The sequence below is a fragment of the Euprymna scolopes genome, chromosome 11 (assembly GCF_053919585.1).
Source record: "Euprymna scolopes isolate OS-2025 chromosome 11, ASM5391958v1, whole genome shotgun sequence".
Taxonomy (NCBI): Eukaryota; Metazoa; Mollusca; class Cephalopoda; order Sepiida; family Sepiolidae; genus Euprymna; species Euprymna scolopes.
In genome coordinates, this window is record NC_136492.1 from 43,771,505 (window position 1) to 43,843,593 (window position 72,089).

Below are 72,089 nucleotides of genomic sequence, written 5' to 3' on the forward strand. Positions count from 1 at the left end.
ATTCTTTTTATCTTTTTATTAATATTCTTCATGTATATTTATGCCAATAAATTGCATGTCTTTCGCTGATATATAACGGTATGCTTCCGTCATCATTACGCGACCTTTTGCTTTTCCAAAACTTTCACCATTACACATGGGGACGGGGTCGTCTATCACATAGCAGACCATCCTGACCCCAACATAGTTAATAACAATTTCCTAAAAGAAAAGTATAGGTGAAGGGAGCGTTTCCTATTTAGATAGAAAATGTTGAGTAGCAAGGCTGTAACATGAGATTATAACGGAGCTACGGAGATGTTTTCCAGTTGAACGTGGATGGCATGTATCTGAATATGAGAGTGAAAATTCTTTAGAATTTCTGTATAAATAAATATCTTATTTATCGAACCGGATTAAATGTTGGTATTAAAAGTGAACGAAACGGACACATTTTCTGAGAACACAAATTAGAGATTAATATAGCCATAATCATATGGATAAAAAGTTATGCTTCATATATATATATATATATGTGTGTGTGTGTGTGTGTGTGTGTGTGAGTGTGTGTGTGTGTGTGTGTGTGTGTGTGTGTGTGTGTGAGTGTGTGAGTGTGTGTGTGTGTGTGTGTGTGTGTGTGTGTGTGTGTGTGTGTGTGTGCGTTAGTATAAATATATTTTTAGTTGTTATTGAGCAATATTATATAAATATTGTAGTTCAATAGAATTAACCTCTATGAACAGAATAAAATTAAAATAAAAAGAGGGCTGAGTATGTATTAATGGGAAAATAACAGAATAATATAAGTAAAACAAGTTAGCGACTGTAAAAAAATAAACAGAAGAGAAAAGTCAGTGGATAAAATACCATAATGCATAAGAAATATTTAATCTTGAATGAACATTATTTGTTTTCTGTTTGTTTGTTGTTTGTTTTTTTAATTTTCTTTCCTTATTAATAATTTTGCTCAAAACTATTTTAGATCTTTTGCGAAAAGACTACGGTTATTTTATTGTCCAAAGAAAATAATAAATATTGTAAAAAAAAAAAAAAAACGATTAATTACTAACAGAAATATTCACCAATTTCTTATGGATTAAATATAGTTGAAGCGATTTGTATATAAATATACACACAAAAATGACGTTTTTAATCTCGGTCTATCCTGGTCTCGAAATATATGGTACCATGTTGACTGGATCTTATTTTCTGTAGCATGATATAATAATAATAACAATAATGTATATATATATATATATATATATATATATATATATATATATATATATATATATATATATATAGTCATCCACATACAGTACTGTTTCGCTGTTTCATAGCTTATTAGTACGGCTAGACAGGCAACTATCTCAAGCCATGATTGGAACCTGACCGCCTGTACGACAGCCAAGGTTCCTAGCCATTAGTCTAATCGGCAGCTACTGTACGAGTCGTGAATTATCGATGTTTTGACATCGTACGAAATACCTAAGCTCAATTTGTTTACACAAAGAGCATCGCTTTATACGCTAATGGTAATTCGTGTATCACGTCTCAATATGCTCAACTCAAGATACGGAGCATTACACACACACACACACACACACACACACACACACACACACACACACACACACACATATATATATGTATATATATATATATATATATATATATATATATATATATATATATATATATATATATATATATATATATATATATATAGGTTGGAAAATATAAATTTCTGAAACAAGGATAAAAACTTTTTCAGACGCCTAAATGAACCGTAAATTTATTGTTTTACATAGATTAACCAACTATTTCTCCGAAACTGTTGGATGACGCTTTAACTAAGTAAAAGGTGAAATAAGTAATTTAGAAATTTGCATAGTAAAATTAGGTCGAACATTAATCAAATACAAGAATAAATTGTGTATCACGATGAAAGCACCCGGCTCGGCTCAGATAATAAATATAGAATTATTTTACATTCTTAATAGAAAGATGCTGAGTATAAGAGAGAGTTTGTATTGAGATGATGCGCTGTTTTTTGAGAACGCTCGTGACAAAAATGTAGAAAAAACCTAAGCACGAGTTTCATCATTTCTTTAGAGATATAGACCTAAGAATAACTATTGACATTAACCATAAAGTGATGCCTCTTAATAGATAGTACTCTTATTCTGTTTTAAACTTGGAAAAATGCCACAGAAACGCATGGAATACTTCAGGCTGCTTTTGGGCCATCTTGCATGAATAGAGCACCAGTTTTTGTGTGACATAAGAGATTCAAGTAAGGCAGGGAGTTTTTGAGGGATAATGAGATTTTTTGGAGAAATAAGGAACTCAGAAGAGTTGATTGGCCAAATAAAGAATTTCCTGAATAAGGACTTTGAGTGTTTATAGAGACAATAAGTGCACAATTATCATACAATTGGGGAGATGAAAGAAGCTGTGACAAGGGCCATTGACACGCTCACACTAGAAGAGTCTCAGGGGCCTTCCAGATGTTGTTGGAACGGTACAACAAGCTCATTGTAGTCGGGGAGATTACTTTAAAGACTACTTTTAGACTTTCATGTGCGTACTATCAATAAAAGTGCGCATACGAAAAAGTCTGGAAACTTTAAACTCGTAGATAACAATACATACGACTCATATCATAAACCCAATTAATTATATTACGTTCACTTTAACTCTAATCAACCAGGCTCAGTGAAAAAAAGCTATTATCCCTAGCATCTCTAAATTAATATCGAGGCTATTTTTCAATTAGAAAAAAAATCAGTAGTAAATAATATAACGATACTAGGCTTAAATAATGCAAAAATAGATTATGTAATTATAGAAGCTGTGAGAGATAACAGCGGAGATACTGAAGTAGGAACACTACATAACTGTAGAAACGCTAATGAATGCTCTTAGAAAGAAGGTGTCTTATTTCTTACATTGCACAGAAATTCAACGTTATAAAAATAGACCTAGGACATACATAGTGTCGACGATCTGCTAGTTCAATGACATAATCTGAAGTCATACATTATCACTTAGAGCTGCTAGTGACGATGTGCACAGGTCTAGAAGATGTGACCTTTACACTCTAGAATCCTACCACATAATAGTATCTAACGATAGCCTATTAAATATTAGGCAGGAAGTGGTCGAAAATTATCTAGAGCGGATTCATAATAACAAAATTTGTTCTTGCTTTAAACAATAATGATCTGTTGAACTTAAGTAAAATCATTGTATTCTTCAGACTTATAACCGAGAGAAAATAGCAACGGCTTCAAACTAGAAACAACCAAATGTACGATACAACTCGTTATACGCCGAATGCCTGACTAATTTGCGTAGAAAATATATAAACTTAATAGCGGTTGAAATAGATAAAATTTATGAATTTAGTAAAGATAACATTGTTAAGAAAACAAAAATGAAATTACGTAAATAATGAAAGTTCAATGGGTGAAAGGAGCACACCTGGATAAAAGACTTGTTTTTTCATGTAAGGAAAAATTTAGCAGACGCGTTTATTTCTGCTGGAACTCTGTGCGTTTGCGTGTGTGTAAATGGAATAAAAATGGAGATGTTTGTGTATATATTAGCGTGCTTGTTTTGTTAGTTCGAGAATGTATGTATGTCATTTACGGCTGAAGCAACGTGTCTTTATATACGATAGCACTGTGTTTACTAGCCCGTAGAAGTGTCATGTTGCGTTTTCGATGGGCCCACGTTAGTCTTTAAGGACGTGCCCAAATGCGTTGTCGGTTAAAACAATATCAGAACAAAGAAAAAGAAAGGTTAAATATTTGGGGTGTTATAGTACGTGCGAGATTTCGGCACAGAATGCTTCTTGCATCATGATTAATCGAAAAGAAAAGCCTGTTGATTCGAGTTTGGGTCTAAATAAGAGCCTATACATATAACAAATGAATAAATACATACATAAAAAATGCAGTTTCCAACGATTAATAACGTGAGCTACATGGTCACATGCTAACACTCAAATGCTCAATAAACACTAGCCTTTTACCAATTTCTGGTTCCTTGCCGACAATAACTGAGAAAACGACTATAAAGGCATACACGGTTTTGGTATGTCGCTAATCCGTAGTCTTATTTTATCGAAAACGTATGCAAAATAGAGAGAAAGACATGTTTTTCGGTTACGGAGACGTTCTCGATCCCCGGGGCTCCATTTTGGGGCTTATTCGGTTCACAGATTAATAGCTTTGTCGGTTGTGAAGAGATTTTGGGAATGGTGTCTAAATAATCGTTTCTCACAAATCGTCAGTGTTTTGCTGCTCCTCCATCTCCCTATTTCTCTCCCTCTCTTGTTGTTGTTTTCTTCTTGTTGTTGTTGTTTTGTTTTTTCTTCTTCTTCTTCTTCTTCTTCTTTCTTTCTTTCTTTCTTTCCCTTTTTGTTCTTTCATTTATATCCCAACCATGATTGGATGCAATCGATCGATTTTCAGGCCATGAAACAGCCAGATAAAGTAATTCATTTACACGGCATTAATTTCAGGGTTGATGACGCTCTCCTTCCGATAAGAACTGAAACGTCATGGTTACGCGCAACAGACTCATTCAAACATACACACACGTATATATATATATATATATATATATATATATATATATATATATATATATATATTATATATATATATATATATTATATATATATATATATATATATAAAATCGGTTAAGAAATTCCAACGAAAGAAAGATGTATATTTAAATAAGGGAGTAGTCACCAACAATGTGTGTTTTTTAACATTATTTTATTATTCCGTGTCTTGGTTTTTCATTGAGAATTATGTTTGGATCATTGTAATAATGTTTTTAAGTCATTGAAATCGTTTTTACGCGCGTTTCAGACGTTCTGTGAAGCGTCCTCGTCAGAAATTATTTTCAAATGTGTTGGAGATGTAAAAATGTCAATTTTCGTAGTTCATTTGAAGTTTTTCCAAGGGGTGGAGGCTTGTAAGTGTTTATTATTCATTAGCATGCTCAATTTTTATTACTCTTTTATTGGGCTAGTCGAGGGAGGCCGCTGACCTGGTTGTAGTCGCTCTCTCTTTCTGCTAATGTTTTTTCTTTTCCTTTAGGGTGGAGTAGGTTGTGTGTGTGTGTGTGTGTGTGTGTGTGTGTGTGTGTGTGTGTGTGTGTGTGTGTGTGCGCGTGCGCGCGTGTGTGTGCGTGCGCGCGTGTGTGTGCGTGCGCTCGTGTGTGTGCGTGTGTGTGTTTGCTTTTATTGGTTTGGGAATGTGTATATTGTTTTATAGTGTTATGAGGTTATTTGCTTCCTTAGGAAGGCGACTGTGATCCGAGGTCGTTACTAATGTGTATGTGTGAGGAGGGGGCCCCCAGCTCTTCTGAAATAAGGTTAGGGGTGCTTTCATTCTATTTTGAGATTTATTTTTTGGATTCTTGGATTTTAGTATTGTGATTTTTCGTTTTAGTCTTTTCGGGTATTCCTTATATTATGTTTGTTTAGAAAAAGGGGTGTATTTAAAATATGTATAGGGGATTTTTTAATGTTTCTATTTATTTGTCTCCCCATGTGGGTATGGCCAGACCCAGGATCGGTTCCTAGTGTGGAGAAGATTTTGTTCCCCAGATAGGGGGCATTGGAGGGGGTATAGGTATGGGAGGGGGATGATAGCAGGGATGATAATTGTTTCAGTCATGAAGGGGTTCTCCTCCACTGACTGAGGAGGGAGCGAGGTGTTGGAACAGATATTATACTATGGTTCTAGGTGTTTCCTAGTGTTGTTGGTTTCGAGGTTAAGTAGGGTTGGTATTGTTCAGTGTGTTGTATTAGAGATAGGGGTGTTATGTCTGTATGTGGTTGTATGCGCGCACGTGTGTGTTTTAATGTGTCGGTTCTGATTTATGTGTGGGTGTGTATATGTGTATGTGTATGGATGTGCATGCGAGTGTACCTTGCATTTCATGTTTTTGTGTGATGATATTAGGCTCTGTTCAGTTCAGGAGTGAATCTGGTGACGAAGTTTTTTTCCTGTGTTAGTAAATAAAAATAATTGTCTGTTTGGAAGATTGGCATTATTTTGAAGCTGTTTCCACTGCATGTGTGTACGTGTTTTGAAACATAGAGGTGTCTGTTATCTGCAATTTTGATGTTGTTCTTATGTAAGGCCACTCTATTGCTGAACTTTTTGGTGGCGCCTATGTAGGATTTGTTGCATGTTGTGCATCTTAGTGCATATACTACATTTCTGGAGGTGCAATTTAGATCCTGTTTTATTTTGAATGTTTGTGCTGGGTTTTTGAATGTATATGTGTTACCTTCTATTATTATGTCACATACTCCACATCGCGGTTTGTTGCATTTTGTAACCCCTTTTGTAGTATGTGGGACGAGTTTTGAGGAAGTTAGGATGTGTTTTAAGTTTTTGGGTTGGCGTTTGCTTTTTATTATTTTTGTTGTTTTATGTATGTTGTTTATTTTATCGTTATGTATGTATGTGTGTGTTTAATATATATATATATATATATATATATATATATATATATATATTAAACACACATATATATTAAACACACACACACATATATATATATATATATATATATATAGTATAATATTGCTTTTTGTATAGAAGAAATTTCCAGAGTGCTCAATTACGTATGCAAGTAAATACGTTAAATATAGAGTAAAAGTCCCGGAAAAGACGAAAGTCACACTTCTGGCGATAACATCGATTCTGTTTATCATAGAAATCTGCTATCTGGACCACATTTTAACAAATGAATTCTCATATTTTATCTGATCTGGGCTGTTTAAATTAAAAAGTTCAATTATGGTAAAACTTTGGCTGAATTTGATCATCCGATTTTTTTATAAGCTGGCTGTAATCATGAAAAATTTCAACCTAATCAGGTAAATGTTTATTGAACTATTTAGCTTTCTGTGACGTAACTTCCGGAATACTTCATGCAATAATGAGAAGTGAGCCCCAGATAATAGTTTGGTCCAATCTTACTTTCTCAGGCGAAAGTAGGTATTTGCCTTCCTCTCACAGGGGATGTAACATAAGAAATTGGGAAGAATGAAGCTGAGTGACAAGTCTCTTCAGATTTCCAGTACTCTTCACCTCCTCAGATAGCATACGCAAATGAATTACTTACCATTAGTCTCCACTAGAAATTGTGTTGCAATAAGCCTCCCCAAAACTTCCAATTCTCTTCCCATTTGTCCAGCGAAGGTCTGGTCAGCGCCCTCTGCTCGGTCATCCATCCTTCTTGACCTTTCTTGGCTATTTGGCATCACTCTCCTTTCTTTTTTCAAGGAGGCGATGATAGGGCAACGGGATGGAGTGAGGGATGGTATAGGTATGCATTTTCAATGTTGTTGGTTTCATGTAACGCTTCTTAATATTTTTTCTTCTGCAACATTTTGTCTGGCCCGCGCATGTGGCTCATGTGTATTAGTCTCCGCATTCTTAATATTTCAGCTGTTTTCATTATTGTTATTTGTTGTATCTTTCCAGACATTCTTCTTGACAATATTTTTTTTCTTATTTATTATTACGACATCCGGTCTTCTTGCTTGGAGGGGTTTATCTGTTTAGGTGTTTATGTCCCATAGAATTTTGAAATTTTCGTTTTCAATTACTGTTTCCGGCTTATGCTTGTACTATTTGTCTGTACGTTCGAGATGCAATTGTTTGCATAATTCCGTGTACTTTCCTTCCCATCTGGTCGCGCCTGTTCTTGTATTCTTTTTGAGCCAGTTTGCTACATTCACTTACCATATCGTTTATCGTTTCATTTTTTTGTTCACAGAATCTGCATTTGCTGTTTTCTTGTGTTTTGTCGATCTTTGCTTTGACGTTGTTGGTTCTTATTGAGTTATCTTGTGCAGCAGTTATTAGGGATTAGGTTTCTCACGTTACTTGTCCTTTTCGCATCCATGTCCAAGTGTTTTCGTTATTCTCATTTTTTTGTCATCCTTATTAATCTTCCGTGTAGTTGTTTTTCTTCACATTTTGCTTTTCTCGACTTATCGTTTGTCTCTCTTTGTTTTCTGTTTTGTTGATTTTTTCACTGTCTCTCGCTGCCATAATTATACTTTCAGTGTTTTGCATTATGTAGTTTTCTAACTCTTTTTTATGTCATTCACACAGTCTTCTGTGCAACCAGTCCTCTTTCATGATCTTTCCTTTTTACGTAGAGTCGGTCAACATCGTCCTTTAGGTGTAGTGTGCTGTGCAGGGACATTATTATTATTATTATTATTATTATTATTATTATTATTATTATTATTATTATTATTATTGGCTCACAAGGAGCTTTCACACAGGTCATTAAGGATCTCTCATTGAAAACAACCTGTGGTATTTCCTGGAAGCTAGGTGACAGCAAGTCTCTCCAGTTTTCCAGTACTCTCCACTTCTTCTGATATCATTTGCAAATGAACTGGCATTATCGCAACAGCCGTTTACCATTGATTTCTCGCTAGCAGCGGCCATTTAATTGGATTTTTTTATATGGAGGTCACCACTTATCAAGCCCGGAAGTAACTCGGGAATAAGGGTTATTGCGTGTACAGTAATCAATGGGATAGTATTGTATTAATAATTAGCACTGGAGATTTGATAAAGTGACTTACTTAAGGACGCGATTCATCAGGAATTTGTTTATGTTGGACTTGAAGACATCCAAGTTGTAGTCAGGTGAGAAACAGGCAAACGGAAGAGAATTACACAGGCGTGCATTTCTAAGAAAGAAGCTTTGTTCATAGAATCTACGTTTTGATTTAGGCACAGATAAAGAGTGGGGAAATTACTGACAGTGGTTTCAGCTAGACGGATGTTTTTCGTGAAAGATAGGCGGGGGGGACAAGAGATTGGAGCTCGGACGAACTCCTGCCATGGAAATAACGATAAAACAAAGACAGGCTCACAACGTCTCTTCTGTGGGAGAGAGGTTACAGGGAAGAGAAAATGGCATTCCCCACTAAGTCTCGAAGTCTATTTTGTACTCTGTCAATGCAGGATAGATTGTTTTTAGCAGCTCCTGCCCAGATGTGACAGTAGTACTCCATCCTTGGACGTACTTGGCTTTTATACAGATAGAGAATTGCATCAGTAGTGAGATATCTTCTGGAGCGGTAGAAAGATTCTATCATTTTCCCAGCGACCTGGACAACAGACTTTATATACGTGTTCCATTTCAGATCAGGAGTAAAGGTCAAACCCAGAAGCTTATCAAACTATGAAGCATCCCCAAGACGAGAGGCATCCATTTCAATTGATGTCAGATGAGGATCAGAGCGTTGATGATGTAAAGAAAGGAGCTTGGTTTTAGATGCATTAAAAGTAACCAGTCACCTCTTCCCCCACTGTACTACGCGCTCAAGATCAGAGGAGAGAGAATCAGAGAGAATTTTGTTATTTACGGCCTTTGATGTGTTGCCGTAGATGGTCGTGTCATCAGCATAGATGTCAACGAATGATTTAAGTATGTGTTTAGGGAGGTCATTGATGTAGATCAGGAAGAGAGTTGGGCCTAGGATGGACCCCTGAGGAACTTCAGCATTAATACTGTGGGCGTCTGATTTCTGCCCATCAACAATAACTCTTATGAGCCTATCGGAGAGAAATGATTTAATAATTGAGAAAAGATTTCCAGTTATACCGTAGCTGGAAATCTTGTGAAGTAGGCCCTTATGTCATACCTTGTCGAAAGCCTTTGATATGTCAAGAGCAATTGCCCCAAAAAGGAAGCCTTTGTCGAGAGAGTCACTAATCCTAATCACTAATGAGATATAACCGTTAGCACATCTGCTGTAGATCTAGCAGAACGGAAACCATATTGTCTGTCACTAAGAAGGTTATTTCTGTTGAGGTGGTTGACTATTTCTTTATTTCATATGGATTCTAGCAACTTACTCATGACACATAGGAGACTTATTGGTCTGTACTTAGAGGGAGATAACTTATAACCTGAATTCTTAAATACAGGGCATACTGGCGAGGTTTTCCAGGGTGTTGGAAAGCACTTCTCCTTAAGACAACGCTTAAACAGTTTTGTATGTATGGGGACAAGTTCTGGTCGAAGCTTTTTCAACACTATAATTGGAATGCCGTCTGGGACAGTTGCTTTACTGGAATCAAGGTTCTTGATCAGCTTAGCGACCTCACGCAGAGAATTTAAGTGGCAATAAGCCTCCCCAAGGTCCTAGTTCTCTTCCTACTTTCCAGCTGAGTTCTGGTCAGAGCTCTCTCCTCGGTCTTTCCATCTTCCTTGACTTCTTCTCGGCTATTTGGCATCATTCTTTTTTGAGGTAGCGGTTATTGGGTAATGAGAGGGAATGGGGGACGGGATAGAGCACTTCAATGTTCTTGTAACGCTTCTTCATGTTTTGTCTCTACAGTTGCTTGTCTAGTCCGTGCATGTGGCTCATGTGTATTAGTCTACGCCTTCAAAGGATTTCCTTAATATTTCAACCATTTTCATTATTGTTATTCGTTGTAACTTTCGGGCCATTCCTCTGATTCCAATTTCTCCCATTCTTTTTTCAACGCTTTTCGGAATTATTCCTAGTGCTCCTACTATTATAAGTACTATCTTGATTTTTTTATCATCCATATCCCTTTCAGCTCTCTGGATAGTTCTGTGTATTTACTCCGTTTCTCCTTTTCTTTGATATTTATCCCGTGGTCAGCTGGGACAGAAAAGTCCAAGATTTGGTAGGAATTTTCTTTCTTGTTAATTATTACAACATCCGGTTTTCTTGTTTGAATGGGTTTATCCGTTTTTATGTCCATGTCCCACAGGGTGTTGTGATTCTCGTTTTCAATTACTGTTGCTAGCTTATGCTTTACCATTTGTCTGTGCGTTAGAGGTGCAGTTTTCTTGCACAATTCCCAGTGTATATCGTTTATCGTTTCGTTTCTTTGTCCACAGAATCTGCAATTGCTTTTTTCTGGTGTTTTCTCGATCTTTGCTTTGATGTTGTTCGTTTTATCGAGTTATCTTGTGCTGCCATTATTAGGGATTCAGTTTCTCAATTTGCGTGTCCTTTTCGCATCCATGTCCAAATGTTTTTCTTATACTACCCTTTTGTTATCATTGCGAATCTTATATGTATATATATATATATATATATATATATATATATATATGGTATATATATATATATGGTATATCTATATATATTTCTGTGTAGTTATTTCTCTTCCAGTTTTTCTTTTTTTGTTTATGCGTTGGAGACGCCCCTCCATGGGATTAATGGACTATTTCATGGCGTCACTTCTTCTCGTGACGTCACTTCCGGTATCATACCGCTGCCCGGAGTCGGAGATTGGCACTCGGTCAAGGAGGTCGTGTGCAACGCCCTACCGTTGAGGAATGGTATTTCTCAATTGGTTTTGCCTGTAATATATGTGAATACATGTGTTTTCCTAAAAGTCTTGTATTCCTTTTGTTTATTACCATTTAACCCCATAACAACTGGCGACGACGGATTCGACTTTCACACTGGTTACCTCCACAAAAAAAATTCCAATTGACTCCAAAAGAACTTCAGATTTACAAGCTAAGCAGTCGGCTGGCAATTACGTTCTAAAAACAAAATTCTAAAAACAAAAAAAAATCAGAAAAGAATACATGGCAAAGTTATCGACGCAATTGTAAATAATCTTTTTGTCTCTATATTTAAATTAAAAGAACTGTGCTTAACGCATTTTGTTAAGGGTTAACAATTAATTTGGTTGCTTATTGAAAGAAGAAAGAAAAAAAGAGAAAAATGTTGACCCAATTTCACTGCGACAACAATTTCTAATTGTAACTGTCTACGGTTTAGACATTTTTCAAATGAAGTGGAATGTTTGTTTCGCCTTTGTTTTTCTGCTAACTTTATGCAATATTTTTATGGGAGAGAAATGTTTTTGTTCCCCTTTTCGTTTAACTATTTTCATTGAGTGGAATTTTCCGAAATATTCTATTTTTAAGTGTCGGTTCTAAAATGAAAATTATTTTCTGTCCCCCCCCCCACACACACATGAAAAAACAGCCATTTTGGTTAACTTCCAGATAATTTCACAATTATTTTTATTCTTTTGCAACTGTATTGTATCATGGTACTATTTATTTTGTTTTTTGTTTCCGAACTAAATTTTTTTGTCCTCATATTGGGTTGTCTCTAAGGTTTTTACCAAGAAGTAAGGGATATATTGCCTCCTCCTCATGCGCAAACGCTCAAGGAAAGGACATTTTATTTATTTTTTTTTATTGTTTTATCTCTCTTCTCTAATTAAAAACGGAAATAATTTTTTTCGTGAATTTGGAAAAGCAATTAAAAGATGGAGAAGGTTAAAACAGTATTAATACAGCTAATCAAGGCCCAGATAGACCAGCAGCAGAAGGCTGAGGAAAATTTAAAAGAACGTGATAAACAGCTTCAGTTACAATTTCAAGAGAGGAAACAAGCGTTGGAGCAGAGAATGCTACTTCAACAACAGAGACAAGAAGAGCGATTGTTAAAATATTCGATAGAACGGAACACAAGAACGACAGTTTTGCTTTTTCCCAAAGTATAATATGGAACGCTACAGAAACGTTCAACTATTAACTGTCCATCTGACTTATCGGCAGATGGCAGTGTTTAATTTTTGCGCAGGGTCTAGTCTTATCAAAAAACGCTGAGATTAGACGACGTGTTCTCTCTAGACTTGAAAGCGAACAGGGCCTCACCCTCCAGAAGTTGGCTGAGGGTTGTCAAAGGATAGTCTGCGTAAGAAACAACTCGAGGAGTCAGGCGGAACATTCATTAGAAGGACGAACTTCAGACCGGAAAATACTCACCCCGAAAAAGCAAAGCTGAAAGTAAGAAAACTCAGTATACACCTAATAAGTACCACCCAGTCACAAGATCCGGATCTCCTACAAGCCCGTGCGGCGGGAAACATTGATCGAGTCAATGTTTTTACAAACATAAGTACTGCAACGAATGTGACAGGAAGTGCCACAAAGCGACCAAGTGCAGGAAGAACAAGATCAAGAACAGCGTGCGACAGGCTAGATCCGACTTGGATTCGGATAACAACCGGCGCAAATATGTCACAGTTAACATCACAAATAAAACTGTGCATCTACAGTTGGATTCCGGATCAGACCTTAAGACGTGGAAAAGGGTAAGGAAACTAACTATGTGGAAAACGAATAAATCAGCTCGAGCTGTGACAGGCGATAAAGTGGAATTTGAGGGAGAGCTCACACTTCCAGTGACCTTAAATGGTGTTATTAAAAAAATGAAAGAGTATGTACATAGGACATCCGAAAACCTCTTCGGCACTGATTGGATGGAGCGATTCGATTTGTGGGACCAACCTATGAATAAATTCTGTCATAGGGTAGAAGACTCGTCTAAAGAAGCGCAACAACTGAAGGACGAGTTAAAACAGGAATTTCCAGAAGTATTCTCACCAGGACTAGGAAAATGTACAAAGGCTATAGCAAGATTCAAACTAAAAGAAAACACTCTGCCCGTTTTCAAGAAGAAACGAAACGTCCCATTCGTAGCAACAGAGGAATCAAGAAAGAAAGCTTCAACGGAATCTGCCAAAAGAGGCAAAAAACTGAAACTACAGAGCCGGAAGCTAAAAAACCCGCACCAAAAGAATTCCCCAAGCCAAAGCAACCTAAGAAGGCTCAAGGGACCCCAACAGATGAAGCACTTCAACAATTTCTACAGGTGTATAGGATTACATCCAACCCGAACACACCAACAGCAGTCTCACCTGCAGAAACGATGTTTGCGCGGAAAGTGAGATCCGTTTTTGACAAGCTCTTACCCAAACAGTCAAGGCCACTAGTGACCACTTGTGTACCTATTAAACGTTTCTTACCAGGTGAAAAATTGTTTTTCAAAAGTTATAAAAACAACACATCATTCTGGGAGGTGGGTACAATTAATAAAAGAGTCGGTGACATGGTATATATTATCCAAGGACCAACATATACCCACAAACGTCACCAGAACCAACTAAGAAGATGTCGATCAATTGAAACCAGTGACAGTCCACCATTGGAAGATCAGCCAATAGACACTGTCTTCAAAACTTTTGATCTTGAACTTCCGTAAGAGAAAGGTTACCGAGCCATTGATGGTAAACCCTAAAATGGAAGAGGTATTACGAACAAAAAACTTGGGAGGCGGGTGTTGGAGACGCCCCTCCATGGGATTAATGGACTATTTCATGGCGTTACTTCCTCTGGTTACGTCTCTTCCGGTATCGAGTATCGGTGCCCGGAGTCGGAGATTGGCATTCGGCCAAGGAGGTCGTGTGCAACGCCCTACCGTTGAGGAATGGTATTGCTCAACCCGCTTTGCCTGTAATATATGTGAATATATGTGTTTTCCTAAAAATCCTGGGTTCCTTTCGTTTATTACCATTTAACCCCATAACACTTTGTCTCTTTTCTGTTTTGTTGATTTTTTCAGTGTCTCTCGCTGCCATAATTATACTTTCAGTGTTCTGCATTATGTATTTTTCTAACTCTTTTTTGCGTCATTCACACAGTCTTCCATACAAACCAATCTCCTCCTGCCGTTTTTTTTTTTAGCGTAGAATTGGTCAACATCGTCCTTTAGGTGTAGTGCTTTGTGCATGGTCAAGAGTTTCCTGGTCTTCTGATCGAGCTGTCAGTTCTTCTTTAGTCAACCCTAGGAACGGTCCAGAGTATTTTACTAATGATACTATCAATGTATTTATACCTTTTATGAGGTTTCTACTATATAATTAAGTTTCCAGAAATCTTCTAAAAATTGGTACTTTGCATACACAAAGAAGGACTGACCTGTGCGGAGGAAATTAGTGTCTTGCAAAGAAAGGAACGTCATCAGTGACATCCTGATGGACAAAGACAGAATACTCTTTCCACCGCTGTATATCAAGCTTGGCTTAATCAAGCAATTTACTAAACCTTTTAAACAAGATGCTTCACTTACTAGTGCCATGCATTTCCATAAGTGACTATGGAGAAGTTGAAAGCGGGCGTCTTGGACAGTCCTCAAATCTGGTAGTTCGTCAGAGACCCAAAGTTCGAAAACCCAATGAACGAAGTGGAACTGGAAGCGTGAAAGGCATTACTTCTGGTAGTCAAGAATTTTATTACCAGCAGTAAGGCCAGAAACTACGCATAACTTGTTAACAAGATGCTGGTTGCTTTTGGAAAACTCGATTGCAACATTAGCTTCAAGATGCACTACCTATTTTCACATATGGACCGGTTTCTTGAGAATTTGGGTTCAATGAGTGACGAGCAAGGGGAGAGACTCCATCAGAACCTGAAAGAAGTAGAGATCAGACATCAGGATCGCGGTGATGCAGTTATGGTGGCAGACGACTGTTTGAATCTAAAGAGAGATCTCCATGCTGCTATGCATTTTAGGAGTTCGAAGAAACAGAAGTTGAAGACTTGAAGTTGAACAACCGTGAAGCAACATGCCATTCACTTTACAGTAATCGATTCTTCGATCACGTAATCAATATATGTTGTTAACAAAACATTTTTCTTTTAAAAACATATTTAGGATGATATGTGTTGACAAGAATCCGCTGATAATGATATATATGATGATTGTATATGAAAAAACTTCAGCCATCTTGAATTTCGAAAATATATAATCATCATATGTATCATTATCATCATAATAAATAATCAATAAAAAAATAACAAAAAATCAATATATATGTTTTTTTAGAGAGATATGTTTTTTTTTCTCTAATTGGTGAATGTTTGAGTTCAAGAAAAAGAATAATGGTGTTCAGATTGCCAAGTTCACCGCGTCGAAGCACATGTAACAAAAAACTGTCCTGTTCCATTTTCGATGTTATCGCAAACAAGCTTTCTTCAACTGACACCAGGTTGCAAAGTACACCGTACCGACGGCGAGCCGACAAAAAGGAATCGTCCCCAACTGAAGAAATGCTGGCTTTTTATATTGTTAAACCCGGCCGTGTCTCAATTTGCAAAATACGCGTTTCTGTCTCGTGTCGGTCAAGTTTCGAGGTTAAGACAGTTTCTCTTTCTTTTCTTAAGCGAATGACACCCGCGCTAATCATGCACCGATTCCCCTACATTTTCCAATCAACGTTGCACAAAAATCTGATCGGATAGAGAGAAACAGATGCCATTTTCTGACTCAGCATTGCAAGAATGCCAAAAATCAGTTGTAGAAATGCAAACAACATTGAAAACGTAGAGTTATTCTCATAACGTTTAGATTATTTGTCATTTACACAACGTTTAAATCATTTGTTTTTCTTACAGCGTTTCCGCTAATGTAACCTCCGACCTTCTTCTGGCGTAAAATAAAAAAAATCGGAGGGCATATCGTTTGTAGAATACTATCTAAAATGGGAACAGTAGTCCGAATAATCCAAATGATGTACTTGCGTGTGGGTGTATGTGTATATAGGGGTGTGTGTATGTGCATGTGTGTATGTGTGTATGTGTATATGTACTGAGCACTTAAGCTTATTCTTCTTTGTTATGGGTGTGTGAATAGTATAAATGTGTATTAGCGTCATTGTATATGTGAGCGTGTGTGTGTGAGAGAGTGTATGCGTACGTTTATTTGTGTGTGTGTGGGGGGGGTGCTACTGCTGATTGGTAACTAAAATGTTTACGTAACAATTCATAAAAAGTAATTTTTATGAATGGAAGAAATTTCCTTGATTGTTTCATGAGATCCTATAAGTAGTCGTTACATAAACATAAACTTTTGCTGAGAATGGTACAAGCCAATAAAAATCCCCCCTTTTTGTTTATGACACTTGCTTGGTAATTGAAAAAAGAAATGGTTATCTGTTAAGTGTTGTCATATCCTAATAACTGTCTAATTAACAACTCACGGGTGGGAGTGGGGGTGACCATGGCAGATCTACATACCAAACCCCTGGTGTTTCTCTGCTACTGACTGACAAACTAACCTGTTATATAGAGAACTCGAAAAATACCCGTCCCAAGACAGGTAAAATTAATTCCACGAGCAGAACAGTTTGCACCACTTTTATATTTTCTTTGTCTAGCATTGTCTTGAGTCATCCATCAAAAGCAACAATATAAATTGACACTATAGTGTGGAAATTGTCGCTATAGAAAAATAAAACGGCATGATTCCATTTCTGTTTAATGAAGACCTGTTTTCTTTTTTATTTATTTTATTTTATTTTATTATTTATTTATTTGTTTTGCAAACCCTCCACTAGTTGATCAGTTGTATAAATATCCCAAGAGCAATAGACGCCTTCTATCATGTCTGAAAAGGACACAATGTTCAACGAGTGAGATCGGAGATGCACAGCTGTAAAACTCATGCTGTCTACCGATCCAAGTTACGACAACGGAACCATTGCCAGCACCCTCAAAATACATCGCTGGATTGACACGAATTAACAGTGCCCTGAGTGATGAAAACAAAGTTTCCAACAACGGTTATGGTCTTTGGTGTCGTTTCAAGTGAGGGTCACATCACGCCACCTTACATCTTACATGAAGTCGATTTACAAATTAACACCAAAATGTACCTGGATGCGCTGAAGAGTGTGGTGATACCCTAGTGCAATCCGGTGGCCACTGGCAGATCCTGGGTGTTGCAGCATAACTCGGTGCCAACCCAAAAGTTTAAAGAGACCTAGGCTTGGCTTCAGAAGGAGTGCTACGACTTTGTACCCTTCTCTTACTGGCCCTTTCTCCTTCCTCGACCATAACCCGCTGGACTACTTCGTTTGGTCATACTCGAGAACATCACCAACATGACCTCTCACAGCACCAAAGTTAGCCTGATCGACGCCATCTGTTGAGCCCTTGCCGGCGCTTGTGGAAAAGGTATGCTTCCAGTTCGAGATCCGTATCGAGGCGGTGATTGAGGCTGAAGGCCGCTACATTGAATAGATGTACTACATAATCAACCTATCTAAATTTATTTTTCAATAAAAGTTTTAAAATAAAGCTGTGATGCTGTTTTCTTTAGGGCGACACTTTTATCGGTTCATCCTGTAATGGATGATTGTACAGGGTGGCACAAAACTCACGCATTTGTTTGTTTAGGTGATAAAAACTTCAATATTCAAAGTAATTTACTATTTTTTTAATTATAAAAAATACATTTATCTGTCAATTTTATTTACATTAGTTATTAAAAATTATATCCTTCAAATGGCCACCATTTTCGGCTCCACAACTTAAAATAACAGCCTCTAGTTTTTGGATTTCATGTCTGATGTTTTTAAGTTCTTGAATTGTTCTTGGATTCTTCACATGAACCCCAACGGAAAGTGTCAGGAGCTGTGAAATCCGATGAACGTGAAGGCCAGTTAAAATCAGAAAATTTGCTAATTAAACGCTCGCCAAACAATTCCCTAAGAAGCAGTGTGGACAGTCATTAACGGGCAGTGTGGACAGTCGTTTGATCTTGTCGGAACCATATTTCCGGATTGTCTTGTATAGCTGGCCTTTAACAATTTTCAATCGTTTGTTGATAGCACTGTGCAGTTATCGTCACCGCAACACCTTCTTCGTATAAGGACTTATCACTCTTTCCGAGGTAACACCACATCCTACGGTACATTTTATTGGATGCAATTCACGGTGATGAACAGTTCTTGGATTTTCAATTGCCCATATTCGGCAATTGTGCTTCTTCACGAACCCGTTTATATGAAAATGGCTTCCGTCACTCATTATCAGCTTCTAGATGAACTCATTTTACTTTCTGGCGAATTGCTGAATGTGGACAGCACAAGCAAAACTGCAAATCTGTGGGTCGCAATGCTTGAATTTTATATGGAAAGAGGTGCAATTCTCTCAGAATTCTTTGGAGGAATCTTCTGGACATCCCAATCTGAGTGAACCGTCTTCGAGTGGAAATGTTTTCAGCAATGCTGTTCTCTACGAGTGCTACATTTTCAACTGTACGTACTGAACATGGTCTATCAGTTTGTGGAATATCAGTGACTCAGCCCTGCTGCCGAAACCTTTTCACGAGACGATCAATTGTGCTCTGATTGGGGGCTTGTCTGACATTATAATGCCGAAAATAAGCTCTTTGAGTTAAGATTATGCAACGAAGATTTTCGAAAAAAATGTTGATAATTTTGATTCGTTGCTCAGTGCTAAATTTTTCTATGATCAATTGTCGATGTTTTATCTGCAAAAAAATTGATAACATTTATTGGATGTTAAAGTTAATAGTAATTCAAAATAATGCGTGATTTTCGCGCCACTCCGTTTATTTAAATAATTACTTCTTAAAGCATATAAACAGACACAATCTCTCTCTCTCTCTCTCTCTCTCTCTCTCTCTCTATATATATATATATATATATATATATATATATATATATATATATATATATATATATATATATATGCATATATATTGCGAACAACGACAAATAATTTGTATGATGAATGTTTCTTGGTGTGTCTCACAAAAGCAACTTATAACACTGGCCAACACATTTTGTTGGTGCCTAAGGTTTTTAAGCTTATTTAGACTAATTTGTGGGTGAGGATTTCGAAAACAGTATTAATTTCTTGTTCGGATATTTGCTATTTCATACCATTTTTACCTTAAAATTAGCTGTTCTGCTTCCCTGTTTTGAACCCATTATCCCTCTTTAAGTTACCCTTAAACAAAAGGTTGTTTTCCTCCTAATTTTCTCTTTCGGTTGATCTTTACTTCCTTTTTGCAACAATTGGCGACACAGCACATGTCTTTCTTTTTTACCAGCTCCCATCCTCGGCATCAACGGTATATTTTACTTATTTCTTCGTCTCGACAATGTGTTTACTTTGCCATGCAACATGATATGTTATGTTCCATTTCTTTAATAAATTATTCAGTCTTTCGATTTCTTTAACTTCTTCATTTTCCTACCCTCGTTTGTTATTATTTTTATTTACTTATACCCGTCATTTTTTCTATTTCAACTTTTACCTTTTCTCTTGAAATAAATATATTTGTGGATTATGTACTAGTCTTCAGAGTCGTTACATTTTAGAATAGTTTATCTGACTGTGAAATGTAGGTGCATGCGACGATAGTTCATTAGGCGTTTTTCTATATACATTCTAGCTTCAAAATTACAATTGGAGATTGTTATTGTGATCTATGTAAATTGATTATGACATCACAAACTTTAAAGTAAAAGTCAAATTTGCTATACAATGAGGTATGTAATTGGTGAGAAGTAGACACTAAGTAGTAAATAGACCTATCGATTATGGCATGATTTTATTGATTTCTGGGTCGAAGTACGGTTTAGTCTCTTAATGTTAGGAATTCACTTATAAGTCAGATAGAAAATAATTAAGCTGCATTATTTTACTTTTGTTGCAAATTTTTGGAGCAAAAATTAAGCATAGCTACATCATCTTCGAGGCGACGTTTTTTAAACAGTCAAAATGTGTTTTCTATATTTGCGAGGAATATATGTTGCAATAAAAAGAAAAGGAGTCAGTGAATTTGTGATGTGTACTTATCTTAGTTACTTCAAAGTAAAGGCTAAAAATTAAGATGCTTAAAGAAAGAATGTAAAATTCATAAAATATTTATTGATTTGTGCCTGAAGAATATGGAGTAAACATGCATGTAAGCAAAGATATTATTCGCTATAAACCACCCTAGGTACATGGATATCATTTCCTGAGAATTTCAGTGCTATATGACCAGTAGTTTAAGAGTTTATCTTTTTTTACATAGGCATCACCATTTATCATGTCCAGAGACAACCTGAGGATAATGGTTACGCGTATACAGTAGTCAATTGGATAATATAGTAATCGTTAGTAATGGAAATTCGGTAAATTTGTTAACTTAAGTGAAACAGCTCATCAAGAACTTGTTTACATTGTACTTGAAGACAATCAGATTGTAGTGAGCTGGAAAGCAAGATAACGGAAGACAGTTCCACAGGCGTGCACTTCTAAGAAAGAAACTTTGTTCATGGAATCTACGTTTGGGTTTAGGAACAGAAAAAGATTGGAGGAATTATTGATAGTGTTTTCAGCTAGACAGGTGTTTCTTTTGAAAGTTTGGCGATTGAGGACCATAGATTGAAGCTCAGTCGAGCACTTTCCATGGAAATAACAATAAAGCAGAGACACACGCGTAACATCTCGTCTGTGAGATAGAGGTTGCAGGGAAGAGAAAAGAACATCTTCTACGAGGCTATGAAGTCTATTTTGAACTCTATCAAGGCAGGGCGTCCTTTCTAGCAGCTCTTGTCCAGAGGTGGCAACAGTACCTGGCTCTTATATAGATAGAGAATTGCATCAGCAGTGAGATATCTACTGGATCGATAGAAGGATCCCAACATTTTTCCAGCGGCCTTGGCAACAGATTTGATGTATGTGTTTCATTTCAGATAAAGAGTAAATAAAGAAGAGAATTAAGCTTGTCAAAACATGAGGCCTCCCCAAGACGAGAGCCATTCATTTCAATTGATGCCAGACGAGGATCAGAACATTGATGATATAAAGATAAAAGCTTGGTTTTAGATGCATTAAAAGTAAACAGCCACTCATTTCCCCATGGTACCACGTGCTCAAGATCAGAGGAGAGAGAATCGGAGAGAACTTGGTCGTTTAGTCTTAGATGTGCTACCATAGATCGTAGTGTCATCAGCATAAATGTCTACGGATGATGTAAGGATGTGATTTGGAAGATCATTAATGTAGATCAGGAAGAGAGTTTGGCCCAGAATGAACCCCTGATGGACTCCAGCATTAATACTGTGAACTTCTGATTTCTTCCCATCAACTACTATTCTTATGAACCTATCAGAGAGAAATGATTTAATAATTGATAAGACATTTCCAGCTATACCATAGTTGGAGATCTAGCCCTAGAAATGTTGCCTCTATCGAGAGATTCGCTAATCCTATGAGATATAACTGTAAGCACATCTGCTGTAGATCTAGCAGAACGGAAACTATATTGTGTGTCTCTAAGAAGGTTATTTTTGCTGAGATGGTTGATTACTTATTTAACATAGATTCAAGTAACTTACTCATGACGCACAGGAGACTTGTTGGCCTGTACTGAGAGAGAGAGAGAGAGAGAGAGAGAGAGAGAGAGAGAGAGAGAGAGAGAGAGATAAGCGATCAACTGAATTCTTAAATACAGGGAATAAAGATGAAATTTTCCAGGTTGATGGGAAGCAATTTTCCTTAAAAAAACGTTGAAACAGTTTTGTAAGGATGGGCGCTAGTTCTGATTGAAGTTTTTTTGAGCACTACTATTGGAATAAAGGTTTTTGATTAGCTTTTCCACATCACGTACAGATATTTGTATATCACATAGCATGTTTTCTGATACAGGAGGAAATATTGGGTGTTGGCGGTTGGTCGCAAAGATTACCTGTTAGATATTTACGCACACATACGTCTACTGTTTTATTTATATATGACGCCTATTTTGCGTTATATATTTATATATATATATGATATTTTAATCCTTTTTAATTCTATAAATATACTTTGCTTTAATTCTCAATTTGTTAACTGCGTTTTTCTTCTATCTTGGAAATGTACCAAAATTATTATAGAAAAGGACAAGTTGCTTCAGTTCTTTTGAACGTTATTCTTTTTTTCTTTGTGTGTGTGTGTGTGTGTGTGTGTGTGTGTGTGTGTGTGTGTGTGTGTGTGTGTGTGTGTGTGTGTGTGTGTGTGTGTGTGTGGTGTGTGTGTGATAATGTTTCTCATGAAAATTTAATAGACATATTGGATATTAGACTTCATAAAAAAAGACTAATAGTCATTTAAATAACATGTGAAAACATTAAGCTACACAGTTGACTTACTGGATGTGACAACATCGGGTCATTCCATGAATTTTATCATTATTTTATTTCGGTGAAGTTTAATAGTAAATGGAACTTAGTCATATCAATCAGATCTGCTATCAGTCCATAGTGACGCAAGTAAAGAATATTATATGATGCAACATATCCACCAAGTTGCTTCCCTTGCCATCACCCTAACCCTAATAGGTTTCAAAATGCTATGTCTTGCCAGAGAGCAACCTCTAATTTTATCTGGCACTACTACTTTTGTGTATCCGCTGCTGATCTTATATGTAGAGGTTTTTCGCTATCCACAATTTGGCCAGCCGGTGAATTGAGGTTCTCAGTAAGGAGACCACACAGAACATATAGGAAGCAATTAGCAGAAGACTTACAATGCAACTACAAAGACCTACCAAGTGTATCGAAGAATACATTGAATTGATGTAAGAGAGTCGGGAAGATTCGTGACACTACCAGACAAGATGATACTAGGAAGAGCTCTTCACCAAATTCAGCTGGATGTCTTGATCGGTCTTCCGAAAGAGCTAAAACTCTGTAACTAAATTTTGTAAAACATGTTCTGCACATTATTTCATTCACGCAGTCTTTTTCATAAGCTGAGCCACTATTAAGTTATGCGTTTTCTTTTCGGTCAAAGGGGGATAAATCGAACTATGACGAAGTTATTTGCCCTACTCGTCTGCTCGAGAGTGTCTCTTCCATTTGATCAGTGTTACGTGTTTGTAGTGTTCGTATTCTCCACGATAAAGCCTCTTCGTGCCTTCAAAGGGTTACATATAACGTACCTTTATTTACTGACGTTGATTAAATATTTCAAGTCGCTTTGGCTCCACAGTTACTTTTGTATAAACTTTAAACATTGTATCATAAAAGCTAATTGCATACTATATTGTTTTTAAAGACTTTCGAAAGTGAACTTAGGAGTATTTTTCTGTTAAACGTGTCCAAATACGTATATATAAATAAAACTTGTATCCAAGTGCGAATATATGAACTATATATATATATATATATATATATATCCATGTGTATGTGTATGTGTATGTATATAGATATATTTGTGGTAAATACGTATATATATATATATATATCCATGTGTATGTGTATGTATATAGATATATTTGTGATAAATACGTATATATATATATATATCCATGTGTATGTGTATGTATATAGATATATTTGTGGTAAATACGTATATATATATATATATATCCATGTGTATGTGTATGTATATAGATATATTTGTGGTAAATACGTATATATATATATATATATATATATATATATATAGAGAGAGAGAGAGAGTGAGAGGGATAGATAGATAGATATGAATAATATTTGTGTTCAAGTACATAAATATATATGTAAATAAAGTAATGATATCAAAAGCTGAATGTACACCCTGTGTCAATGCATTCATATGTTCTGAATAAGGCATTAAATGAGGATCAGAGATTGAGCTGTATAGACTGATTGGTGACGGAGTCAGAACTGTCATCGTCGGATAAAGAAGAAGAGAATTAAATAATAATAATAATAATAATAATAATAATAATAATAATAATAATAATAAGAAGAAGAAGAAGAAGAAGAAGAAGAAGAAGAAGCAGAAGTTAAATGATGAATCTCGGAAAACTTTTTCATAAAAGGTAATTTACGAATTTTTATTCGATGCTTTTGATTTCCTTCATAAAGAGATGCTTAAATCTGATGACATCAGAGGAAGATTAAATCTGGAGAGTTTTGTATGCAAGACAGGAAACGTGTGTTACGTTTCTGAATTTTGAAGATGAGGATTGTATATTCTTTGGATTCTTCGGACTAATATTCTCATCTTGAGTGTTATTTTTAAGGACTCATGGCGCAGTGGTTAGAGTACTTGAGAAAAATCAATTGTAAAAGTGATATTCTTCTGAAGGTTGAAGGTTCAATTCTTAGTGTAGGCGACCGAAAAATACAATTGCGAATTACTTCGGACATGTATCCAGTCATGGCTGACAGAACGAGAGCATGCTAACCCCGTGAAGTAAATAAAAGGTTCCGTTCGAAATTTCGTCCAAATTTCAGAGTTCGACAGAAACATTCCTGAGTTCGACAAGATACACCTGAAGAAGGTCAGAGCGGTTACATGGACCGAAACATTGTGAAAATGACACTCAGAAGTCTGATGAATCCAAATAATACGAAGGAAACTTTGTTATTCTAGTCACAATTAAAGAATTTTTAGAGTTTTAGTGTTATTTAAGGTAGAACAGCACAGGTGGTTAAGATCAGTTTAAATAGAAAAGACAAAGAAAACCTGAGCGAAAATGATGAGGCTAGAGTTGATAGAAGAAAATGAATGCATGACCAGATATAATGTTTTTTTTTCTAAAAAGTTGTCTAACACATGTCAACATGTAAAACAAACGTTAAAACGATGATGCTGATGATGATGTTGATGATAATTATGATCGTTGGATGAGACTTTCCATCTAAGAAAATAATAATTGAATCTTTGATATTTAAAATGGAAGTAACTCTGCTGTTTACTTATTTCCTTTAATATAAACAGCATTTTGAAAAGCGAAATGATCTGCCCAAACATTTGCCAGTTGACATTGAGATAATATATTTCATTCGATGTTCGCTAAAAGACAGAAAACGAAATACGAGATGCCTTCAATAAGTTTCCGAACATTTTTCGCATTTGTATTGATAGTACACGCATTAAACTCTAGTCCCCTTTGAAGTAATATCCTCCGGCAACAATGTACATGTACCGTTCCAACAATTTTTAGAAGGCCCCATAGAAGTCCTCTTATGTAAGCATGTCAATGGCCCTTGTCACAACCTTTTTCATTTCAATTGTCTCATAATAACAGCCTCTAAGATTTTCCCTGGGTTTATGGAATAACCAAAAGTCACAGGGTGCAAGGCCTGGACTGAAAGGAGTGTGAGATGCCCATTTGGTCAAATAGTTTGTGACAAGAATAGTGCACCCCTGGGAAAACTTGGCGCAAATCTTTCGCATCTTCAGTTCCTTGCGAATAATTGTGTGTACAGTTCCCACACTGACATACAACTGTGCACTTATTGGCTTTATAGATAATCGACGGTCCCTAACCAATGAAATTCTTTATTTGGCCAATCAACTCTGGTGTTATTTCTTACTCCTCCTACACATCTCATTATCCTATACAGACTCCTTGCCTTCCCTGAATCTCTTACGTCACTCAAAAACTGATACTCGATCATGCAAGATGGTCCACAAGCAATCTGAAGCATTCCATACGTTTCTGTGGGATTTTTCCAAGTTTAAAACTGAATTTTCTTGCATATTGTTCTTCTAAATTGTCCTCACGTGCAGATTGCCTTTTTGAAATTCACCAGCTGTAAAAATCAGATATTAGTAGAGTGTATTGAAATTCCTGCTGTAGCTGTACATTTGAGCCTGAAATCATAAACATTTTCAACAGTCTACGACAATTTTAAATAACTCTACAAAATGCCTGGAAACTTATTTAAAGCACCTCGTACATAGATATTTAGAATACGAGTATATCCTTGTTCCAAAGTAATTCTATTCTCAGATATATTTATATAATAGATTATTTAAATTGATTATCTATAAACAACCGTTTCCATTCAATTTACTTAATTGTATATCTTACTTTTGACAAAAAGCTACTTTATTCCGAAGCCAATTTCGAAAAATCATCTTGTCATTATGTAAAGTAGATGTTAAACCGATGATGATGATGATGATGATGATGATGATGATGATGATGATGATGATGATGATGATGATTTTGGTTATATTTTGGACTACCGCTCACGATTTAACTTTCTGTAATACATATCCCTAGTTCTACTCTATAATAAAATTGTCCATTCCCTAACGTAATTTTAAACATACCTGAAAATTGTACGGTTTTTGTTAGATCACTGAAGTTAAACAACGTTAATCCTGATCAGTACAAGCAATTGATAATGATTTGGGAATTCCAAGGAGGAGGTCAACTACAATAATTAGCTTGGTTTCTCTATGTACACAGACGAAACTGGTAATATCACACATAACTTTTCTATATCATATTCCCTGACACGTTCCTGACCTGTTTCGCAGATCCTCAGGATCAGCAGGCCTCACTTCTAGACCTATTTCTGGCCACAGTTTCCTAGGATTGTGTAACAAACACCCATAGTCTGCTTGGGAATGCTGCCCACGTTGTGATATTGGTAGACATTACCCTAAACTCTCGACTCCAAGTTGATGAGCCATCGCTCAGAACAATACGGACTTGGAAGCTATCAGAGATTATATCAGAGATGTTCTATGGAGTACTATCTTTTTTTCTTCCTGTCAAAAATTGTGTCAATGAAGCTACTGAATGATTTAAGGCAACGTTCCCACACAGAATTTTTATAGCAAAGCGCACCTTCCCCTAAATTGTTCACTTCTACTTGTGCAGCTGCCATTGCTCAAAGGAAGCATGCATTCCACATTTCCGACATTAGTCCGGTACAAATAGACAAAAGTATATAGACGACAGAAATAGTTTATAAGTGTAGTAAATATTAGGAAATCGACCATTCGAGCCATGAGATTGTTGGCATAGCAATCGAGAAGGCTAATCTGTTTGCCCGACGGTTCGCTTTCAACTCCACTTTAGACCCAACAATCCATTTGCTTTTATGGGCAGAAGCCACATTCGATGATCTGAAAATCACCTCCTCTCATGTTCGTGATGACATAAAAAAACCTAGACACCTCGAAGATATTTGGGCCTGATCTAATCCCTGCTATACTATTAAAAAAATGTTCCGCTTAAGTTGCGTCAGTTCTTTACAAGCTCTTACAATAAATATTTCTAGAATCTTGCTTTCCTTGACCGCTGGTAAATTGCTTCTGTGCTACCAGTTTTCAAAATATCTTGTGGAAGAACTGGCTCACTCAATTGTCGCCCCATAAACTCCATTTCTATATTAGCCAAAATCTGTGTCCTTAATCAATCAATGACTAGTCTACCATGTCATAGATACTAAATTTCTGAATAAGGCAAGGGAAGCAAGGACAGTAGCCCTAGATATATCTAAGGCCTTTAACAGGATCTAGCACGAAAGTCTTCTCATAAAAATTAAATCATATAGTATTACTGGATGAACACTAAATATAATCACATCCTTCGGAGAGAAATCCAGATTTTCCTTGATGGTCATGATATAAATGCGGAACCTCTATTATTCCTGGTATTCATGAATGACATTTCTGATAAAAGTGTCTCCGAGATGGGTATATTTGCTGATGACACAACACTCTATAACAGACACGAGAGGAAAACGAATTAATGCATATCTAGGGAAATGGCCTAAATCTAACAGGAAGAATTTGTAGCGGTATGGGAACAAAAATAGATGCTAACATTCGATGCTTCAAGACTAAGTTTCTTTTATGTCAACAATTACAAGAAACACTGATCACCATGATTAATAATACTTGAAAATTCGTTATTCAAACTTCTCAGCTTAACATTCACAGGAAACATGAATTGAAACAAATACATTGAGGATTGTGTGTTCGTTACAACTCTACTTTCAACCGAGTCGTTGTTTGTTTCGTTCACCACACTCTTTTCTTCTACCTCTTCTTTTACACACGTCCGTTCGTTTTCGTGACTCAAAATCGTCTCTCTCCCCGCTTTTCTTTCCTCGTTATTTATGGAATCAGGGTACGAGATTCTCCGAGATTCCCCGAGATTCCCCGAGATTCCACGAGACGTTTTTCCACATAAACGCATGCGGGCACCATCTTGATTCTTAGTTTGTGCTCTGCAGGCACAAACGCGCAGTCTCTTTAATGGTAAGCCACTTTCTCCACCCCCCACCTGATCTCATGATCACAGAGACGACAGGGGGTGGTGATCGCCGCCGTCGGGTGCTTCTACGAAGGGGAACAGTGCTGCTCTCGTCTTCGCGTGCGCTCTCATCAACCGCCTGATGGTCGGGGAAGGCTTCATCTCCGTGGAGGTTACTGATATCAGAGTCACTGCTTGATAGGGATGGTGCAAACCAAAGCGATGGCCCACTCGTCTCAGAGTCAGAATCACTTTCATCGTTCACTGGAGGTGGTACATGTGTCGCCGGCCGTAGGTCCCTAACGTGACGGGGTACGCCATCAACCTGGACACACTGCTGACTCACCACATCGGTCACTGTGCCTCGTTTATACTTGTCAGTACATCGGTTTCCTGGCGGCTTCACCCAGACAGCATCCCCTTTGGCATATCGATTCCGTTCTATCTCAGTGGCCACAGTTGTATGGGGGTGGATTCCTTTTTCTCGGACACAGTACTGATAGATTGCATTTGCAGGCGCCATTCCTGGAGAGATGCCATCCTTTGGCATGAGATTATACCAGTACACAGCTTCTGCGATGGTGCACTGCTTCCTGGCTGCAATTGTTTTGATGCTGCGATGGCTTCTCTCAGCTATACCATTGCCAGAAGGCACATAAGCGCATCTAAGCCGCAGCCGCACACCCCATTCTTGTAAGAACTGCCTCATCTGATGGCTGCAAAAAGCTGGGTCGTTGTCCGTCAGCACTTTGTCGGGCGCACCTCTTTCACAGAACACGGATGACAGCTGGCGAATAATGTTGCAAGAGTCCTGGCGCCCGAGGAGTCTCCAGACTGCGAAACGTGTAGGCCCACAATCGATGAGGGTAAGGAAGTGGTTGCCACCGTAGTGTGTGATGTCCATGCCCACTCTCTGCCACTTACCACTCACTCCTAACTCCCCTTTCTCCCATCGTGCTGGAGCTGGGTCGATGTATTGGCAGGCCTCGCAACTTTCAACCACTCTCGGATATCTTTTTTTCCTACTCCTGGATCAATCATCTTGACAAAGTAGTGTCCGCTTGATACCAGGATTTCCACACTGTCGATAAATGTCCATGATGCGCGCTGCATCCACATTACACACAACTGCTGCACATGTGTTTTGCAGATTATCAGCATCTCTCCGAGCACCATCCAGAAGCCATCGTTGAGGGACTCTTGTCAAAGCATCTGCTCTGTTGAGCGCAGACCTGATCAACACCACGTCCACGGTCAGGTCGTACTCTGTGATGGTGTCGACCAAGGTGGCAAGCCGTCTTCGAATTAACATCTCACTCGATGCTCGTGTCGTCAGCCGTGCTCTTCCACTTAATGCATCGGTTATCCACCGATGAGTGCATGCCGAGTCAGTCATGATATGTAGAACCTTGGCGTGCCATTGAAGTGCCAAGTTAACGCCCTTCAATATGGCATCAAGTTCGGCCAGGTTTATGTGCCTCGAATCATTCTCTGGCCGAAGCCAACAGGCATCTTCAATAATGGAATCATTAACTGCAAGGGCAACTCCAAGGACCAGTGAACTAGCATCCACCCAGATCGTGAACTCATTCCCGCTGACGCACCACTTTCCCTGAATGGGGTCATCATTGGTCACTCTGGACACAGTCTCTGTCAACATGCTCCTAAGGGTGATATCGTGTACTGCATCGTCCCATCCCGACGACACGGCTGTTCCACGTCTCTTTATGGCTGCCACGGCCACCCTGAGCCAACCGCATACAGGGAAATGGCCTACCATCTTTCCACAAAGCGAAAACACTGTTCGTCGAGTGATGTTTGATGGGACCTTGGGAACGTGACTTCCTCTTCTCCAGCAAAGTCCCTCCTTGCTATTGCGCACGTGCAGGCCGAGAACTTTTGCTCCATCGCACAGACGCTCTGGTTCCTTACATGTCAGTCCAAAGCTTTCAAAGTGCATTCTAACCGATTGCGCTGACATAAGGTTCTCATTGACGAATATATCATCGATGTATGAGGATGTTTCCTGTTGCACTGCCTCATCTTGCTGCCGGATAGCATGCATGATTGCTGCCATAATGCCTGGGGCCACATTTAGACCGAACCCTAGCCTGGTTGGACAATATCGGGTTCCTCTAATTTCCACAGTCTGAAATGGCCACAATTTCTTCTCAATGCGTATTTGCAGATAGGCCCTGCGTAGGTCCAGAGTTGCTCCGTTCGATCCCTGCTATCGCCACTCCCTTAATTTGAGTGCACACACATCGGCCCTTGCTGTATATGGGTCGACATGCTCATTGAGCTTACGATAGTCTAGGACGGGGCGGACCTTTTGTTTGGTCTCTTGTACGACGGCCATCAAGGGAATCAGCCCTCGCGGGGGCCAAGCTCATCCTCTGGGTATGGAAGAAGCCAGCCATTGTCGATCCACATTTGCAGTTCTTCTTCATACTGTTCCCTTAGCCACATGAATGGGGGATATTCCGATAACCGGTTTCGCAAGGATAATGGTGGCTGATCGTTTGACCACTTCCAAGACGCCGTCTATGCATTGGTGTTTCTATCATACTCTGCATGAAAGTCAGGCTCGTCGAGAGTTATGGCAGCACAAACATGTTCCTAACATCGGGAGAACTGTACCTTGCCGGTTCTGTCCACGGTAATTCCACCCAGTTGTGTAATCAAGTCCATACCCAGGAGTAGGTCGTACCCGAGAAGCTCTCCCTCCATCACCAGGGCTCGCACGGCTACTGCAGGCCCGTCGTTGATGCTTGCGCGGATAATGCTCACCCCACAAGAGGCTAGTGAACCTCCGCCTACAGTTAGTACCGGAATTCTCTCTGCTTTCCAAGTAGCACAGCATATCTTGTTTACGAGAGTCTGGGTGCGCCCAGTTCCCACAAGCGCGAGCCACTCGCTTCCATTAATGTGTATGCTTACAGTGGGTAGCGCCCTGCTCAATGACGATCTGGGGAGAAGACTGGCGCTGTAGCTTCTTCCCCTTGCCCGTTTCCCGGACAGGTGCGGGCCAGGTGTCCGCGTTTTTTGCACTTGTAGCACTGCGGCCCGTCAAGTTTCCGAGTTGGTTGACGTGACGAAAGACAATCACGGGCCAAATGGTTGGGTCCTCCACACTTATAGCAGGTTGTAGCTGCGCCCAAGTCCTGCAATCCAACCTGTGATGGCTGAACAGCTGCCACTTGGTCTATAGTATTAGGGCTTTTCTTTAGTATTGCTCGTACCCGCGCCAATACTTCCGATATGTCCATCTCGTCCACTTGGGATGAGGCCCGGAGCAGATCTTCCACACTCTTAGGTAATCCTGCAACAAAGGCGCACACCAAGCCTTTGTCTCACATCCCTCCAAAAAGGACCGATAGCTTTTTTAGCTCAGCCAGATACACATCCACCGTTTCCCCGGGATGTAATTTTCGGGCCATGAATTCCTTCCATGCAGTAATTGGATCTAATGCAAATGCTGTTTAAAGGGCGCGCTTGATGCAAGCAAAATCTGTTTTTTCCTCATCAGCCAACTGCTGGTATACTGCATATGCTCCCCCAGTGAGGCGCATTGGGACCACGCATTCTATACGCTTCACCCCACTGAGCTGACATATTAATTCTGCTTTTTCCACCCATTCCTGCACTGAGTGATCAGTGCTACTGCCATCAAACAGGGGAATTAGCTTGGGGTCAAATCCTGACGTCATGCCGAAATAGCTTGTGTTCGTTATAACTCTACTTTCAACCGAGTCGTTGTTTGTTTCGTTCACCACACTCTTTTCTTCTACCTCTTCTTTTACACACGTCCGTTCGTTTTCGTGACTCAAAATCGTCTCTCTCCCCGCTTTTCTTTCCTCGTTATTTATGGAATCAGGGTACGAGATTCTCCGAGATTCCCCGAGATTCCACGAGACGTTTTTCCACATAAACGCATGCGGGCACCATCTTGATTCTTAGTTTGTGCTCTGCAGGCACAAACGCGCAGCCTCTTTAACGGTAAGCCACTTTCTCCATAGATTGCTAACAAGGTTACTGCAAATGCTGGCTATTTCCACCGTGCTAGAAGTATCCTATATCTCTACAAAGCCACCGTTCATCCATGAATGGAATATTGTTACCACATCTGGGTTAGAGTATCTACCACTCGTCTTTCGCTCTTAGACAATGTTAAAAAGAAAGAGTTTTCAACATAATAGGTCAATACATTAAACTTTGGCCTCTGTTCCTTCGCCGACATATTGTAAATATTTTAATGGAGTATGCTCTGACGAACTCAAATCACTATAGAGATTCTTAGATGCAAAAAGCCTTCTACTCCTAATAGTTACTTTCCTTGAACTTGTGAACTGGAATTTTTCCAGACTTTTTGCTTCCCTGACTATACTGACGTTTGTGTAATGTGAACAGACATCTCACTGCTCAATTACCGACATACTGCCCTTGTAGGTTTGATTCCGAATAATATCCTCTAACGTCCGAGTAGTACTGTGTCTTGTTTGGGATGAAATAACAGTAAAAAAAATTTTAAAAATAAAATTGTGAAACCTAACATCGTCATTTTACATAACTGGGATATACATGCGACTGTGTAAACGTTTGTAAATTTAAGATTCCTTTGATACTTCCTCCTTCGAAGATAACTGGTTCAGCTCGCAGAGGGTGAAGCTACTGGTGTGTGTGTATATATATATATATTTATATATATATATATGTGTGTGTGTGTGTGTGTGTGTGTGTGTGTGTGTGTGTGTGTGTGTGTGTGTGTGTGTGTGTGCGCGTGTGTGCGTGTGTGTGTGTGTATGTGTGTGTGTGTGTGGAAATCTTTAATCTAACCCTATTTTAACACATGCGCATTGAAAAATTATTACATTTTGAATCATGGTACAACATGCTGTTAAATAGTCAATATATACCGATCTTTTAAAAGATCAGATATTTTCCTAAAGGGATGATCCTTTTGAAATAGTTTAGTTGTATATCAGTGAAAGATGCTATGGTAACTAATGGCCCAGCAAAGTTGATATTTTCATCCAACTAGGAAAATTATGTTTTATGAAATTAATGAATTAATATCATAAATATTCTACGAGATTCGTGATCATAAATCATTCACTGCGAATAAAATGAAATCTAAGATGGAGACCCAGATATGCTTTAGAGTCGAGAATCCAAAATAAAGTTACTAAGTAAAGGAGTATTTAACAACGTTGTTTCTTTAAATATCCATATTTTTATCAAATAGGTCTCTGGGTTACATATTGGGACTCCACGCTAATAAATTGAGATTCTGTTGTTAACTAGTATGAATTTTGGCGTGGTTTAGAGAGTACATCTCTGGATGGCCTGACGGCCAACGGAAAGTAACTTCTCCCTTCAATAAAACATTTGGAAGCCACCAAGTCTCCATTGTGTTTCCATATATGGTTTTTATTTGCCTGAGTTAAACAGCCGATCAGCAGCTACTAAACGACGCAAACATACACGAAACAACATACATGAAAAAGTAATGACAGCGCACGTATGAGAAAAAAGATATTTATTAATTCATTTGTTCGTAAACGCTCATTAGCGATGACGCACTGATGCACAAGTTCGCGTTTGGTTGAAAAGGACTTGCGAACGCTTTCTCCTCCTTCCTCGTTAAATGATTTTGTGAAACGGTTACACGTGAGCTTTTAGATGGTTTGCACTGTTACACTTCAGTTGTGTAATGTGCAGAGCCTATACACCCGATGTGAGCGGCATAAGATCGTTACAGGGTACACGAGTCAGGTAATTTATATAATGGCTACGGCAATTGCAATAGCAAAAATGACGAATCGGTGAAAGGATTAGCAGCGTTATTAACGATGCTTGAGAAGAGGTTTTCCTACACATTTAAAGAAAGAAAACAATGCATCTATGCCCCTCTAAAAGATGATTCGTGTATCTAACATCAGTTTGTTATGTTTAAGTTTAAAATATCATATTCATTGTCAAACTCGTAGCAGTTTGTGTTCCCAATGATGCTGGGTAAAACATAGCTGAGAGGGAAAAGATGACGAAATGCCAATGTAATTTATGTATTATGTAATTTATATATTATGCAATTTATGTATGATGTAATTTATGTATGATGTAATTCATGTATTATGTAATTTATGTATTATGTACTTTATGTATGATGTAATTTATGTATTGTGTAATTTATGAATTATGTAATTTATATATTATGTAATTTATGTATTATGTAATTTATGTATTACGTAATTTATGTATTATGTAATTTATGTATGACATGAAAGGAACTGGAATCTTAAACAGACCTCCACTAATCCAGTAATTACAGGAACAACTGAACTCATCAAAAAGAATTTCAAAAACTACCAGGCAAATATACCCGGTAAACCAAGTGCGAAAGATATACAGACATTTGCACTTAAAGGGATAGTTAGAATTTTAAAAAGATCTTTCGGTTGAAAAGTTTGAGATCCCTAGCTAAAACAAAATGATAAGAAAATATTTTTTAAAAAAACATAAAATAAATATAATGAATCAACGTGTATCGGACAATATGTATTTTGAAATTGGCATATATTCAGTTCAATAATGCGGCACAAATAACCAGAGTTGCCTAACGAACAGACGAGGTTTCAATTTAATATGTAAACTTATCTTGCCGGATTTTCGAAGTCAGAATCAAATAACAATCTGTCTGATAATTCAATACTTAATTTGGACTAGCCCATTTTTTTGTTGTTGATTTGTTTTCTACCAGTGTAATTGGCCTGAATATATTTTATTTCGGTCAGTTTATTTCTGAAAAATTATACCCTCAGCGAAAACTTTGTTAGAATGGACTTTTTTTTTATTAACTGATTATTCTAAAACATTAAAAGCAAGGATTATGTTAGGAGTTATTTCCCTTGACATCTTCAAAAAAACGTGAAATATTTTAAATATTAAATGATATTTTCTTATATTATGTAAATATTATTTGTTCATACATCATCATCACGTCGATATCGGTTTTCGTTAGATCAGCGAAATTAAGTGACGTTGAGTATGGTCAGTATCAGATATGATAATTTCCGAATAATTAACGATGTAAATTATCTCCCCTGATCGAAATATACATGCGGCTAGGAGCAGTGTGTTAATTATATATTCCCTAGAAACTTTCTTGTTCGATAAAAGCCAAGTGCCCGACCATTTTAAACTTAAACATATCACATAGGTTTTTTTTTATGTGTGAAAAAGAAAATAACATTGTTTGTTCTTTATTATTAAAATTTTTCAAAATTCTTGTTTCGCTAAATAATTTCATGATAAAGTTAAAGTTACCAAAATAAATTTGTTTCTTTGGGAACAAATCAGTAATTTTTTTTCTTACTCTCAGGCAATGCCGGGCAAGTACGTTAAGTGAATCTACCTACCCTCTGCGGTCTCTACCAAATTACTCAGACAATTTTTTATCTAAACATTTGAAATTTTACCCAAAGTGTATTCAGACATAGAGCAAGCTTTTTTTATTCGTTTTTGCCGAGAATGTGGCTGCCAAGGGATCAAAATTCAGAAGATTTTACCTTTGCGGTCTCTAGCAAACTATTCAGCCAATTTTGGGTGTAAACATTTGGAATTTTACATAAAGGGTATTCAGACATATAGCAAGTTTTTTCATCGGTTCTGGGCGAAATTTTGGCTGCCAAGACGTCAGAGTTGAAAGAGTTGACCTTTGCAGACTCTAACAAACTCCTCCGCCAATTTTGTGTCAAAACACTTGAAATTTTAGATGTAGGTTACCTGGACATGAGTCAAACTTTTAATATATATATACATATTCACATAAAATTATGAACAGTACATAAGGCCCGAGCAAAGCCGGGCTGAACGTCTAATAATGCAGAAGAAATCAAAATGAAAAAGTTTAATGAAATAAGTGTTGAATAATAACGACGTCTATTTCAATACTTTTTAACCCATGATAAATGGATAAAGGCGATAACCGTTAACTTGAATGAGTACCTTATACCAAATTAATGGTTAAATATGGTTAAATGTGTGCTCATTTTTGCATTAAATATTAAATTAAATATTTCTATTAATATCCAACTGTGTATCGAATGGATATCATAAGGTTTAGTTCGCCGCACCTCAAGGTTAATACAAAATTTTAGCCAAATCGGGCCAGTATTTTCCGAGAAAAGTTTTAAGGTAAATGTGTTGTCATTGCGACTAATACCTATTAATTCCTCACTACGCATCGAATGGAAATCATAATATTTAATTCGCTGCACCATAACATAACAAGGGTGCATGCAAAATTCAGCCAGATTGGCACAATGGTTACCAGGAAAAGTGAAATATAGAAGCAAAAGTGTTTAAAAATAACGAAGTCGATTTAAATATTTGAAGAAAAAGTATATTTCTGAAACAATTCATATTTTCGTTTTGTGTTCAAAATTAATCACCAACAAATAAAGTCAAATGGTTCAACAAAACAGATCAAATCTTATTTAATACTTTGCTTTTATGAAGTCGAACTAATTTGACATTAAATAGGAATATCTATAAAAGTCCTTCATTAAAAGTTGGGCTTCGGGCAAAATCACAGACTTGTAGATTTGTATTCTTACTTAATTGAAATCAAAAGATGTTATCAGTTTTGCGTGAATGCGTTCACAAGTCAAAGAATCCATAGAGGAACCAAAATATTCAATTGGCACAAACAGTTATTCAAAATCACATTCAATATCCGCCCTCCCCTAAAAAAAGTAAACGGTTTATTTCATTGCAAAAGAATTGTTTTGTTTTGTTTTTGTTTTGATTTTTTTTGTTTTGTTTTTGTTTGTTTTACTATTTTAGAAGTAGAAAAAATACCCAACTTTTCATGGAAAACTGCAAAGAGTATTGCAAAAAATAATATTTGAATTATTGAAAAAAAGTAAAAATATTCGTGTCTTGTATTAAAATAAATTATAAAGTAAAAAATTGTTTTTACAAATCGAATTCAGCATCTTTTTGAAACTTTATCGATACGAATTTAAGGATGAAAATAATTCCCGTTGGGTTTCACATTGTAGTATAAGAGCAAGGAAGGGGTAGGGTTATGGTTAGGAAGGTCGTGGTAGTCACGGAATAGAATTCTATTAATTTTTCCATTTTTATTGCCATCTTTTTTCTGTAAACACACACTTAAATATAAACAGAACCAGCGTTCATCTTATCTCTAAATATAATATTTTCTAGTATATTTTTTGAAGAGACAATCCAATTGCAGGAAATAACTAATCGATAAAGTCATAGAAAAAGCCAAAAACGCATGCCGTTCAAACCTAACCAATGAACTACTTTCATAGTTTTACTAAATAAAACAGGAATATAAAAATTATAACGAAAATAATTACTATCCTTATGGCATATTTAATTTTTATGAATCCGGCATTACCTTGTGGCTTAATTGTAAATGCCGATCAAAAAATACGAATTTCGGTTGGGTAAGTTTTGAAATTTATGTTTTACGGATTTTCCATATCTCTATTTTCTTTATTATTCCGTATAATAAACTTTCTATCGGTTTTTTTATGAACGCTCATTCGTCTCTTAGTGGTCCTCCGCTATTCAAGGAAACACTTCTAAGCCGTATCATAAGGAACATTTAGGTGTTTGCATAAAAAACTACTGAAATGAATTAAGTCTGTTTGTTAGTTTCGGGACTGATAACTAATGGTATACATACTCTGTATGTGAAAATTCACTTTCATTGAGCTTAATATTTGTACGAATCTTAATAGAAATTATACAGTATATACCTCATTAGTATAGATTTTCTTATAATATAGATATATATATATATATTAGCAAACCTTCCGACATTGCCCGGTAATAAAATACAGTTAAATATGACATTTTAATTCATGCACATTTCATAGTTATCATTATAGACCCAATGTCCTATTGAGTATTATATTTTTTCTTTTTTTTTTTTTTTACATTTTCACCCCAAACAAGGCAAATTGCCACTTTGGTGTAGGGGGCTACTATCAGGGGCAACAACTACTGGGGTACTATGTAGGGATTTGGTCAGCAAGATGTCGGTTCACGTTACACTTGAACTTCTGCACGTCAGTACTGTTGGGGAAGCAGCGACCTGGAATGGAATTCCAAAGTCTAGCAGTTCTGGGGAAGAAACTATTGGAGTAGAAAGATCTTTTACATCTAGGGATCTCTACGGTGTAGGGGTGGGATTTAGCAGCCTGTCGGGTTTGTCGAGGGTGCTCACGTCGTGGGGGCACAAGTGGTTGCAGTTCGTCAGAGCATTCACCACTAAAATACTTGTAGAACAGGCAGAGGGATGCAACATTTCGTCGATGGGACAGAGGCTGAAGCTTAGATACCAGTTCAGGGCCTATCAGGTATGCGACTCTCTTTTGAACCTTGTCAAGGAGCGAGAGACTAGTAGCAGATGCACCAGCCCAAATGTGACAGCATACATGGGCGAATGGTGGCCTTATAGAGGTACAGGATACTTTCGGCTGTTAGTAGTTGTCTAGCACGGTAGAGAGAGCCCACCTTTCTTGCAGCGGCCATGGCAATGCCTTCAATGTAATTGTTCAAGCTCATGTTTCCTGTGAACGTTAGGCCAAGGAGTTTGAAAGATGTACTCTCAGATAAAGAGTCGTTGGGCATTGCAAAAGGTGGTAGAGAGGGTTTCTTGTAATTATTGAATAAAACTAGTTTAGTCTTGGCAGCATTGAACGTGACCAACCATTTTTGTCCCCATTCCACTACAGATTGGAGGTCTTCCTCTAGTGTTTCTGCCATTTCTTTAGAAATGTGTTCATTCGTCTCCCTGTTGTGCCTGCCATAGAGTGTAGTGTCATCAGCATATATATCCATCTCAGAGGCAATTTTGTCGGGGAGGTCATTAATGAATATTAGGAACAATAGAGGTCCAAGGATAGAACCCTGGGGCACTCCCGCATTTATATCATATTGTTTAGATGTACGACCGTTGAGGACAACCTGGATTTTTCTCTTATCTAAGAAGGATTTAATTATGTTAAGTATTCTACCAGTGATACCGTATGATCTAATTTTCCTGAGGAGACGCTCATGCCATACCCTGTCAAAAGCCTTAGATATATCTAGAGCTACCGCTCTGACCTCCTCCGCTTTGTCCAGTGAATGGTATATACGTTCAGAGATTACAGTTAGGATGTCTGCTGTGGAACGGGCTTGTCTAAATCCATATTGTTGGTCACTCAGAAGTTTAGCATCTGTAAGGTGATGGACTAGAGCATGGTTAATTAAGGTCTCAAATATTGGGAGGAGGCTAATGGGGCGATAATTTGATGGGTCAGTCCTTTCGCCAGAATTCTTGAATACTGGTACAACAGAAGCAGTTTTCCAACAGCCCGGAAAGCAAGCTTCATTAAGGCATTTGTTGTAGAGTTTGGAGAGAACTGGAGCTACTTCGGCTGAGCACTGTTTTAATAGCACAGCTGGGATGAGATCGGGTCCACATACTTTTGAAGCGTCAAGGTTTTTTATGATGGAATGCACCTGAGCAGGGGTGATTTCCAGATCATCTAACGTGGCGTCTGTCCGCACAGGAAAGTCAGGTAGGGGGTGGTTGGAAGGGTCCAGTGTGGAGTTTGAGGCAAACCGACTGGCAAGCATGTTAGCCTTGTCGGTTGCTAAGGAGACAACCTCGTGATTGTTGGTTAGTGGGGGAATTGTTGATTGCTCATTATTTACTACACTGTTGTAGATTTTCCAGAAGTCTCGAGTTCCTAGTTTTTGTGCTTCGATGCGTTTTTTTTAGTGGTTTCCGTCAATTCTCTCTTAGCTGTCGCTATTTCTTTCTTAACGTTATTTCTAGCTTCTATATACTTCAGTCTGTTTGAACTGGACTTATGTCGGTTAAATCTGCGGTATGCATGCTGCTTTTGAGCAATGGCAGTTGCGCAAGTCGACGTAAACCATTGGGGAGAGTGGGGCTTACTATAAAATTTCCGCATGGGAACATGCGCTTCGATTGCAGTTTTGAATCAGTCAGTGGTTTCGTTTGCACACTGTTCAGCAGGGAGAGAAAAATATTTCTCCATGGGGCATCTCTGATTAGTTCCCTGATGGCTTCTCAGTCAGCCTTTTTATAATATCTTGTTGTTTTGAGCAGTGGCTCTTCAGTTTTGGCTCTAGAGTTTAGGGCGATTTCAACCATTATCACTGCATGATCAGCGTTCCCGAGTGGGCTGTGTGCCTTCGTTATGTAGTCATCGGGAACTGTGGTCAAAAACAGATCTAGAAATGATGCGTGTTTTCTTCCTGGTCATGGAAACGGGTTGGAAACGTAACAATTTGTGATAGGGAGTGAGATATAGTGAAGCTATGAGTTGTGCTGCCCGCTGTGTCTGTGTAAGTAGAGAATCCAAGCCAGTTTTTGTGGTGGAGATTAAAGTCACCAAATTGTATGTATTTGTGCGCTAGTGTCGAGGGACAGTGCCGTGTCTATGCTGTCAGAGACTTTGTTTATTATGGTGCAGTCCTGAGTCGAGGGAGAGCGGTAGAGAAAATAAAAGTTATCTAATATACAGTAGTTATTTTACAAGTTAAAAAAAATGACTTGGGTGCCACCAGATAGAACTGAAAACAAAATATTTAGCACTCTAGACTTAGTCGTTACCGTTTCAGCTATCGTCAGATGGATAAAGAAACGTTAAAATTTAACTGACTAATGTACAAATGTATACTTGCGTATTGACAAGTTCCAATTTTCTTTCTATTTTAACCCCTTATCAACTATTTTTACCGGCTAAAGACCAAATTGGATTTGATCCACAGATCTAAATCCTCTATATATCAAGTTTCAAGTCTGTAGACAAGAATTGACAAAGGAGTTTGATAGAGACCGTTCCTCAGAGAGAGACAATGTCACTTTATATATATATATATATATATATATATATATATATATATATATATATATTAGCAGAACCAGTTAACCGGTTTTGCCTTGTATAAGCATGCCCCCTCGTAAAAAAAAATAAACTACGGTTGTTGCTGATGGCAACCCCCCCAACCTCTCCATGTTAAAAATAGGTTTCGGAATAGACACCCCAACCTTCCCGTGTTAAGAACGGCTTTCGGAATAGGCACCCCCAAATTCGTCATGTTAAGAATGGCTTTCAGTATAGATACTCAATTTTTTGAGGGGGTACCAAAATATATGCCCCGAGTTTAACCTTGATATTTGTTGTTAGCATACCACCCTCCACAAATGCTGTAAACCAAAAAAATTGGGGTAGGCAGTGTTGGCTGGAGAGAAGTAGATTTGTATATCCTATGAGCGATCAAATCTGGCGGTCATTGAATCACAGTGCTTATAATTGAATTGAATACAGGTGTTTATATCTTAAAAACTACTTGTCTCTGCCAAATTTAAATTAGATTGTCTTATTCAGAATAGTGGAAAACCTATAGAAGTTGTCATTTTAAAGAAAATTGTAGTGGTGGATCTAAGATAAAAAAAAATTACCTAAAAGGAAATAAAACAAAGTTAATGTCCGAGCAGTATAGATAATTAGTCTGAAAAAGAGAATAGAATAAAATTCTCCACATAAAGTATAATTCGTAAGAAAACAAGTACATAACAAATAAGTGTTTCTGTAGGCAAGGTATTCTATTCTAAAACCTATCTGCATATAATATTTGGGCGTTAACTTATTTGTTAGCGGTTGACACGATAAATAACATGATTGAAGCCTCGTTGGAAAATATATAATTATTTAAAATCGTCCACAGTAATAGTAAATGTATAAATTTAAAAACAAATAATAGAAAACGCTCCCAAAAAAAACGGACTAAAAAAAACAAAAATAAATAGCATTCTGTAAAGGTTGAAAAGTCGCTATAAAATCGAAAAATAAATAATGGTACCTGTGTATATATATATTTTTAGTCGTTTGGGGGGGTAGTGGTGTGTAGGCACTTTGTGCATAGATAAGTATAAGGTTACAATTATTTAACTCCATTTTTATGAGCGGTTATTAGTTTTGTATTTGTTTTTAAGCACGATTACCTCATGTAATGAGCGACGCCATATTGGAAAATTACTGGAGAGTTCGTTTATGTATAAAGAAGTGGATTCTGGAATAATAGATTTGTCAGCTATTAGCCACTCAGAATGGGCGGAATTTTAGAAGAGAGAATTTATTATTTTTAAACAGAGAAATGGAAAGATTATGTTATGTGCATGTAGATAATAACGAGTTACGATGGGTGCAATGAAAGTATCGTAGGAAAATATAGAATTTGTCCCGGTGTCAACTGGTAGTAATGGGAGGACGAAAAATTTATAGAGATGAATAGGGAAATCTTCCTCTGTAGATGGTGCGATTGTGATGGCGTTGTTCATAGGATGTAATGTAGCATTTTATTATAACGACTTACTGTGTCTAAAATAATGCTCGAAAATTACATAAGATAGTGGCTAATAACGTAGACGTATTTTGATCCACCCTATATATATATATATATATATATATATATATATATATATATATATATATATATATATATATATAGCTTAGTGCGTTAGAAGAAAAGAGTGATCTCAATTCTATAAGAGGAGACTTACCTGGAAATATAAAGCTCAATAAGTATCAATGGAGCTTATATAGGAGTACAATAGGGATGGGACATGAAGTCACAAAAACTATATATTGGTGAATATAGATTGGTTCATCTATTCAATAAGGGAATACAAACATTTAGTTGGAGGATAGAAGGGACTCTTTATGCCAAGCATTTCGAAGCCTAATGTTTCTTGTCAGAAGAGTAGAGAAGATGCTAGGTAACATAGTGGGGATGCGGCGTTTGGCGTGGGATTTATTAGGAACGAAATATATCAAATAAAATTATAGTTGATGTTGGGAGGATTTTTATCGAATCCTAAAGAATTAATATCTTCACCTTAAACTGGGCACTTTTCTACAGGGGGGGGTCGCTTTTCTCGCCGATATTTTTGAAAGTCATCCCCTCTTTTCGATTTTCTAGCCTTAATTTAAGCCTACGCCCTTCAGGTTTGCCGGTAGTCGTAACAGTAAAGACGTCACGTTTTCCCCCTTATTTTCACCCTTCGCGGTACGGATTCAAGCCTGCCTTCCTACTACCACTTTTTTTTTTGCTCAACATGCACCTCTTAACACCCGGGCAACGCCGGGCTGAAATGCTAGTATATATATAGATTTATAATTAAAAATAATAAATGTTTATATTGTTAAATATTATAAAGAGTTATATTTATATTGTTTGAAGTTTTTAAAAAGTTCTGTATATATTATGTAAAATAAATAAAACCTGTTTATCCTTTGAAAAACAAACGTAAGTTCTACTTATTTAAACCTGCTAACTTCTGAAATACCGATATCATTGTTTATATGTTGTTGGCTTAGTAAATATAACAGTGATTAGGAAATTATGTTTCTTTTATGTGATAGAGGAATCGAGAGTATTTTGCCACCTAATCTCCAGTCTGGTAAATAAAAATAAAAATTATTGTTTGTTTATTGGGCGGACATTTAGGAGATTGAACCCCACCTCTAAATTCCACAATTTACTTTTTTCTCTCTCTTCTTTTTTCACGTTAATCTCATCTATTACAAACTTACCTTTCAGATTTAAAAAGAAATTTTGAAAAAAAGATTTTTTAATGAATTTTATCGCCGGAGATCAATTATAACATTCTATTAAATTGAACACGTACTTTGTGACCATCACCAAGAAAATATTGTGACTCGATGAGATTAACAAAAAAAAAAAAAAGAAAAAAGAAAGAAAAAAGTGTAAATTGTGGAATTTAGAGGTGGGAGGCAATTTCAAACACTTTCGCCGTTTATTTTGTGACCTTAATAACGGACTCGTAATAAATATTTACGTCCAATGTTTTTTAAGTTTAATTTATTTCAAGCTGATATAAATTATAACATGTTATGTCTAAATTAGTACAAATACCAACGCATTTCAGGTGAAAACATTATTACCTACTGTCATGTCGAAATAAATAAAATCATATCGTGATTTTGTTGATTAGGGATTATTTAAATCTACTCATTTATTATCTGCTTACATGTTATGTTGAAATTAGTAAAAATTTCAACGCATTTCAGGTAAAAACATCATTAACTACTAAAGAGTTATGTCAAAATAAGTAAAATCATAGAATCATTTTGTTGATTATGGATATTTTGAGCCTACGCATTTCAGGTGAAAACATTATTACCTACTTATGTTATGTTGAAAATATTATAAAGCAATAAGTACGAAGCAGTTTTCTGTAAATACGGAAAACCAGATGTAATCCTTCCATACACGTGTAATCCAAGATGTCTTTAAATAATAAACTTGGGACCATCAGAATTTATATGTAATTGACCTGACTTAATATCACGTGTATATCATGTAGATCTAGCTGAACTTTTCAAGAACATTAAAGGCAGACATGTTCTGGGAATTCTATTTGCAAATGTTTATGTTATTGAATTAAAAAAGAGGGCTAACACACTGCCACATGATCATAATGTTGCAAGATCAGGATAAGATCATAACCGTTCATCAAATTGATGCAATTGTCAGCAGAGTTATCAGGACTAGTTAAGTCTTCAATGGTACATCGTCCAACCTCAATGTAATTGTTTGATTATAAGATGTTTCTTACTGATGTGTGTGTGTTTTTTTTTTTCAACTATCGTGGAATTTCCACGGGTTCTGCTAGTCTATATAAATAGAAAAGTAAATCTATGTACGTACATGTATCTGTGCGAAAATATTTAACATATAAACTCTTAAATCACTGATCACATAACACTAAGATTAACAGGAAATAGCAATCATACACCAACGTTGGTTTATAACTAGTAAAATCTTTGTTTGGATGGATGATTAGTGCGTGAAGACATATATGGGCAAGTTGAAATGAAAAATATTTATTTCAGTTTGCCGATATATTTCTATTAGTTTTGCGTATGCGCAAATTCATTCATAACTTGAAGTGGTTTAATTTAAAATCTTTCTTATCTATCTGTCGAAAGCTCAAACCGTATGGAATGCAACTGGAGTTTTAAATGTTTGGTTTTGACTCTAACTGATGGCAACCAAGTCATTATTACTTTCGAAAACAGCACTATATATATATACATATGATGATATATATATATATGATGATTGCAACGTCTTGTCAGACGAGAGCCACTCCCTCAGTCACTGAAAGTCCATGTGCCCGAAGATGATTTTTAGCCCTGCCAGCGACTGGCACACCCTCAAGCAGACATGACACTGAAAACGTTCACTGGTTTAGATGAAACTAACCGCACCGGTACCTGTATCATCGGGGGCTTTCATGTGATTAACAAAACCTGCCTTAGACAATAGAGCCCGATCACACACCTTACAGATCCAGAGATCTCCATGGTTAGGCGGCAAGGTTTGGCATTTCCTACATGCTCTCAAGCTTTGCTCGGTCTAGTTTGGCTGCTTCAAAGTGTTCTGCGCCCTATATATCAGTGTCCTCCACTGCTTGCGATCATACGCTAGGGACTCCCAACTGTCAACAGGAATATGAAAGCTCACCAGACTCTCCTTGATGCTATCACGAAAACGTTTTTTGGGCTTGTGCTGGGCTTTTTTCCAAGAAAGAGTTCACCATAGAACAACTGTTTTGGGAGTTGATAGTCTTCAAGCCGGATGAGATGACCGGCCCAACGCATCTGGTTGTTTTTTTTTTTTTTTTTTTTTTTTACAAAGTTGGTCACCACTTATCAAGGCCCGGAATCCACTCAGGGATAAGGGTTATTGTAAGTACAGTACGTTAGTGTGGAGATTTAATAACGTGTCTACTTAAACGAGCGGTTCATCAGGAATTGGTTTACATTGGACTTGAAGACATCCAGGTTGTAGTCAGGTGGGAAGCAGGCAAACGGAACAGAGTTCCACAGGCGTGCAGTTCTAAGAAAGAAGTTTGTTCATGGAATCTACGTTTTGATTTAGGCATAGATAAGGAGTGGGGAAAGTTTTTGACAGTGGATTAAGCTAGATGGGTGTTTTTCGTAAAAGATTGGCGAGGGGGGCCAGAGATTGGAGTTCAGACGAGCACCTGCCATGGAAATAACAATAAAACAAAGATAGGCTTGCAACGTCTCTTCTGTGGGAGAGAGGTTGCAGGGAAGAGAAAAGGGCATCCCCCATTAAGCCTATTTTGTACTCTGTCAAGGCAGGATAGACTGCTTTTGTCAGCTCCTGCCCAGATATGGCAGCAGTATTCCATCCTTGGACGTACTTGGCTTTTATATAGATAGAGAATTGCATCAGTAGTGAGCTATCTTCCGGAGCGGTAGAAGGATCCCACCATCTTTCCAGCGACCTTGGCAACAGACTTGATATACGTGTTCCATTTCTGATCAGGAGTGAAGGTCAAGCCCAGAAGCTTGTCAAAACATTGAAATTCTCCTAGACGAGAGCCATCCATTTCAATTGATGCCAGATGGGGATCAGAGCGTTGATGATGTAAAGATAGGAGTTTGGTTTTGGATGCATTAAAGGTTACTAGCCACCTCTTCCCTCACTGAACCACTCGTTCGAGATCAGAGGTGAGAGAATCAGAGAGAGCTTTGTCATTTACAGCCTTTGGTGTGTTGCCGTAGATGGTCGTGTCATCAGCATAGATATCAACGAATGATTTAACTATGTGTTTAGGGACATCATTGATGTAGATCAGGAAGAGAGTTGGACCCAGGATGGACCCTTGAGGGACTCCAGCATTAATACTGCAGGCCTCTGATTTTTGTCCATCAACCACTACACTTATGAGCCTATCAGAGAGAAATGATTTAATGATAGAGAGAATATTTCCAGTTATACCGTAGCTGGAAATCTTGTGAAGTAGGCCTTTATGCCATACCTTATCGAAGGCCTTTGATATATCAAGAGCAATTGCACTAGAAAGGAAGCCTTTGTCAAGAGATTCCCTAATCCTATGAGATATAACCGTTAGCACATCTGCGGTAGATCTTGCAGAACGGAAACCATATTGCGTGTCACTAAGGTTATTTCTGCTGAGGTGGTTGACTATTTCTCTATTTAATATGTATTCCAGCAACTTACTCATGACACACAAGAGACTTATTGGTCTGTACTGAGAGGGAGATGACTTATCACTGGAGTTCTTAAATACAGGGCATACTGACGAGGTTACTTCTTAATAACAATGGTAGCAATACTAGTTGTTTTCGCCTTTTTTAAGACATATTTATCAGGGACAAAGCTATACCACTTTAAACCAAGAATATGTCTAAGGCAGTGCTGATGGAACCTCTCGAACAATTCTATATGTGTACCGGTACAAGGTCCAAGTTTCAGATGCATAGAGCAGGGATGGTACTACACATGCTTGATATACTGAAATTTTAGTTGTCAGAGTTAGATCACCGTCAGACCAAACTCTATCTTGTAACCTTCCAAAAGCATCAGATGCCTTGCTGATTCTCTGTCTTATTTCCGCATCAAGAGTGCCATCATTTGATAAGGTGCTCCCAAGGTAGACAAAATTTTTTACGACTTCAAGGCGCTTTCCACAGACGAAGATATCAGGTTCCACATACAGATCATCGGGAGTGGGAGTGTACATGACTTTAGATTTCTTAATGCTAACTGTCATTCTGAAGCAGGTACAAGCATTTGTAAAGAGATCCATCACTAGTTGCATATCTACTGGGGAGTGTGTTACCAGGTCAGCATCATCAGCATACAACAGTTCCCTAACAAGTCCATCACTAACAAGTGTTTTGGCTTGGAATCTTCTGAGGGTAAACACCTTTCCAGTCGTTCGGAATCCAATATAAACACCCATATCACAATCGTGGAAAACATACCAGAGCACAGCAGTCAGATAGAGCGAAAACAATGTTGGTGCAGCTATATCACCCTGCTTCACACCATTATCAATCGGGAATTCTTCCGAAAGCCGACCATTGAAGTTGACGCAACCTTTTATACTACGATGAAGTTGCTTGAACTTGTCTGTAAAAGCATGTGTACAGCCAAATTTTTCCAGCACTTTCCAGAGAGCCTCACGGTTGACGCCTTGGTTAAGTCCACAAACACCTGGTAAAGAGGCATACGCTGCTCAATACATTTTTCCAAAAGCTGTCTAGCAGAAAACACTATATCTACAGTTCCTCGTCCACCTCTAAAATCAGACTGGGATTCGGAAGGATATCAGGACATAATACTTTTCCAATCGGTTTAGCAAGATCTGTGCAAATACCTTTCCAAGCGCACTCAGCAGCGAGATACCTCGATAATTTCCACAATCAGACCTTGTACCCTTTTCTTTTGTACAGCATAACCAAGGTGGAATCTACCCAACCTTGAGCAACCGGGTCATCCTGCCAAACTGACAGTATCAAAGAGTGGACCACACAATGTACATTGACACCACCATGTATCAGCAGCTCAACAGGGATGTCATACAGCGCAGGGGCTTTGTTTGAGTTTATTTGTTTAATGCAGTCAACTGTTTCCGCAAGAGTCATTTCAACATCAAGTTCCGGACAAAAGGAACGTTGAGGGATACTTTCTATTGCAGCAACATCAACATTGGATGGGTTATGAAAAAGATCATGAAAGTGTTCATGCCATCGATGCATAATTTCATCTGAGGTTTTCAGCAAGGTTTTCCCATCCTTCGCCAGGAGTGGTGTAGTTGAAGAGGATTTCGGACCATAAGCCTGATGAATCAAAGTGTAAAATGTCTTGACATCTCTATGATCGTAGGCAGTCTGTATTTCCCTGGAGAGGTTAGACCACTATTTGTTTTTTATTTGGCGCACACAATTTACGCTGTCGTATCATAAAATGAGCGTTTGTTGTATATTGGTTGAAATTGGAATGGAGATGATATATTAAAACGTGTCTATTTATAAAAGATTGAGTGTTTGATTATCTTATCAGAGTCAATGACGTTGTTTGTGTGATCATCTAGTGGTCTTTCTATTACATATGTTCATATGCTGTTAAGTGTGATTATGTGTGTGACATGTCATTTGAACATACCTTCTGCCATTTTGTTGGTCCATCTGGAAATTCTCGTCTGGGAGGGAGACTTGATACCTGTTTTTGGGGACGAAGACTTGATACCTGTTTTGGGGGACGAAGATTTATTTCACACCAGACAAGGAATTGGTTCTATAGGTTATTTCACTTTCCCAGATGTCTTGCAGAAGGTGGAAAGTGAATTTGGCCTGTGTTGTTTTTTTCTTCTATGTCTTATTTCTACCACCATTGTCTGATCCAACCCATACAATATATAATCCAATACATACATATATGATGATTGCAACGTCTTGTCAAACGAGTGTCACTTCCACAGACACTTAAAGTCCATGAGCTAAGAATTACCTTTTTTTTTGTTTTAGTCCTACCGGTGAATTCACACGCTCAAGCAGGCATAACACTGAAGACGGTCATTGAGATCAATTATTACATGCTTCCAGCATTTCAAGCCTCCACACGTCACAACTTTTCCATCGCCACAGGACCACTTTTATAGACAGATGCCTGAGGGAGTATCTATACACAGATTATGTTACAGAGTCTTAGCTTTGTACGACAGCTAAGTCTCTCTCTCGGTTCAAAATGTTGAGATCCAGCAACAAGCAAGAGCAAGATAGCCAGCAACAAGTTGAACTGCAGACGAGCTTAATGCGTGTACTGGTCTCCCGCTTTATAGTTTTTTAAATCAGAGATTTGCTTCTTCTAGAAAGGTTGCCTTCACCACGGCTTACAGAAGTCCTCTTCACCCCAACACACACATACATACACACAAACACACACGGTGTTAGTTGGTCGTTGACCCCGAAAAAAGGGTTCATTCGCTCTTTGAGAGGTCTTGTTTTTAATCCTTCAGGGGGACTAGCCACCCTCCTCACCAAACAAGTCTGATGGGGGTACCAGTTTAGTCGCCGGTGACCCGATCATGAGGCAGGTAGTACTGGATTACATGGTACCAGTAGCATATGACATGACCTGACATATTGGCCGTTGCCCCCTAAAAAGGGTTCATTCATACATATACATATATATATATATATATATATATATATATAGATACATATACATACATAAATATACATATACATCTATATATGTGTATATATATATATATACATATATATATAAAAGTGAACGTGTCTGCTGTGTGTCTGTATGTCTGTCTGTGTACATTTTCCTACGCAATAACTCTGTCAATTTTCGGTCTACAGACTCGAAATTTGATATACATAGTACTGAGATTTGGGAAAATCTTTGGAATCCGTTTTCGGCCAGAAATTTGGCTGTTAAGGAGTCAAAGTTCAACGATTTGACCTTTGAGAACTCTACCAAACTCCTCCGCCAATTTTTTAGTCTAAACACTTGAAATTTAAGATAAAGGTGGCTTAGACATGGATCTAACTTAATAACTTGATGTGATCCCAAAACAATAAATTTTAAGGGGATATATAGGGGTCAAAATTTAAAACAAAATTGGACTTCTGCGGACAATTACTTACTTCTTACTTACTCGGACAATTTCTGGTCTAAACATTTAAAATTTTACATAAAGGGTATTCAGAGATAGGGCAAGCGTTTTAATCAGTTTGGGTCGAAAGTTTTTACTTACCAATATATAAATGTATGTATGTATGTATGTATGTATGTATGTATGTCTGCCTAAAACTTTCGACAAAGGTGACGGATTTTTACGAGATCAGTATTGTTTTGAAGTTCGATCTTTCAGACGACAAATATCGAAAAATTGGCTAAAAACATTAATACTTCATCTTCAACTGGGCACTTTTCTACAGGGGGGTCGCTTTTTTTTCGCCGATATTTTTGAAAGTCATCCTCTCCTTTCGATTTTCTAGCCTTAATCAAAACCTACGTCATTTCCGGTTTGGCGGTGGTCGTAACAGCAAAGACATCATGTTTTTTCCTGTTCTTTTCCTCTTTCGCGGTACGGATTCGAGCCTGCCTTCCTACTACCACTTTTTTTATTTGTTCAACATACACATCCTAACACCCGGGCAGAAAAGCTAGTGTATATATATATATATATATATATATATATATATATATATATATATATATATATATATATAATATTCAATTGAGAATAAAAGCACGAAATCTACATAAATTAAAACATATTAAAGCGTGATTTACAACCGGGAAAACCGAGTCCTTATCACAACCACTCCTATATAAAATATAAGTATGAAAAGTTACTATAAATATTAGTCATGTGTTAGTAATGATACCTCAATCCAATCATGTGATTTCTTCAGAAAGTCCGGTATACGTTCCAGACTGAAAATGAGTATTACAAATAAGAACATGGTTACTTGACTTACATTTACTTACGTTTCAGACTTGACTACCAGCAATTAAATTGGTTCATTTCCTTTTCTCATGCGCCCATATCATTTGAAATTGTACAGTGTATCCAAATCGTTGGGTAAGGGTTTGCATATGTTTTTAATCAATTTAAAACAAATAAAACTTGACTAGGGGAATTCATTTATCTCCCTCCCACCACGAGAAGACGTGACACAGGATCTAAAAAAGAGAAAAAGTGCCCTAGTAGAAGAGTCTTCTGGTCTAAAAAGTGTCTAAGCAGCTCCGTCCGAATTCCGTGATAGAGATGTATCGATCGATTAGCAATAAACGCTTTCTGAAATTGTGACAAAGTAGAGCCTAGAAATACACAGGACAATAATAAACATTAACAGAGAACAAACAAGCTGCCACCTGTTAAGCGAAGATTCTGTTGTACTGATTTTTGCTATGAAAGATTCGCATCAGTAAAGACATTTTGCCCCAGAAAAGCCTAAACTGTTGAATACTTGGAAGTGATGTAGATGAGTATTTCATATTTTATTTTATTTATTTCTAAATTGTAATATATACGTGTGTGTGTTTGCACAACGTTCTCTACCAAACTATTCTGTCGATTTTTCGTGTATATATTTATATTCAGGGGATTCAAACCTATGTAACAAATTCGATTTGGCTTTAATCGGCAAAACTAGCTGAAAAAGGATCAAAATCGGAACAACTGGATTTGGAAGGCGTAAGTCGATTAAACGTGTACCTTCTACTTATGCGTAAATATATACTTATACGTTAGGTTTTAAAGTTATGGTATGTAGATGTACTTAGCTTAAATTGTAACGAATAACGCTGGACAGCTAAATGCCTTTTGATCTTGATTCTAGCTGATGGAACAAAAGTCCTAACTTTCGAAATCCCTACTATATATTGAGTACGGTATAATAAGCAATGGAATACTCGCTCTATAAATATATAAATAAATACGAAATCTGCATGAATTAAAATATCATATATAAACGTATTTTATATGCTAGTATATATATATAATTATAAAACTCAAATGACCTTGTAACGGGTGTTGTAACCAAACATCCTGATTACGTACATAAACAAATAATCAAGGTTACAATAAAACGTATTGTTTTACTGTGTACGTTTTCAGCGTCCCAATCGTTTTTTTTTTGTTTTTTTTTTCGCGTTTAAATTATCCCAATAAACAATTAATACTTTCTGCATTTTTTTACATCGTTCATTTCCGTATTACGTTTAAGTTATTTTAACGCAATTTTCTTACAAATGAATCTACTTTAACCCATTAACAACGATAAGAGCATTTTACAACGGCGATTTACCCACCGCCTTCATTTTTTTAAAATTTATTCTCCATTTTTAACACACCTTTCTTAAAAAAACATTCATACATTTTCTTCTACACTACCAACATAAATAAATAACCCCGAAAATATGTTATTTGTTTGCGTTACAAATAAATAATCAACGCGACAATAAAACTTCTTGTTTTACTGTGTACGTTTTCAGCGTCCCAGTTGTTTTTTTTTTCGCGTTTAAATTAAAAGATATATGAAATTTTGAATTTAACTTTAAGTGTTATGGTATCTGTTCAGTGCACATTTACCTATAAGTATGGCAAACCACTTATAATTCACTGGCTGTAAGTTTTTTGGGTTCTTTTCTTTCAAAAATAAACAATTATAAACAGAACGACTCATAGAAATCTATTTTCTTTTTCATTTTAATATACTTTCATAGAAATGTTCCTGTAATGTCCAAAAAAACTATTTTTTTACGTCACAAGTGTCACGCTCATACATTAATTCCATAGCTAATATAACATACTGATCCAACGGGTCACGGATAGTCTAGTATACATATAAAAATTTTATAGAGGGAATTAGACTTGGAGTCTAACGAGCAAAGTTTATTTTAATGTATTAATACTTTAAAAGAGCAGTGCCCATCGTACTTTAGATTTATAATAAGCTCAATGGTTATATTTGTCCTAGAGCCATATTAATATTGAGTATAGAGATTAATAATTTTTAATTATAAATCAGTTTCGAAAGGATGAACAAGCAAAATCAAATTTAGTGTGCGATCGTTTCGGAAATGATATTAATTTTATTAAAATTAACAATAAACATTGACAAAAATTGACAAAGAGTGTGTTTTTCAATATAGTCTCTTCATCAGCACAAAAAGTGGAGGGGTTAAGACACAAAAAACAACTAGCATTTTTGTAGTAAGTAAGGTTGGTAGTCATGAAAATATTTAAAAACATAAGAAAAATGTAAATTTTATGCTGATAATGAAAATAGAATATTAGGAGAAATAAAAAAAACTCCCTCTTTATGCTGATGAGGAGACTATATTCAAAAACACCCCCTACAAATAAAACGAAATGTAATGTTTTAAAACTGCTAGAGTCATAATGAGGAAAATGTCCTTCATTAGCAACGTTATTTAATATCACGAAATTAGCTTAATTTAATCATTTTACAACTGCAAATAACACGATTTTTCTGATCCTCAGCGCTTGGTACACTGGGCTAAAACTTGCTAGTTATCTTTAATACATCCAAAACAAAACTCCTATCTTTTCCTCACCAATGCTCTCATCCTAACTAGTCCCCAATTGAATGAACGACTTTCGTTTTCAGTAAACGCACTGTTTAAACAAACTTCTGTGACTGACCTTCACTTATGATCAGAAATTGAAACCCTACATTAAATACGTTGCGGAAATCGTTGGAAAAATGGTTGGATCATTCTACTACTCCAGAGAGTATCTCACTCCAGACATGATCTTCTACCTATACAAGGATCAAATACGTCATAAGATTGAATACAGTAGCCCTTCCTGAGGTGGATCTGGTAAAGTACCCTTTCCTTCCTTTACAGGGCACAAAACCGTCTTCGAAATCTAGTGGACAAAAATAATTTCGCCCCGCCTTACTTCCTCTTTCTCGCAGAAAATACATCGCTGCGCTATCGCAACTTTTATGACAGGTGTTCGACTTAACTTTAATCTATGCCTGTAAAACGTTCACAACAAACACTCATCTTTCCACAACAACTGACAACAATTTCCCTCACTTTCTATCTGTGCCTAAAACTACACGAAACTTACAGAACTTTCTTTCTTAGAACTGTCCGTCTATGGAGCGCAATATCGTGGAGCTGGTTCCCAGCTAACTATAACATGGTCGTTTTCAAATTTATTGTAAATAATTTCTTGTTGAGCCGTCCTCTTAAATAATCAAACCCAACCCAATTCCACCATTACTGATCATCAATTGCCTCACTGACTACCTACACTGATAAACTCTTATCCTCAAGCGTCCTCTGGGCCTTAATAAGCGGTGACCAAGTAAGAAAATACACGCCAAATTTTAAAGGAGGGTCAATTGTGCTGCAAAGAAGGTTAAATTGTTTCGCTCATTTAGTTTGGTATTCGCTAAAATATGGCATAAACTTGAGCGTTGCTCTTTAATTTATTTCTTGTCATGTAATAAAATTCTAATTTAGTTTCTAAAGCATTCATTGTCGAACTTTAATTCTCTATTTTAATTGCTGATGGGCATTGCGGTTTTGTGCTTCTCTTATAAAAGAAAATATTTTGACAAATTTTATTAGATTAAAAACATTATTGCACAAAAATAAACATATTTTTGAACACAATAAAACCGGTTTTAATGATTTTTACAACGCAAAAATAATTATGCTAAAACGTATTATTTCACGAAAAAAATGTCATTCTTTCAAAGAAATAAAGTAAAGGGGATAATTAATAAGACTTGTAAATAAAGTGAAAGAAAATATTCAAACATTTTTATAGTTTCATCTTATAGTAATGAAATCAAAAATACATATTGGGAGCCAAATTTCTGGTTAATAAAATTAACCCAAATGCTTGCTTACATATTCAATTCAATCTAGTACAATTCTATCTGCTACAAAGATTGACGGTTATGACTCTCCACCTATCTCTTCCTCGAAGTATTCATGAATTCATTGTTCCTCATCATTTAGAACTTCATTCAAGCTCCCTCCCGAAACTGTTTGATATGTTGTCATAGTTTTCTTTGCAGATGTACAGACAGCAGTTTCTTTCTGTACTAAGCGATTGTTCTAACCATTGTATCTAAAGTAATCTTCTGCTGAGCACAACGAGATACGAAACCATGAACAGAATTATTCATACTTTCGTATTAAAGCATTCTCTAGCTTTCCCTGACTTCACGTTACTCTGATCGGGGAAGGGAGTGATGTAGGTTATCAATCGACCTTAAACAATCGTTTCCTACAGACTAGCAGGGGAGGGGCGCCTTACTTTTCCTTTGACAGTAGTGCTATCCTGCCACCCTATGTAGCGTCTCGTATTCTCAAATGGTTATTCATCTGTTACTGGCCAGGCTCATTGTTGCTTAACTTCTGTGATCTGTCGAAAACCGGCATATTAACCTGATTATGCCATATTTTACTAATTATAAATTAAAATTATTACTAAGAAAATAAATTATTATTATTATTATTATTGGCTCACATGGAGCTTTCACACAAGTCAACAAACGATCTGATTGGAAACCTGTGGTGTTCTCTGGAAGCTGAGTGACAACAAGTCTCCCCAGACGTCCAGCTCTCTCCACCTCCTTCGATAGCATTTGCAAATGAATTTGCATCATCGCAACAGCTTCTTACCATTGATTTCTCGCCGGCAGTGGCCATTGGTTTATATTGGAATTTGAGTGACACTAAGCCTCCCCAAAGTCCCAGTTTTCTTTGCGCTTGTCCAACCGAGGTCTGGCTGGCGCTCTCTCCTCGGTCTTTCCGTCATTCTTGACCCTTCTCAGCTCTTTGGTGTCACTTTTTTATTGGGAGGAGCGGTGGCGAAACTATGAGGGGATGCATGATGGAGGTGTAGAACTTGTAGATATGCAGCTTCGGTGTTCTTCATTCCTTGTAACGCTTATTCGTTATATTGTCTTCTTGTATTATTCTCCGCATTCAAGGGGTTTTCCTTAATATTTCAGTCGTTTTCATTATCGTTAGTCGTTGTACTTTTGCAGTTATTCTTCTGATTCCAATTTCTGACATTCTTTTTTCGAAGTTTTTCGGATGATTATTATTATTATTATTATTATTATTATTAGCAGCAGCAGTAGTAGTAGTAGTAGTAGTAGTAGTAGTAGTAGTAGTAGTAGTAGTAGTAGTAGTCAGTTACTTATTCACTGTACACTTGGAGTTCGTGCACAAGCAAGCATCAAAGATTACTCACGTATAACAACCGGTGTTCCTTGGTGTCTGGATAACAAGTTGATGCCGACACTTTTTAGGGAGGGGGAATAACTTACAATTATACAGTGGTGTTTTTTGTGTTTCACTTCTGTGGCAGTTGCTCCTGTGTTTTAGTCTCCGCATTCAAGGTTTTTTTCTTAATATTTAAGCCTTTTACATTATTGTTATCCCTTGTATCTTCTCAGCCATCCCTCTGATACCAATCTCTCCCATTCTTTTTTCGAAGTTTTTCAGGATTGTTCCTAGTGCTCTTAATGTTAATGGTGTTATGTCGACTTTCTTCATCTTCCACATCACTTTCAGTTCTCAGACCAGTTCCGTGCATTTGCTCGGCTTCTTTGTCTCCTGTGGAAACAGTTCATGTAAAAAAAATATTATTGTCCGTGTTGTGGGCTTTTATTTCCGGCAACTTGGTGTAGCTATCAACTACGATTAAGTAATAGTGGTCTTCGAAAGGACCTGCAAAATCGATGTGGATTCTTGACCACAGCTGGTCAGTTTTCGGCCACGGTTTAAATGTGAGGTGTGATGCCTTTGCAGCTAGGGCGCAACCTCTTCAAGAGTCAATCATTTCCATTGTTTTTTTGTCCATGTTAGACCAGTAAACGTAGCTTCTCGTTAAGCTTTTCATCCTGTTTTTTTACAGAGTGTCCCGTGTGAAAATCTCGTAGAATTCTTTTCTGGAGACTTCTCGGCGTTACCACTCTTTCGCTGTATAGTTGGACTTCGTCGAAAAGCGAGAATATTACTGGAACTTTATTGTCTTTCATAGCGACCTTGCACTTGATGTTGCAGATGAAGTCGTTTTTTATGCTTCTCTTTTGATTTCGGGTAATTTTCATTCCGCAATCAGTACGAAGCTCAGCAATTATGGAATCCTTAAAAGGTTCCCTTTCTTTGGTATCAGTCTTGATAGGACATCGTCATGGCTAATTTGTTTCGATGACAGGTACTGCAATTTAAAGTTATAATTTAGTAGAATTGTACGTCATCTCAGTAGTCTATTGGCAGTATACCTCGGTAAGCCTTTTTTATCCGAAAATCGTAAATAACAGCTTATGATCGATTTGTAACGTGACAGTTCTGCCATGTAAGTACCTATGGAATTTCATTACCGCGAATATGATACTTAGAGATTCCTTTTTATTTGTGAGTACTGTCTCTCGACTGGCAGTAGTGTTTCGGATGCATGGGCGATCGTTTTTTTTTTTTTTTTTTTTTTTTTTTTGTACCGTCGTGTATTAAATGTAGTATATAAGCCCCAATACCGTATGAGTTTGCGTCGCTCGCTAATATGATTTTCAGCTTTGGATTATAATGTGTATGAAACAGATCCGATGTTAGAATATCCTTGATTCAAACGGCACTTGACATTCAGGCGCCCACTTTAAGGCTCCTTCTTTATGTAATCTCTTATTTAGTGGGGCGCGTAAGTCATCCGTGTCCTTTATGAAAACTTGATAGAAATTTGCCAGTTCCAGAAAGCTTAGAAGCGCTTGTACATTATCGGGAACAGGTATGTTCTTTATGGCTTCTGCCCTCTCAGGATCGAGGTGTCTTCCATTTTTATCAATTATATGACCTAGGTACTTAATCTCGTTCATAAGGAAGTCAAACTTTGCTCCTTTTACTTGAAATCCGAAGTTTTTAATTCTTTTAAAAATCTTATGTAAATCTTTGAATGCTCGTCTGCGGATTTACTGGTGATAACACTGTCGTCCAGGTAGGCGCATGCGAAATCGAGGCAACCCAGTATTCAGTATCCATGACATGCTGGAAGATTACAGGTGCGACCTTGGCTCCGAAGGCTAACCTTTCAAACTTTTTTTTTGTCGATGGAACAGAGGCTGACGCCTAGCTGACAGTTCAGGACCTATCAAGTTAGCGACTCTCTTTGGAACCTTGTCCAGAAGTGAGAAACTAGTAGCAGATGCACCAACCCAAATGTGACAACAATACTTCATGCAAGGGTGAACGTATGTGACCTTGTAGAGGTACAAGATACTTTCAGGCGAAAGTATCTTTCTGGCACGGTAGACAGAGCCCACTTTCCTCGCAGCAGTCGCGGTAATGCCCTCGATGTATCTGTTCCAACTCACATACCCTGTGAACGTTTAGCCGGGGAGTTTGAAAAAAGTACTTCCCGGTAATGTATAATTAGCCATAGCTATTAGTGATTGAGAAGGTTCTTGTAATTATTAAAGGAAACAAGCTTAGTCTTGGCAGCATTGAATGTTACCATCCATTTTTGTTCCTATTCCACTACAGATTGGAGGTCTTTCTCTAGGGTTTCTGCCATTGACTTAGATATGTGTTCATTTGTTTTCGCCCTCGTGCTTGTTATAGAGCGTGGTGTCATCAGCTAATATACCCATCTCAGAGACAATTTTATTAGGGAGGCCATTTATGAATATCAGGAATAATAAAGATCCAAAGATTGACCCCTGAGGTACACCTATATTTACATCATAACGTTTAGATGTACGACCATCGAAGACAGCCTGGATTCTTCCCTTATTCAAGAAGGGTTTAATTATGTTAATTTTTCGTCCAATGATACCATATGATATGATTTTCATGAGAAGATCATCGTGCCATAATATGTCAAAAGCCTTAGATATATCTAGAGCTACTGCTTACCCTACCCTGCTTTGTACAATATATGGTATATACGTTCAGAGATTACATTAGGATATCTGCAGTAGAACGGGCTTGCCTAAATCCGATATTGTTATTTGGACAGACGTTTAGCAGCTATAAGGTGATCGACTAGAGCTTGCTTGATTATGGACTCAAATATTTTGGCGAAAAGACGGAAGACGCTAATGGGACGATAATTTACTAGGTCAGTTCTTTCGCGAGAATTCTTGAAAATTGGTACCACAGAAACAGTTTTCCAGCAGTCAGAAAAGCAAGCTTCGTTTGTTGAAATGTTTGGAGAGGACTGGAGTAAACTCAGCAGATTCTAATTCAAATCGATACATGGTATAACTTTCGATAGTATTCCGGCCTTTTCTAGCCGATTCAGTTCCTTATCAATTTTCTAGACTTCCGCAAACGAGACGTTTCGCTTTTTCTTGAAGACAGGTAGATCATTTTCTTTCAGTTCAAATCTGGCTATAGTCTTGGTACACCTTCATAGTCTCGATGAGAAAACTTTCGGAAGGTTTTCCTTTAAGTCGTTCTTTAATTGCTTGTGCCAGTGCGAGTTTTCTATCTTACGGCAGAATTTGTTTATCGGTTGGTCCCACAGTTTAAATCGCTCCATCCAATCAGTTCCGAAGGGATTTTTGGATGTATTGTACACAAAGACTCTTACTTATTTTGTGGTACCATTAAATGCCACAAGGAGTGCATCTCTCCCTCTATTTTATCGTATCTCCTGTCACTGCCCGAGCTGATTTGCTAGTTTTAATCATGGTTGGTATCTTCAACCTCTTCCATGTTTGTATGTTGATAATTAACCGCAATTCCAGTTCGCTCGTCTTCCTGGCCAATATATAGTCAATGATCTTACATTGTTCTATGGTCCCTAATTTCCTAAAAAGTAGACAGACCTTTTTGGCATTGTTCCCCTCTTCGCTCAACGGTAAATAAGTCTTCGTAGTTCCTAAAAAAAAGCTTCAAACATCTTATCCTACTCCGGTACGTAGGTGAAAGTTTCAATGGAATTCCATATGGTGTTTTGGGAAAAGGCTATGCTGTTATCACTGTTCCGTCCTGTTAAACACTTTTAAAAACAGTTCCGCTTGTCCCTTCTGTTGACGTAATAATTTCTGCCTCTGTTGCTGTTTATCTTCTTGTTCCGACGGTTGTTTTTTGTCGCATTTATTCCTACTCCTTGTAGAACTGCAGGAAAAGTTTCTGTTGTTGCTAAAACTTCTGCTGAAATCGCAACTGGAGCCGTCTATTTTTTTTTTCTTTTTAATTTTCCTCTGATTTTTGCTGAATTTTCACTAACTGTGTCTTCATTCATGTTGGATATCTTTACTAAACAAACGACAATTTTGTTCTTTCTCTTATTTTTAGGAGCACTGGAAGGAAAAAAACCTCGGACGGAAATAAAAAAGAGGAAATTTTGCTTTCTCTCTTCCTTTTGTGTGAAGACTGTAACTTTCTTTTTATCACTTGCGATTTTCAGGTATAAACATTGAAAGCCAAAATACAAATGGGAGTGAAACTTTTTTTCCCAAAAAATTGTGAAACAACATGGCCTTCTCGACAAAAAAGGCGAAAACGGAAAACATTTGCCAAAGTGGTAGTAGCCGGTTAGACCGCAGGAAAAAATTAGTATAATTTCTTTTCCTTGTTTAACAAAACAAAAACTTTCTTTCAACGACAGTCAGAAAATTTTTTAGAAGGCACTTCAAAACTCGAGGAGAAAGAAATCTAGAACAAATAAAATGTCATATTTCAAATTTTTAGTTGTTGTTTTTTCGAGAATAGCAGAAAATGATTTGCATAACTTGCCTGCAGAGAAAAAATCTTCGTTTGCAATGAATTATCGTCAACGCAAGCACGTGGGCAAAATTAGGTTAGCCCTTTAAAAGTGGACAGATTTTTTGCAACAGAATTAAAAGTTCACGGCTTACAAAACTCAATAATTATAAACTGCTTCCTAATAATTGTGTAATCAATAATTAACTAATTACTAGACATTACTAAGAAATTCCCTACTTCTCTAGTTTTATCAGTAATTATTATTTAGTAATAGTTTTGATTTCCATATATCCGCCCCAATCGTGGACGCAAGTCGAATGTTTACAAGGCGTGGTTTAAATATCACAATAGCTTTAACTCGTAAATGTTTATTTCTACTACTATCAGTATTATTAATATTATTAATATTAATATTAGTACTAGTAATGGTATTAATAGTAGTAATAATATCAGTAGTAACAATAGTAATAATCGTCTGACACATTTGATATAAAGAGCAACTCATGTAAAATTTGATGGGGTTCTTTGAACAGTTTTTAACTCATAAATAAAAAATATAAATAATATTAAAAATAATTTAAAAAATAAAAAAAAAGATTATCGACAGTAGTAGTAGCAGCCGCATATTTTTGACGCTCTTACGTCATATACGACATACTAAAGGAGCCTTATGCAAAATGTGTTGTGATTTTTACTAATATCTTTGGAGCATATAAGTGATCATTTGTTTTATTATTAATATTAGTAGGTATTTATCTCCCTCTCGCCGTGAGAGGGTGTGACACAAGGTTAAAGCGTAAGAAAAATCGAGCCAGTTTCTCTAAAGAACGAGCACACTGGACCTACAAAAAATGTCTGAGTAACCCTGTCAATATTCATCACAGTAGTAGTAGTAGGAGGAGGAGGAGGAGGAGGAGGAGGAGGAGGAGCAGGAGGAGCAGGAGGAGGAGGAGCAGGAGGAGGAGGAGAAGGATAAAAATTATGAACACTTAACCCTGACATGTCGCATTCGGCAATTCAAAGATGGTTAATGGCAAATTTTGTGCAATTTGCCGAGTAGTTTTAGAGCCTATCTATTGCCAATAGAGAGAAAAAGAAATGGATAGGTAAAATAATTAGAAGTCGTGATTTTTCCCGTGGTTTTGTAATTGTCTATAAAATAAATCCTGGAAATCTGACTGCAACGTGCTAACCACAAAGCTATTTTAAGTACTAAACAACAAATAAACAAGCAAACTGTTTGTAAATTTAGCCTCTTAATTTGAGGTTGACACAAAGTGACCTTTCCCTCTTTTCTAAAATGACCTTTATCAACGTGGCCACGAAACACGCGATCAAATTACACAAGCACGTTTGTTCAAGCAGAGTCTCTTTGGCATTACACTTTATCTTTTCTGTCCTTGAGAAGTGAGAAAGGAAGAGTTTTTTAAGACTGGAGTAATTTTATTTTTGTCTTTTTGAGGGAGCTGAATGTCTACATATCAAAAACCGACTTTGTATCTAACTCTGCTCTCGTGGGGAGAAAAGTAATTATGGACAAGAATTGTATGTTAACGTTTTCGATTCCATGTATTAAAGGAATTAACTCCATGCAAGAAGAAACAAGAAAAAAAGTCCATTTTTACCCTACCTGAGAGCTCATCTCTCAAAAGCATCGGTTTAACATTCACGGGCAACATGAATTGGAAAAATGCATTAAGGATATTGCTAAGGTTGCGGCAAAGAAAGTTATCTGTCTCTCCACTGATCTAGAAAATTACTTGCTTGGAGACTATCCTATATTTCTACAAAGCCGCCATTTGCTCATACATGGTGTATTGTTGCCATATCTGGGCCGATACATCAATCACTAGTCTCTCTGATAAGGCCCGCACACTAGCTTCTGTGTCATTACCGTAATCTTGCATCTCTGTGCTTGTTTTATAAGTAATTTAATTAATTTAAATGGAATGTGCTCTGATGAACTCATAACACTTGTATTCCCACCCCGTTCGACGTACATATTCAAGACTAACCCAACATGTAGCAAAATCCAACCCCTTTACTGTTGAGGCCCCTAGATGCCAGAAAACTTCCTACTGTAATAGTTTCTTTCCGCAAACTGATAGACTTTAGAATGGCCTCTCTGTTTCTTGTAGTATGCAGAAATTTCAATGTTACGTGAACATACATCACGCTGTTCCCACATAATCTCATGTAAACAATCCCAAATAGTAGCTTCTTACGTCCAAGTTATAATACGTCTTGTTTGAGGTCAACAAAAAGATGCATCCATCAATGCGGATGCGATGTAAATGTGATTTCAAATTGAAGTGCGACGGATAAACAAACACACTCACGAACAATAATAAATAGGAAATAAATAACGGACAAAACTTCCTCTATAGATTATTGGACGCATCTCAAAATCAACAACGCGCCTCGCCTTCCCAAATTGTCATCCATCTGGAACTGGCCGGGTTCAACGTTGCTTAACTTCGGTGATCTGGCGAGAACCGGTGAGGCAACGCGATTGTGCCGTATTTTTTTTTTTATATCTATCTGGGATTTGGGAAATCTATAAAAGTGAAGGTGTCTGTCTGTCTGTGTATCTGTGTGTGTATATTTCCCTACGCAATAACTCTGCCAATTTAAAGTCTACAAACTCGAAATTTGATATACAGGGTACTGAGATTTTGGAAAATCGATGTGATCGGTTTTCGGCCAGAAATTTGGCGATTAAGGGGTCAAGGTTCAACGATTAGACCTTTGAGAACTCTACCAAACTCCTCCGACAATTTTGGGTCTAAACACTTGAAATTTTAGATATAGATTCATTGAACATGGATCAAATTAATAACTTAATTTGATCCCAAAACAATAAATTTATGGAGTCATAATAGGGGTCAAAGTTAAAAAAATTGACCACCTATTTTTTTATTTTATATATATATATATATTTTTTTTTTTGCACAACATACATCTCCAAATACCCGGGCAACGCCGGGCACCCATGTTAGTATATCTATAAAAGTGAAAGTGTCTGTCTGTCTGTCTGTGTCAGTGTATATGTGTGTCTGTGTGTGTACATTTCCCTACGCAATAACTCTGTCAATTTTCGGTCTACAGACTCGAGATTTGATATACAGGTACTGAGATTTGGGAAAATCGATGTGATTGGTTTTCGGCCTGAAATTTGGCGATTAAGGGGTCAAAGTTCAACGATTAGACATTTGAGAACTCTACCAAACCCCTCCGATAATTTTGGGTCACTTGAAATTTTAGATATACGTTCCATGGACATTAATAACTTAATTTGAACCCAAAACAATAAATTTTAAGGGGTCATAATAGGGGTTAAAGTTAAAAAAATTTTTTTTTTTTTTTTTTGCTCAACATACACCTCCAAATACCTGGACAACGCCGGGCACCAATGCTAGTATATCTATAAAAGTGAACGTGTCTGTGTGTCTGTCTGTGTGTCTATGTGGGGGTCAAAGTTTTTAAAATTTTCGACCTCTGCGGTCTCTACCAAATTACTCAGACAGGTTCTGGTCTTAACATTTGGAATTTTACATAAAGGGTATTCAGAGATAGGGCAAGCTTTTTAATCGGTTTGGGTCGAAAATTTGAGCTACTAATATATAAATGCGTGTATGTTTGCATGTGTGCCTAAAACTTTTAACAGAGGCGACGGATTTTCACAAGATCAGTATCGTTTTGAAACTCGACACTTCAGACGACAAATACCGAAAAATTGGCTAAAAACATAAATTTCTTCACCCTCAACCGGACACTTTTCTACAGGGAGGGGTTGCTTTTTTCACCGATATTTTTAAAAGTTATCCCCACGTTTCGATTGGCTAGCCTTAATTTAAACCTACGTCACTTCAGGTTTGGCGGTGGTCGTAACAGCAAAGACGTCACGTTTTCCCCCGTTCTTTTCCTCCTTTGCAGTACGGGTTCGAGCCTGCCTTCCTACTACCACTTTTTTTTTTGCTCTACACCCCCCCCAAACACTCGGGCAACGCCGGGCACCCATGCTAGTAATTTATAAAACAAGTGCGAAAAGGAGATATAATGAAATGCATTGTTTTGGAGGAAGCACAAATAAATGCATTTCATTTGCACTTTTAAAAAAGCCGAGTTTGATTTTTATTTCTTTTCTATTTTGTCTGTTTGTTCCTGTGACGTTACAGCTGTACATTTCTGTACAGAAAAATAAACAATTTTCCCTTCACATTTTAGTATTTTAGAGAAATATAACCAGATGATACGTATAAAATGCGCTTATAAGCCAAACTACAGCGCAATATCATTAAACTTTGGTTTATTTTCATAATATTACGTTGTAATTTGGCTTATATACGTATCTTATTTTAAAATGTAAACAACGCTTCTAACACGGAAAACACAACTCTGACTTTCATAACAAGAAAATGGTCATGATGCTGTTATTTGACGTGTTGAGAGACATTTATAGTGTGGGAGTAATATTACATTTTATTAATTTGAAAGGAAAAAACAACAACAAAGAACTTATTTTATGTAATCTTTTTCATTGTTAAAGTCGAAGGGTATGATTTTAAATAAGCATAAGAGTTAGAATAAATTATTATTAAATGCTGGTTATACAATGAAATGCATAAACGAATAAGCGAAACGTTGAAGTATTCCTGAGTAATTTGAAATGCCTGCTTTAAATAAGCATAAGAGTTAGAATAAATTATTATTAAATGCTGGTTATACAATGAAATGCATAAACGAATAAGCGAAACGTTGAAGTATTCCTGAGTAATTTGAAATGCCTGCTTTGCGTTTTTCGCTTTTATTATAAAAGACATGGAAATAACAACTAAACGCGTTATCAAGATTTTTCAAAAATATGAATTCAGTGTTTGTATTCTCGCAATTTAGAATTTTTATTCTTTCTTTAATGGCAAACGTAATGGCCACCACTATCAACCCAACTATTAGACAAACGTTTATTAAATAAAATTTTCGTTTAAGCAATAAACGTATATATTTAATTATTGGAAGAAAAACCTGGTTAAGCATTGCGTTCAATGCAAAGATTGATTTTTTAAAGAAATCATTCTAAAGGTAATCGAAGTTGTAGATGCGTGTAAATGTATACTAGGCACCGCCAAAAATGGCCGCAAAATCAAGTTGTTGTTGTTTTTTAAAACTAAATTACATTTATTAAAATCCATTATTTCTGAGTAACTTTTTTTTTTCCAGAAAGATAAAACCCTGAATTTTATTATATAGAAAACAGAATAATGTAAAACTTTTTCTACTATTTTTAATTCAATTTTAAATGTTAAATTTTCCCAAAAAGTTAACAATTGTTATTTTTTGTCTTGCACAAAAAACGTACTTAAATATTTAAAAAAAAAAGGTTTTTGAAATAATTTATTTATTCATTTATTGTCTAACTAAGATTTAGGATGATTTTCTAAGAGAATATGCAAAAATATTATAATATAAGTACCTGAATTTCAAATAATTCCACTTATTCATATATGTAACCAGATATTTCGCGTCGCCGAAGAGTTCAGATCGACTCTGTTTACGTTTTCTTTCGATGAGACGAAAACTATGGAAGACTAAACAGGCCAAAAAAACTTATTTTTCAGTGACGAAAATTTCAATGTATTATTAAGCTGAGGCTGGCCAGTACCAGATGGGTGACCATTTGTATGAGTTTGGTTTTTAATGTGTATGTGTGTGGGGGCCAGGCTCCCCAAAATGGGGGGAGGGGGCAATTTAAAGCAGAATAAAAAAAAATTATTTCAGCGCGTTTGGTCCACCGTAGTCGAAAGGCGGCAAACGTTTTCAAACGAGATCGAAAAAAATGATGCTATTTTTAACACAAAGGGCACAATATTTATTGAATTTTTTTTTTTTGTATCGATTATTCAAAGCATGCTCTGTTTAATAATGGTCATGCATTATTCGGCTCGCTAAAAAAAAATTGTTAATTTATTTATCAAAAATTTTAAAATGGCTTTTTTCGTATAAATATAAAAAAATTTTTTTTTTGTTTTGCTTAACTTAAATTAATTATTTTACTTAACATATTCACCGAATTTCACACTTCAAAACTCAAAAGCGGGATAATTAAACACAATCGAAGTTCTGATATTCAGACGTCAAAATAAGGTATGCAAACAATTTTTTTTTTTTTTTTTTTTTTTAATCTATAATTCTGTCCCTTACAACAACACAATATGTTTTGTTCAGTTTCAGATGATTATTTTAAGCATATTTGTTCCCACTTCAAAACAAGGGGGGGTTTTGTAAGCAAAAAAATATATATATGTAAATATCGTTTATGAAAAATAAGTACACTGTTATAAAGTTCATTCTTCTCCTAATAATCGCTGAAAATTTCGTATTGATCGGATAATTACCTGATTTTTGGTAGATTTTTAAAAAGACGGTCCGTCAAAAAGTACTGACCTGCCCCCCCAGTTTTGGCGGTGCCTAATGTATACGTTTGTGTGTAAACTTAGCGGGAAATTTTCAAATAACCTAATCGGAAGTTTTCATCGGAACCCTATATAGAAAGATGAGATAGAACGGCTGAAGAGAGCTTGATATTGGGAACTAAAACGTTCCCTATTACCAGGTTTGAAACCGACGATACCGATGACTTTCATTTAATTTTAACGGTATTTAATTAAATCGCTTAAATTAATACTGCAACTACCACTACCACCACTACTACCACTACTACCACTAATAATAATACTAATAATACTAATACTAATACTAATAATACTAATACTAATAATAATAATAATAATAATAATAATAATAATAATAATAATAATAATAATATGAAACAAAACTATTGGGTATATATAAGAAAATCGAGCTCGTTAGTCTGATCAAATATAAGTACGACGGAACTCCAACTACTGATAGCGAAGGGGTAAAACGGGTTACATGACACCTGAAAAAAAAGTGCTTTCGGCGGCTGTGGCTCATTAGTCTGGAAGGCAGTTGATCTGAAACCTCCTCTACCTCACAACCATAGGAAACTATTCGGAATTTAACTCTGAGACAAAGGTAATCAAAACTGTAGACAACAACTTTTTGGAAACTCCTACAACGTCACAAGGATCATGTGTATCTGCGCTTGCCTTGTCAATGATAATGACCAAGAGAAGTCCCTTGGATGGAATATTTTAGAAGATTCTTGTATCTATTGAGCTTAAATTATAATTCATGGAGGATTGTATTTAGTATAATAAAAGTGCTTGACATGTATAGTTAAAAATAAACATTTTAAGGTGAGACAATATTTTTTAGAATAACTAAATATTCGATTATATATATATATTCAGAATATTAGCTAAGATAATGCATCGGTACCGTCGGTTTCAAACCTGGTAATAGGGAAGCGTTCTAGTTCTCAATATCAAGCTCTCTTCATTTATCTATATAGGGTTCCATTTTAAGATAGATTCCAGATGAGATGGATCGGATGAAGATAGCTTGATATTGGAAACTAAAACAGTTCTTTATTATCAGGTTTTAAACCGACGGTACCGATGGCTTATCTGAGCTAAACTTTTAGAAAATAAAAATATAAATATTAAGTTTTTATTTTGAAAATGTTTTCCTTATAATAGAGCACTCTGCTGGAATTCTTTTTTTTTTTTTTTTTACAAAAATATAACTAAGTGTGTGTATATATACAGTGCCGGCAAAAAGAAGCTGGTTTTAAGCGAATTTGTGGCTGCGGACTTTCTTTTTGCCTCCATAATTTGAAATTATGACGTGAACACTAGAATATTTCAATTAAAAGTAAAATATGAACAGGTAAATTTATAGAAGAATAAAATGCGAATCAAATGAGGTATAGTTTGTTTAAACATTTACATTAAATTTAGATTAAATTTGCAGTTTTTGAAAAAATTACAAGTGCGGACTTACTTTTTGTCGCCTGTGTATATATATATATTGTGCAGGAGTGTAATCCTGATCGAAGACACAGGTGTATCTTGTCCACCCAGGAATTGATCATGCTCCTCAGCACCTCCAGGTATATTTTGGTGGTGATTCTTAGATCTTTTATAAAGAGGACAGATAATATGATGTCCCTTTTGCAATTAGGGGGATGGAAATTCCGTATGCTTTACGACGGAAATCTCCTCAATGACTTTGCAGATATGAATTTTTTATTCGAGGCGAAATTTAAGATCCCGGTGGACCTATGTTTGATTTATTCAGCAAAGCCGCTGTTTTGACGTTCCTTGGGTCCTTCGGGGCATTTGTGTCGAGCATAGAGTGTGACGCGGTAGGAATAACCAAGTCATGTTTGATCGTTCGTTAAATCATCGATTAGTGACAACCCATCTTATAGTTATTGCTTCGGATTTTGCGGCACACACTCTGGCGGCTTTAAAAATAGCTAAAGACGCATAGCATTTTTTACTTCTTGGGAAAATCGTTTAGCCTCAAAATGGCGTTGCCAAAACATATTTTACAAAATTTCTGAAGAGAACATTTGTAAAGACACAACGAACGCGTTTATTTAAAAGAATTATTTAAAAACTATTTCAATAATTTGAAAAGTTAAAATATCAAATAATAAAAAGTATATCAAAGACATAACAATTTTTACTGACCCCACGCATTATATATATATATATATATATATATATATATATATATATAAAACCTTCTTAGTGACATGCTGCGTGACATAGTTTCCGTTCTGCTAGATCTAGAGCAGATGTACTTATAGTTATATCTCATAGGATTAGCGAATCTCTTGACGGAGGCTACCTTTCTAGGGAAATTGTTCTTGACATATCAAATGCCTTTGATAGGGTATGGCATAAAGGTTTACTTCACAAGATCTCCAGCTATGGTATAGCTGGAAATGTCTTCTCAAGTATTAAATCATTTGTGTTTGATAGATTCATAAGAGTAGTTGTTGATGGGAAGAAAACAGAAGCTCTCAATATTAATGCTGAGCCCAACACTCTTTCTGATCTACATAAATGATCTTCCAAATCACATCCTTACATCATTCGTAGACATTTACGCTGATGACACTACCATCTATGGTAGCACATATAAGATCGTAAACGACCAAGTTCTCTCCGATTCTCTCTCCTCTGATCTTGAGCAAGTGGTACAATGGGGAAAGAGGTGGCTTGTTACTTTTAATGCATCTAAAACCAAGCAAAGCTTCTTTCTTAGAACTGCACGCCTTTGCAATTGTCTTCCGTTTTCCTGCTTTCCAGCTGACTACAATATGTTTTTTTTCAAGTCTAATGTAAACAAGTTTTTGATGAGCCGTTCATATAAGTTAACAAATTTACCGAATTTCCATTACTAACGATTACTATACTGTCCAATTTCTACTGTACACTTTTTAACCCTTATCCTCAAGTGGCTTCTTGGCCTTGATAAGTGGTGATGCCTATGTTAAAAAAATATATATATACTAACATGGACACCCGGCGTTACCCGAGTGGACATGAAATTCAGTTTTGACAGAGCTGATATACTAAGGATATCGAGCAACCCCCAGAAAAGAACTAAAGAAGTAGGTGACAACCTGGACCCCCCATACACACCAAAAAAAAATTTGTTTCAATAAAAATAGCAGCGAGTGCTCGTGCAACCGCAAAAAAAAGTAGCCGCGTCGGCAGGCTCCAACCTGGAACTCAAAAGAGGAAAATAAGGGAAAAAACGGCAGTGATAAATGCATTTACCAAACGTACCATAATGATTTATGACGTCATGGCTCTAAAAAATAAGTTTATAAATATAAACGGGTATGTGACATGCAAAAAATGGGGTCACGAAAAGTGACAAGAAATGGTCCACTTTACTACTATAGAATAAATGTTTTTTTTTCTAATTTTCAAATATTATACGCCCAAAGATGGTACCGGTTTCGATCCCGTGCGATGCGGCTGAGGACAGATATACGGACACACACAGAAACACACAAACTGACGTCTGAGACTTAATAGTCAGAGCAATAACTCTGAACTGGTTTCTAAAAAAATCGATGTCGGTAATAAGATTTAAAAAAAAATAAATTAAATCAAATATATTATCAATATAAATCAACTTTAAATAACAATCTTAAATAAAACACTTAAAACAATTCTCTCGCTAGAATACAGCTATTTAGTAAATATACAGCTATTTAGTAAAATCAATTTTACTTAATGTAATATGCAAACAAGGTTATGCGAATGAAAGGATAAGGTAATAAACAAAGTATTGTA